Source organism: Humulus lupulus, chromosome 9, assembly GCF_963169125.1.
Source record: "Humulus lupulus chromosome 9, drHumLupu1.1, whole genome shotgun sequence".
Lineage (NCBI taxonomy): Eukaryota > Viridiplantae > Streptophyta > Magnoliopsida > Rosales > Cannabaceae > Humulus > Humulus lupulus.
In genome coordinates, this window is record NC_084801.1 from 20,661,888 (window position 1) to 20,733,976 (window position 72,089).

Sequence of the window (72,089 nt, forward strand, 5' to 3'; positions counted from 1 at the left end):
GAACTAGGTGACTCAAGACACGTTTTTAAGTGGTTCGAAGGTTAAAATCCTTCTACTCCACTAGTCCATATTATTGATATTCTCTGGGTATTTGGTTTACAAAGTATATCTTTCTCCAAGGACTATTTTTTCCAACCCCTATCAACTCCCAGGGTCTCCTTATTTATAGGAGAAGGCACTTGGAAGTTGGTAGGGAGGTCATCCCGTGACCTTACCATTTGTCATATCAAATCTGTGACATTCATGATTAATTCCTAAACCTGACACACAAGTGTGGTCTAATCAGTATGGAAGGAGATAATGGGCCGCACGGCCCAACCCGTCCGTGGGTGTCTGAATACGCACGTTCCTGCTGCGTGTCCGAGAAGTTAGGGGGATATCAGACACGTGATGGTAGGAATATGCACATTTATCTTGCATGTTGACTTCCCATAGGGTCGGAGCTTCCTGAGAAGCTCGCGACCGGAGCAGTTCATAACCCGAGCTGCTCCGTCCGTGGCCTTCGGATGTCATTCTCAGCTCCTGGGGCAACAAATGCGAGCTGGAAACAGGACCCCCTCGAGCTGACAAGGGCCCGTCCTGGAAATAGAGCCTCCGGCCTGCAGGAGCCTCAGACTGAATCAGGTTTAGTCCGAGGCTCGCCCTGCTAAACAGCTCGTGGGAAAACCAGGGCGTACAAAAGGGACATTGGATTATGGTTTGCACCTTCAAGCGTGTAAACAACTACACTTGACTGGTTTTTGTGATGCAGATTGGGCATCAGATCTGGATGGCACGTGTTCTACATTAGGGTATTGTGCATATCTTGGATCTAATCTCATTTCTAGGTATTCTAAGAAGCAACCTATAGTCTCTCGCTCAAGTATTGAAGCTGAATATAGGAGCCTTGCAAAGTTGACTGCTGAAATAACTTGGATTCAATCCCTGGTTGGATTTGTATTACATCAACCTCATTTGATGTAGTGTGATAATTTGAGCACTGTTTTGATGTCAGAAAATCCTATTCAGTAAGTGTTGACGCGGTTCTTCGCCAACAGGTAATTAAGAAAAGAAGAGAAAGGGATTAGTGCTTAGGTTGAACTGAAATAAATGAATGATCTTCGAAATGAAATGGTGACTCAAAATACATTTTTTAAGTGGTTCAAAGGTTAAAATCCTTCTACTCCACTAGTCAATATTATTGTTGTATATTGGGTATTTCTTACAATATAGAATCCAACCCCTATTAACTCCCACAGTCTCCATATTTATAGGAGAAGACACCTGGGAGTTGGTAAGAAGGTCATCCCGTGACCTTCTTACCTATCATGTCAACTCTGTGACATTCATGATTAATTCCTAAACCTGACACATTAGTGTGGTCAAATCAATAGGTAAGGGGATAATGGGCCGCACGGCCCAACCCAATCGTGGGTGTCTGAATACGCACGTTCCTGTTGCGTGTCCGAGAAGTCAGGTGTATATCAGACACGTGATGTCTGATATATGCACGTTTACATTGCGTGATTGACTTTATAAAAGGTCATAGCCTCCAACTCCAGCTCGTACAGCGAGCTGGATGCTTCCCTTGACCTGTGGTCCTCAGAGACCAGGCTCAGTCCTTAAGCAATCTTGGCGAACCCTTAGGTTACTTCGAGCTAAGGAGGTAGGACCTTACGATGGCAGCTTCGGTCTTGGGGTTGTTCACGTGGTATTCGTGATTAGTCCGTATCCCAGCTCGCTAATCAGCCCGTGGAAAACCAAGGTGTACAGTAAGCAAGTTATTGTTCAACATGTTCCTGCTCAAGATCAGTATGCTGATATTTCTACTAAGCTCTTAGCAAGCACTCGGTTTCTGTTGTTAAGGACCAAACTCAGAGTGGAAAGGAAAAATTCTACGCCTTGAGTTTGAGGGGAGATGTTGAGAATATCTTTTGTACTCGGTGCTTATTCTCGTTCTGCGCAGCTGTATAATTAGTTGTGTAACATAGTTTGTTAATCTGTTACATAATTAGTTAGTTATTAAGCACCTGGTTTTAGTTCTATTACATATGTGTATACATACACATAAGTCCTCTGTAATTCTTCTAAGCTATTCATTAATAGAATTACATATTTTGTTTCATCTTCCATTTCTTCTCACAATCCATGGTCCATCGCCTGCCTAAATTCTCATAAAAACTGCATAAACTCTGGTTAACTGACAATCAACATTTTGAGGATGCTCCTGCTCCATCCTATCGTACTGAGAATTATGATGGATAGAGTCTCCCATTGGAGAACCACTGGGACTCAATGCCTACAATGAAGCTTGTCAAAAATGCCTAGGTGCTGGTAGAGTGATGACAATTTCAATGCTGTTATCCAGAGAGTCGGCCTTCAGCTCTCCTATGTCGACGGAGTCGGAGTTCGAATCAGAGTCGGAGACATAAGATTCATTGATGTTTAAGTTATGAGGACCTAGGGATGCCATTAAAAATATTGATAACTCTAATAATCAATATATAAACAACTAAACAAACTCTGCTATTCATGTGTTTAGAGCCGAAGTGTTCATAACTATTTATACTATTGTTGGTAATTTTTGTACTATATATGAATTATATAAAAATATAAAAATTCCTTTTGTGTGTTAAAAGAGAAGGAGTCCCACATGGAATTAGAAGACTCTCTTAAGGGTGTAAATTTAGTGGGAGCTCTATCCTTGGGGATGTGCCCCAAGGGGTACCTAGTTTTGTACGCATGGGTGAGGAGACACCCACTTGATCATTGCGCGCGCATCACCGTCAGACCGAGCTGAGCTGGTTGGTGTGGTGTGAAACTTATTATAATTATTGAAAAATGTTTCAATAAATAAATTTAATTATTAATTAAGTTATTCAAAGAATTTTTTTTATAGAGAGATCTGTCAAACGAGAGAATGAGTCATTCCTAATCTCTCTCCCATTTGTTATGAACGTGAACCATGACTTCCCCCATATCACGAACGTTTTATTTTCCCGTTACAGAGTTTGGATTTTTAATTCGATAGAAAGACAGATCAAGGGAGTAGACGACATTTTATAATTTATCAAAAAAATCATTCTTTCTGAGTTTTTTCGGGCAGGGGTGTATGTAGAACAATGTTCTTTAGTGCAGGAGGATATTGAGACAGAGGCGATCTGGGCAGTTTTATCCTGTGGAGGACGTGGTTGATAGCCTACCTTGTGCGATTTGGCCAGAGCCGGGAAATGTCATAAAGAAAGAGACTAAAGTCTGCGACTCAACCTAGAAAATTCTTTCGGTAAATTCGTTCCTTTTTAATTTCTGCAGCAACAATTTTAAGACGCTTTACTTTCTGCCATGTCTATCGATGAGTTTTCTAGTTTTGCTTCTTTTGACATTAACAAGCCTTTTCGTTTTGAGGGTCTACATTTTAAACGATGGAAACAAAAGATGTTATTTTTCCTTACCATGAAAAAAGTCGCTAATGTATTGACCACTGTGAAACCTGTTGTATCTGAGTCTGCTGATGAGAAAGCAAAAGAAAAACAAACTAAAGATGTAGAGTCTTGGGACGAGAATGATTTCCTTTGTAAGAATTTTATTTTGAATGGATTGTTTGACGATTTGTATGATTACTATGGGTCTGATTGGTATAGTATTCAAATCTCATTTTATCATTTTAAAAACTTGAAAATAGTGGGACCTGTAGGAATAGTTGATTGGTAAGATGATTTTAAAAATAAAATTCAAATCAGTATTCTAATTTTGTGTTATAAAATCAAAAACAAGAAAACCATGTTTTCTCTAATTCCAAATCATTATATCTTAAAATCCTACAAATCTATCACTTTTTTATACTTTCAGATTCCCTACCAATCACATATTTAGTTTTTTATTACTCAAAAAACAGTTTTCAGATACCGAATCAATCACATTTTCAAAAACATGTTTTTAGACTATAAATTCAAAATTTTATTTCAGAAATACACTTTTGAAAATGCAGTTTTCCAATCGCGAACCAATCAAGCTCTATAATCCTAAAAAATATGCCAAAGAAATCTGGGAGGCATTACAGAAGAAGTACGAGACTGAGGAGGCTGGAACTAAGAAGTATGTTGTCAGTTGCTACCTAGAATTTCAAATGACTGATGATAGGCCTGTAGAGATGCAGTCCCATGAGCTACAAAAAATTGCTCATGAAATTATTTATGAAGGTATGCCTCTTGATGAACAATTTCAAGTTGCTATTATGATTGACAAATTACCTCCTAGTTAGAGGGATTTTAACAATGTTCTCAGGCATAAGACTAAGGAGTTTTCCTTGGAATGTTTGATTACCCGCCTTCGCATTGAGGAGGAGGCACGAAAGTAAGAGCAGAAAGAAGAGGTGCTCATTGTCTCAAACAACAAAAACACCAAGAAGTCCACTGCTGCAGTTCTGAAGTCCAATGGAAAAAAATTAAGAATCAGAACCGCAAGCCGAATCCAAATTCCAATTGCGACAACAATCCTCGAAACAACAATTAGAATGGGAACCCTCCAAGGAACCAAAACGGAGGGCAACAACCACCCTTAAAGAATGACTCTAGAAAATTTATATGCTACAACTGTAACAGACTAGATCATATGGTACACAAGTATCGGAACAGGCCAAGTACTACCCCGCCGTAGGCTAACCTGACTGAAGAGCCATTTATAGCTATGATTTCTAAGATCAACCTTGTTGGTGGATCAGATGGGTGGTGGGTAGACACTGGCACTTCTCGCCACGTCTTCTATGATCTTGCTATGTTTAAAACATACACTGTTGTTGAGGATAAGAAAGAGCTGTTGGGAGACTCTCACACCACTACTGTTGCTGGAATTGGGAATGTGGAACTAAAGTTTACCTCTGGAAAGACTTTGTTACTGAAAGATGTAATGCATACTCCAGAGATGAGAAAAAATCTGGTTTCTGGTTTTCTGCTTAGTAAGGTTGGGTTTACTCAAACTATTGGGTTGATTTGTACACCATCACTAAGAATGGCATTTTTGTTGGGAAGAGTTATGCTACTGATGACATGTTTAAATTGAATGTTGAATTTAAGAAAGTGTCTACTTCTGCTTATATGTTGTGTGATTTTAATGTTTAGCATGCTAGACTTTGTCATGTTAATAACGTATTATTAAGAACATGAGTAGCTTAGATTTAATTCCTAAAATTTCATTAAATGATTTTGAAAAATGTGATTTTTGTAGCCAAGCAAAAATAACTAAGACCCCACATAAATCTATTGTTAGAGACTGAGCCTTTAGATTTAATTCATTTTGATATATGTGAACTTGATCGGGTATTGAACAGAAATGGTAAACGCTAATTTATTACATTTATCAATGATTGTTTTGATTTTACCTATGTCTATCTTATGAAAAACAAAAGTGATGCTCTTGACATGTTCAAATTATTTGTGACTGAAATTGAGAATCAATTTAATAAGAAAATTAAGAGATTTCATAGTGATAGAGGAACTGAATATGATTCAAGGATGTTTATTGAGTTTTATAATTCACATGGCATTGTTCACGAAAAAACTGCACCATATTCACCAGAAATGAATGGTAAAGCTGAAAGAAAAAATAGGACCTTTATTGAATCTGTTGTTGCTATTTTGTTGCATTCTGGTACTGTATCTCATTGGTGGGGTGAAATTCTATTAATTTTCTGCTATGTCTTGAGTAGACTTCCTAAATATACGAGCAAAGTATCACCAAATGAGATTTTGAAAAATCGACAACCTAACCTGTCTTATTTTAAAACCTGGGGTTGTTGGCTTATGTTCGTATTCCTGATCCTAAGAGAATCAAGCTAGCAAGTAGAGCCTATGAATGTGTTTTTTTATCGGTTATGCAATTAATAGTAAAGCATATAGGCTTTATGATTTAAATGCGCAAGTTATTGTGGAATCAAATGATGCTGATTTTTATAAAAATAGATTCCCTTTTAAATTGAAAAATAGTGGGGGCGCGTCTTCTAGCTGTTGGAAAAAGCTTATACAGGATCTTTATTTATTTTCATGTATATCTAATATTAAACAAATTAATACGAGATAGCCTAAAACATGTTTCTAAAATTGAATTCAAAGAGAAACAAAAATAGAATACTTACAGTATACGCAGCGGAATTAAGAGTCCTTCCTTCAGTTTCTCTAACTGTTGTATCCTCTCTGTCGCAGAGTATTATCAAGAAACTGAACCGATCTTCTATTTTCTTCACGATCTTCCAATGTATCCTTAGAACCATCTAGACTAGTGTGGGCAATTCTCAACACATGAGATAGATATAGAGAGAAGAAGATAAAATAACAAAGTGGCTTAGAAAAGGACTTGTGTTTAGAGAGAATATAAAACTATCAGAAAATCTGACTTATGACTTATCTGTCGTCTCCTTAATCTTCTCTCTAAGCACTCCTTTTATAGACTCAATTAGGCCATTTAATTTAATTAAAAAATCAATAAAATAACAGCCATTTTGAAGCCCTAGGTCGAAATTATCATGGGCTATAGGCCCGTGAAATTTCTCATTTGATTATAAGCTCATTTGACTTAAAATCAAGGCCTGTATTATTTTCTATTGATTTAATTAATTAAATCATTATTTAAATCCTTTATCAAATTAATTATTTATAATTTGAACCTTCATTTAAATTTATTTATTAATTTAGATACCAATTTATCTTAATTAATAAATCTGCCATAATTTCTCTTTTCTTCTCAAAATTACACAACTCTGTGAAACTATCCAAAATTGACCTGGTCAACTTTGATAATTCTAATTGATGATTAAATCAATTAATTGAGACTATCTAGATGATTTTATCCAAGGTACAATGGGGACCATGGGCCTATGAAATCAAGCTCCAATAAGTTATCATAAATCTAACAAATAAATTTACTAACTTATTAATTCCTCGTGACTCCACTATAGACTTAGAATTGCACTCTTGAATTCATAGAACGCTCTATAACAAATATAGATACGCTATTAATTATCCATTGTTACAACCATAATTGTCACTCAATCCTCTATAGACGGTCTACAATGAGATAGGACTAAAATACCATTTTACCCCTCATTGTATTTTATCCTTAAAACACTTAGTTCCTTGTAAATGATATTTCAGTAAACTAATTTAATTACTGAAATGGGATCTCTATCATTTAACACCTTGAACCAAACTAAAAGGAAACCATCGTTTCACTTCTTCATTAGAAGCTATAGATGTTCATATCTATGATTAACACTCCCACTCAATTATACTACCGAGTTCCCAAGATGTAAGTATGGGCTAGTCCGTAGGGTAAGCTAGTAACGACCAAGTCAAAGAACTCAAGTAATACAATCAGTTAGAATACTAACCACTCAGAATTGAGATTGAATTGACCTATGGTCAACTATATGATATGACTAGAATAGATAATAACGGCATGTTTACTTATCTTATCAACTGTCAATATCGGTCCTGTCCGATGTAACAAATACATCCGATCTTATCTACTTTGCTAATGTTCTGGAAAGAACATAACACTGTAATGTGTAAGTAGATCATAACGTAGATTGGCAAGTCAGTGTAAATCGGGTGCACTGACTAATCTTAGGACTAACTTATTTTTGAACATATAATCATATTTATATTCCACTGTGATTACGTCACTATAAATAAGATTAGCTATATGCTCGGGATTTAATAGAAGTTTATATTAAACAAATAATCATGAAAATAAAACATGTGAGCAAAGTGATTGACCAAGTCAAAAAATGATTTCTATTCTTTTATTGATAATAAAATGAGATTACAAAGAATTTGAGTTTTAATTAGGGCATAAAACCCCAACACTAGCAACATTCCTATGATTAGGAGTAATGAGCATATTAAGGATAGAGTATCAGAACCTAGGAGAAGTAAGAGAGCTAGAGTTGCTAAAGATTATGATTATGATTTTTGTGCTTACACCTTAGAATAATGTCAATTCTACTAAGTAATTCTCAATGATTTCAAATCAGGAACCATGTATTTAATAAAATAACACATATTTGAGTGTAAAAGTAAACTTACATGTAACATGCATACATGGGATGATTCTTAAATCTCGCTTTGAAGTTGGTAATATTTATCCCTTTATTTTCTTGTCAATTTCACAAAAATTCAGCAAGCATAAAATAAATTACCAACTTGGTTAATACCACTTTATTATTTTACATCATACAATTGTCATTCATAAATTTTTTTACAAAATTTTAATTTACTAAAATAATTCTTTAGCGTAAATTGTACAAATAATAAACTTAATTATTATTTAATAACAATAAAATGTTACAAAATTAATAAGTACTTTTAAAATAATTAATTTGGTAAAATTTATTAACTTCATAAAAGTTTCCTTTTAATTTGACTAAATTAAGTAAATAATACCCATAAAATGTGACACATTTATTTTCTTTTTTCTTTCTTTAAAAATAATTATTAGATCATAGAATTCATATTATTTATAATTATCAAAATTTGGCAAATCGGCTCATAATATTCACATTTTCAATAAACCAATTTCTAGACATCCTTTTAAAAAGAGTTTTTTCAACTTTTAAACACTAAAAATATGCATAAACCTTATTAAAGAAAGATATATTATTCATGCATGATATTCACCTCTTACTTCTCTTAGTTTTAAAAAATGAAATTTTAAGACATAATTTGTTCTCCTTTTAAATTATTTATAAATTACCATAAAATATAAACTAAATTCAGCAAGCATAGTTTATTTTAAATATACTCATAGTCATTCTTAATTATTTTAACAAATTAACCTAACATGTTTCTATATCTTTATGCATTTCAATATGGCAATTAGCATGCAAATCAGATCATTAACAAAATCAAGTTACTCCAATCATACTATACCCACATAGTCGAAACTCACATAACCCAATACCTAAGAACATTACAATTAGGCATATCATACTGTGATAGTCAGAATCCCGTGATCCGTAAAGGGAAAGACCGGGTAAAGCTGTGCAATCCCACACCGCCTGGGGAAGGTCAAGTGTGATGATTCTAAGACTGTGTAGGTATGGGACTACACAGTTGAAGATGGTTTAAATGGATTGATGGGTACTACCTGTATCAACAAGATCCATCTTCTTTTCGATAGCCCATCACTTGAGAACTCCAAAGTTAAGCGTGCTTGACCTGGAGTAATCTCAAGATGGGTGACCTCTTGGGAAGTTTTCCCAGGAAGCATGTGAGTGAGGACAAAGCACGCTGGAAAGACTCGTGTTGGTTTGTAGGGCCAATTGTCATTCCAGGAAGCAGCCATAGTGACGTGGGGCGTTACACATACAAAGTGGTTTCTAAAATCAACAACAAAGAGCAACAAATTTCCATACACAATTCTTAAGCACACCTAGGCCGACTACATGTGCATGTTCTAACATCAAATTTTTTCATTTTAATTATCAAGGCATCAAGATTCATTGAAACAACAACAACCCAATATTAATGTTTCAAAATAATACAAATCAAAACTCTTAGACATTTTCATAAAACCCTAACATGCTCTTATTATAACAATATTTCCCATAACTCCTTCATGCTCAAAATAAAATGAAGAGACCCTAAGCCTAAAGCATGCCATAGCCGAATATACATAGAATCATATAGCAAGTTTTAACCTTCAAACTCATCATGCTTCTTTTTCAAAAAGATCATAATCATACACTCTGTACGCTCTGATTTTCCCACGGGCTGAGCTGCGACCTAATCATGATTATCTCGTGGACATCCCCAAGACCGAAGCTTCCGTCATAAGGTCATACCTCCTTAGCTCGAGGTAACCCAAGGGTTCGCCAAGATTGCCTAAGACCTGAGGCTGGACTCTGAAGGTCGAGGGTCGAGTTAAGTTTCCAGCTCGTACCACGAGCTGAATAGAGAGGCTATGACCCTTTGTAAAGTCAACACACGCAAGGTAAACGTGCATATATCAGACATCACGTGTCTGATATGCCCCTGACTTCTCGGACACGCAGCAGGAACGTGCGTATTCAGACACCCACGACTGGGTTGGGCCGTGCGGCCCATTATTTCCTTACCTATTGATTTGACCACACTTATGTGTCAGGTTTAGGAATTAATCATGAATATCACAGAGTTGATATGATATGTAAGAAGGTCACGGGATGACCTTCTTACCAACTCCCAGGTGACTTCTCCTATAAATATGGAGACCCTGGGAGTTGATAGGGGTTGGATTATCTCTTGTAAGAAATATCCTGTAATCATATTCCCATAATAGAGCAATAATATTGACTAGTGGAGTAGAAGGATTTTAACCTTTGAACCACTTAAAAACCGTGTCTTGAGTCACCTTTCCATTTCCTAAGATTATATATCTGTTTCGGTTCATTATTAGCACTAATCCCTTTCTCTTCCTTTCTTAAATTACCTGTTGGCGAAGAACCGCGTCAACAGTTTGGTGCTTTCATTGAGAGCAAGTCCGATTTAGTGCTATCCCAAGCATCCAACTATGGTGACAACTCGATCCAGGCACGGTAACGAGGTAGAGCAACATGATGGGCAGAAGGCTCATCATACTGCCACCCCTGGTGAACAAGTTCCTGAAGTTCAACAGCGGCCAGGAAAACAGCCGGCGGGCCAAGACGACACCGGAAGTTCGGCGCCTCAGCCGCCTAACCCGAACCCATGTTATTACACTGCGGTGGAAATGGAGAATGCTCAGCTGAGGAGCCAGCTAGCAATAGCTAGTCAGCAGATCAAGGATGTGCTGGCCCGACTACCCCCTCTCACAACCGACGTTAACGTCGGAGAGAGGCAAGGCGAGGCTTCTAAGTCTCGCCGGGGTAATCGGTCCAGGCGTAGCCGTTCAGACAGACTTCCGACACCCAACTCCACTCCTTCATCACACCATCGAGAGGCAGACTTCAGAGGAATGCCTAGAGCCGAACAATAGCAATGCAGCCGTTCGGTCAGAATGTCGACTCCTAGCTCCCAACCATCCTCGAGCGCGCCCAGGAGAGCTCGAGGAAATTCCCGAAGGAAATCCGGGGAGGGCTCACAGCATCAGCCCATCCCCAACAACTGTCCTGCGCCTCGTCCAGATCGCCAGGCGCGAGACCAGCGGGTTGGTAGGGCCAAAAGGCCCCCACCGAATCTAATCCGACCTGACGGAACCAGGATCGCCTCTCCAGTCAGGCATCCTCAGTCTCCGATCAGGTATCCGTCTCCTCCTCGACCCGTTTGAGATATTCCTGCCTACGGAAATAGTAGGAGAGACCCGCCATCAGCTGGACCTTCCCGACGTAGCAGGGCGCCAGGGGAAAGCCCAGGTCCTCACCACCAAAGGCGGACTCCAAGCCTATCTAGCAGGAGCCACTGGACCGGCAGTCGCCGGAGTGATCTCTCTGGGGGAGACCTGCGCCAGCGTTTGAGTTCGGCGCAAAGTCCTCGAGTCACCCAAGGAGGCGACCTTCGAGATCGCCTCAACTCTCATAGGGGGGAGCAGGTGGGAGGAGATAGCCACGCTCGCTCAGGGGGGGGGCCTGTCCGAAGTACGTAACGGAGGGAATGCCCCAAATAACCTATCTCAAGATCGGAGGGGAAATAACCCACCAAATATGTACAATGGATCCGGAGCTGTTGAACAGCCCCGGAATAACCAAGGACACCAGGACCAAACCCTCAAACGCCTAACTCAGATGGAGGAGCTGATGAGGAAGCTCCTGACGGAGAAAGAAAAAGATGAGTACGATTCAGGGGACGAGATGGAACTCTTCACCCCCAGTATAGCAGCAACGGCGTACCCGCCTGGCTTCCGTATGCCGCACCTGTCAAAGTTCAATGGAGACGGAGACCCGTCGAATCATCTAGGAATGTTCAACACCTTGATGATGGCTCACAACATTGGCCCCGAGCTGAGATGTTTAATCTTCCCTTCCACACTGATTGGACCTGCTAGGCAGTGGTTCAAACAAGGTAAAAAGCAGTCAATCAACTCCTGGAAGACTTTCTCGGCAGATTTCAAAAGGGCATTCCGAGCCTCCCAGGCCGCCCGTGTTCAGGCCGACTCCCTGGCTAACGTGAGGCAGAAGCCCGGTGAGACTCTGAAGGCCTACCTGAGCAGATTTGCGAACGTCGCTACTCGAGCCAGAGACGCGGATGATAGCTCCAAGCTCATGGCCATGAGAACTGGAATCCTCGTCGGAGGAGATCTCTGGAAGGATATACAAAGGAAGGGAGTCAGCTCGGTTAACGAATTCTTTAACAGAGCCCAGGAATGGATCAACTTGGAAGAAGCCGAAGCTTTTGCTGCAGGAACCAGCTAGGTCCCTGAGCAGCCCGCTGGAGTGGGGACGGAGGTCGTGGCAGCGACCCAGAACGTCACACAGAACAACCAGCCCGGTGGAGGCAAAAGAAAGGGAAATGGCGAAAACAGTCCGCACGGCCAAAAGAAGAATAAGTCCATAGACAAGTTTAAGCCCGTCTTCGCGACTTATACCGAGCTCACCCAGTCTAGGGAGAATATCTTCCTAGCCAACTCTACTCAAGTCCCCTAGAAGAGGTCGGAGCCATTAAAGCACCACAAGGGGAAGAAAGACACTTCCAAGTTTTGCCATTTTCATAACGATGTCGGCCACAATACCGACGATTGTAGACATCTAAAGGATGAGATTGAGACTCTCATTCGAGCCGGCCCCTTGGCTCAATACGCACAGAACAGGGTTCCAGCAAACCGACCTGCTCCGGAAGTCCCAGCCAGTCAGCCCGGGTCTCGGGTAGACCAGGATGTTCCTCCTCCTGTGGTAGGAGGAGAGATATCCACCATCTCTGGAGGTCCGCACATGGCTGGCACGAGCAGAGGCGCCCAGAAGAGATACGTGAATAAACTAAAGGCTCATAACGGAGTGGAGTTCGTCCCGGAACAACGTCAGTCAAAGCAGCAGCGATTGGAGAGGCAACCAATCAATTTTACGGAGGAAGATGCAAGCCATGTCCAGTTCCCTCACAATGATCCTCTGGTCATAGCAGTCCAGCTCGCCAATCGGAGAGTGAGGAGGGTACTGATAGACAATGGGAATTCGGTGAACCTCCTATTCCGATCCACCTTAGAGAAGATGGGTTTGACTGTCGCCGAGCTGAAGGCAACCTCCATGATGTTGTATGGTTTTTCGGGAGAAGGATCAGCAGCGATAGGGACGATTGAGCTGGTGATCACCCTAGGTGAAGGATCTCGGACAGTCTCCAAACTCCTCGAGTTCGTGGTCATTGACTGCTCCGCTGCCTACAACGCCATTTTGGGACGACCTACGCTCATAGCTTTCGAGGTCGTCACGTCCATTCGCCACCTCGCGATGAAATTCCCTACTTCGATGGGAATCTGCATTATCCATGGCGATCAGCTCGCTGCCAGGGAATGCTACAACATTTCCATGAAGGGGAAGTCTAAACCCGGGCAGCTGGCAATGGCCATTCAAGGTGAAGAGGAATCTCAGGAACCCTTGGTGGATCCCGAGATTGAAAAACCTCAAAGTGCCGAGGGGGAAAATGTCGTCTTAAGTGAGGATATTGACCCCCGAATAGGCGAGGACAGATCCGAGCTCCAGGCGATTGAGGAGCTCGAGGAAGTGAGCATTGATCCGCAGAATCCATCACGGATGGTCAAGCTCGGGAAAAACCTCTATAGCAAGAGGAAGGCGGAACTGACCAAGTTTCTGCAAGATAACCTGGACGTGTTTGCCTGATCCCATGAGGACATGGTGGGAATCAGCCCAAGTGTCATCATGCATACACTTCATCTGGATAAAAGCGTTCCTGCCAAGTCTCAGAAGCAAAGACGTTTGGGAACAACCCGGGCTGAAGCCCTAGAAGAAGAAGTAGCCCGACTCAAATAATGTGGCTTCATCCGTGAAGCCAAGTTTCCAATATGGGTTGCCAACCCCGTGCTGGTCCCGAAGCCTAACGGGAAATGGTGGACCTGCATCGACTTCTCCGACCTGAATAAAGCCTGCCCCAAGGATTGTTTTCCACTACCAAGGATTGACCAGTTGGTAGATGCCACGGCGGGGCACGAGCTCATGTCCTTTATGGACGCGTACTCAGGCTACAATCAGATCGCGATGAATCCGGCGAACCAGGAACACACCAGCTTCATGACCCCGACTAACGTTTATTGTTACAAGGTCATGTCGTTCGGGCTGAAGAACGTCGGAGCTACCTACCAAAGGTTAGTAAATAGAATGTTTGCAGACCAGATCAGAAAAAACATGGAAGTGTATGTTGATGACATGCTAGTCAAGTCAAAGATTGCCGATAACCATGTTTCTGGCCTGGAAGAATGTTTTAAGATACTACGGGAATATGGCATGAGGCCCAATCCACAGAAATGTACTTTTGGAGTCACGTCAGGGAAATTCCTGGGGTTCATAGTCAATACCCGAGGAATCGAGGCAAACCCCGACAAGATTAGATCGCTCCTCGAGCTTCCCTCGCCCAGGTCGCGAAAAGATGTCCAAGGCCTGACAGGAAGAGTGGCAGCCCTCAACCGGTTTATTTCCAAGTCCACCGATAAGTGTTTGCCTTTCTACAACCTGCTCCAAGGAAACAAGAAGTTTGAATGGTCAGTAGAGTGCGAAAGCGCATTCCTCGACCTGAAGGCACATTTGGCTGAGCTGCCCATGCTATCCAAAACCAAGGCAGGAGAGCCTCTTTTCCTCTACTTGGCTATCACTGAGGACACAGCTAGTGCCGTAATGGTACGAGAAGAGGACCAAGTTCAGAAGCCAGTCTACTACATCAGCAAGAGACTTCTCGGGGCTGAATCCCGATACCTGCTGATGGAGAGATTGGCGTTCTGCCTTATCATGGCTTCGCGAAAGCTCAGGCCGTACTTTCAGTCCCACTCGATTCACGTCATGACCGATCAACCTTTAAGGCAGGTTTTGCAAAAACCTAAAGAATCGGGACGTTTGTTAAAGTGGACCATCGAACTCAGTCAGTTCGAGATTCTGTACACTCCGCAAACTGCTATAAAAAGTCAGGCCTTGGCCGATTTCATGGCGGAATGAACGGGATTCCAAGAGGATCCCGCAGAAGACTCACCCCAGGTCACTTCGCCCCGGGCTTCATGGAAAGTCTTTGTAGATGGTTCATCCAACGAGAACAGCTCCGGAGCTGGAATCATTTTGATATCCCCCGAGGGACATAGATTCCACTCGGCACTGAGATTCAGATTCAAAGCCTCCAACAACGAGGCCGAATATGAAGCTTTGCTGGCGGGACTGAGGATAGCCCAGGAGTTGAAGGCAAGCTCCGTCCAGTGCTTCAGTGACTCTCAGATCGTGGTAAACCAGGTCCTGGGCGAATATCAAGCACGGGGACCCAAGATGGCCGCCTATCTGGCGAAGGTAAAAGTTGAGCTGTCCGCGTTTGAGCGGGGCTCGATCGAACAGATACCTCGGGAGCAGAATGCTAAAGCAGAGGCTCTTGCCAAGATCGCCACCTCTGGGGAAACGGAGACCTTGGGTTTAATACCAGTCGAATTCTTGGAGAAACCAAGCGTAGAAGATGTCAGGACGGAGGTCGAGATGATCGATGACAGGCCGACCTGGATGACCCCCATCCTTGAATATCTCGTCGAGGGCAAGCTACCTGAAGGACGGAACGATGTACGGCGAGTCATGTACCAAGCTCCTAGGTATACGATAGTCGATGGGGTGTTGTACCGACGTGGGCACTCCCTACCTCTCCTCCGGTGTGTTCTTCCAGGCGAAGCGAAGGCCATCCTGCAGGAAGTGTACGAAGGATTTTGCAGAGACCACGCTGGGGGGAAAAGCTTGGCCTTAAAAGTCCTAAGGCAAGGATATTACAGGACAACTCTGTCCAAAGACTCGATCTCATACGTGAGGAAGTGCGACAAGTGCCAGCGATTCGCTGCAGTTGCCCGAGTTCCTCCAGTCGAGCTGAAGATGATCTCGTCCCCATGGACGTTTGCCGTTTGGGGAATAGACTTGGTTGGCACCTTCCCCACTGGAAAAGGCGGGGTCCGTTATGCCGTGGTAGCCATCGACTACTTTACAAAGTGGGCTGAGGCAGAACCCTTGGCGACGATAACGTCCAAAAAAGTGCTTGACTTCGTGGTTAAGAGCATTATCTGCCGGTTCGGCCTGCCTAAGAAGATCATTTTCGACAACGGCACTCAGTTTGACAGCGACCTGTTCACCAAGTTTTGTGAAAGGCACGGAATTGTTAAAAGTTTCTCCTCCGTGGCCTATCCTCAGGCGAACGGCCAGGTCGAAGCTGTCAACAAGACCCTAAAGGCGAGCCTCAAGAAGAGATTAGATGAAGCAAAGGGGGTCTAGCCAGAACAGCTCCCCAAGGTCCTATGGGCATACCGGACCTCGCATCGAACTCCTACGGATCATACTCCCTTTTCCCTAACCTTTGGGAGTGAGGCAGTCCTCCCCGTGGAAATTAAGGTGCTTTCGCATAGAGTCCAGTCTTACGAACAAGATCGAAACCACGAGCTCCTATGCAATTCCCTCGATCTAGTTGATGAAAGGCGAGAGGATTCGCAACTCCAGCTCGCCCATTATCAGTAGAAAATCACTCGCTACTTCAACACCAAAGTCAAAAAACGCGCCTTTAGCATTGGCGACTTGGTCCTAAGGAGAGTTTTCCTGGCCGGGAAAGATCCCAAAGATGGAGTTTTGGGACCAAACTGGGAAGGACCATACCAGGTCATCGAAATCATCAAGGAGGGAACTTATAAGTTAGCTCGACTTGATGGAGGGGCGGTCCCGCGGACTTGGAACGCCATCCACCTAAAGAAATATTATCAATGATTCACTTGTAAGGCTTGGAAGACCACTTTTTATGTATGAATGAGAATCAGCTTTTTGTACATGTTTGCAAGTGTAATCTAAAGTAACCACGAAAGACCCTTTCCCAGTTACTTGGGGGGCATATGGTACCTGGATATAACCAGGTCTCCTTAATGACTTAGAAGTTGATTCATATCGATTGACCATTGTTTTTCTTAAAAAATGCGAGATATTGATAAGGATTAAACGCTAACTAAGTCCTATCCTGGATATAACCGAGTCATAAAACTTAGAAGTTGATTTAAATCTATTGATCGTTGTTCTTCTTAAAGAGCTCGAGATATGGATAAAAGTTAACACGAACTAAGTTTTCAAAATAAGTTCCTGGTCCTAACCGGGTCATAAAACTTAGAAGTTGATTTAAATCTATTGATCGTTGTTCTTCTTAAAGAGCTCGAGATATGGATAAAAGTTAACACGAACCAAGTTTTCAAATTAAGTTCCTAGTCCTAACCGGGTCATAAAACTTAGAAGTTGATTTAAATCTATTGATCGTTGTTCTTCTTAAAGAGCTCGAGATATGGATAAAATTTAACACGAACTAAGTTTTCAAATTAAGTTCCTGGTCCTAACCAGGTCATAAAACTTAGAAGTTGATTTAAATCTATTGTTGTTCTTCTTAAAGAGCTCGAGATATGGATAAAAGTTAACACAAACTAAGTTTTCAAAATAAGTTCCTGGTCCTAACCGGGTCATAAAACTCAGAAGTTGATTTAAATCTATTGATCGTTGTTCTTCTTAAAGAGCTCGAGATATGGATAAAAGTTAACACGAACTAAGTTTTCAAATTAAGTTCCTGGTCCTAACCGGGTCATAAAACTTAGAAGTTGATTTAAATATATTGATCGTTGTTCTTCTTAAAGAGCTCGAGATATGGATAAAAGTTAACGCGAACTAAGCTTTCCAAAAAAAAAAAAGTTGTAACCAAAATGCATAAAGGCAAGAAAGAGGATCAATTAAAAGCGTTAAGTCAAATTGTCTCGAGGTGAAAGCACCTCATGCAAAGGTTACATAAAAATTATTTAAAAATATTGAAGGGCACAAGAAAAGAAACGCCCTAAGCTCCGCCAGGTGGTCCCTTGGAGGTCGTCGTCTCGCCTTGCTCAGCTGCGCCAAAACCATCCCCGGTCTCCGAGGGCGCCTCTTTATCAAGGCGAGCTTGGAACTTCACCAGCAAGCGCTCCCAGAGGCTCACTGACATGAAGGAGAAGTCTGCATCTGGATTGTAGACCCAGCAGTGGTAGAACAGATCTTCCATGGACTTTTCCGAAGTTGTCCGCTCGGCCTCTAGGGCAGCCTGGGCAACCTGGACCTCAGTCTTCACGGCATCTAGGTATATGTCCGGGAGGTGGCGTAAGAGGTGGAATGTGAAGAGTTCATGGGGAAGCCTAAAAGCCCCTACTGTGGTCTTATACGACGTGGTATACCACGAGCAGGGGCTTGGGGGCAGATGTATGCCCTGATTTTCCCACGGGCTGATTAGCGGACTGAGCTGTGACCTAATCATGATTATCTCGTGGACATCCCCAAGACCGGAGCTTCCGTCATAAGGTCGTACCTCCTTAGCTCGAGGTAACCCAAGGGTTCGCCAAGATTGCCTAAGACCTGAGGCCGGACTCTAAAGGTCGAGGGTCAAGTTAAGTTTCCAGCTCGTACCACGAGCTAAATAGAGAGGCTATGACCCTTTGTAAAGTCAACACACGCAAGGTAAACGTGCATATATCAGACATCACGTGTCTGATATGCCCCTGACTTCTCAGACACACAGCAGGAACGTGCGTATTCAGACACCCACGACTAGGTTGGGCCGTGCGGCCCATTATTTCCTTACCTATTGATTTGACCACACTTATGTGTCAGGTTTAGGAATTAATCATGAATGTCACAGAGTTGATATGATAGGTAAGAAGGTCACGGGATGACCTTCTTACCAACTCCCAGGTGACTTCTCCTATAAATATGGAGACCCTGGGAGTTGATAGGGGTTGGATTATCTCTTGTAAGAAATATCCTGTAATCATATTCCCAGAATAGAGAAATAATATTGACTAATGGAGTAGAATGATTTTAACCTTTGAACCACTTAAAAACCGTGTCTTGAGTCATCTTTCCATTTCCTAAGATCATATAACTGTTTCGGTTCATTATTAGCACTAATCCCTTTCTCTTCCTTTCTTAAATTACCTGTTGGCGAAGAACCGCGTCAACACACTCAAATCCATAAGTATGTTTATCAAAATTCAAAAGAAATAAAATGAACCCTAAAACATACTCTAGGTCGAAACATACATCAAATCTAATTCTTGTTTCCATTTTTCAATTAAAACCCAACATGCCTCTATTCAAAATATCTTATCAATACATGTATTCATCATAGAAACATTCATAAAAATATATACTAGAACCTATACACATGCGTGGTTGAAACTTAGCATCAAAACAACAACCATGTTTCAAAACCAAAAAAATAAAATAAAATAACAACACTCAACATCCAAAAAGCAAAAGACTAGGATTTCCCATTACCTCCTTTGTAGTGATCAAAGAAACACAAGATTTGATCAACCCCTTGGCACCTCAAGAACTAAGTTCAATCAAAAACCCAAAGAAAACATTCTATTTCTTAAAACTTAAGTTGAAAAGAATAGATGAAAAAGAAAGAAAAAGAACACTACATTACATTACCCTAGGGTTCGAAATTCCCTTCTTCTTCTTTTTCTTTCTCTTCTTTGATTCTCTCTTCCTTTCCTTCTCTTCCTTCTCTATGCACACGGAATCCACCAAGCCAAAATTAGAACACTCCTGTTCTTTTTGCCTTTATAAAGGCCCTAGTGACCGAACCCTAGCTAGTGGGAAAAAGGGTTATGTCCCAAATTTTATAATTTCCTTGATTCCCTCTCCCATAATTCATGTAATTGCCAACTATGGCTTGATTGATTTGTGTACAAAATGGAAACTCCCCTATGCACTCACACTAACCTTGAACGAACCCCTTAGCCTCTCCCCTTCTCTTCTATACACGGCTAGCACACACCAAATCACCTTCATCTAACTTACCCAATATAGCTTAGAAGACGACTAATAGCCATATCACCAATATCTTTAAACTAAACTAAATTAAACAAAAATATATACATATTATCCCATTATTTTCCTTTTTCTAAATTTACCATACAAAATAAATAAATAATAATTAATAGAAAAAAAAAAAACACCATGCATGGAAACTAATGCATGCTCACCATGCATACCATGCACATGCACACACACAAGTGCTAGGGTGCATTTTTACTAACCATGCACCTTAGTGCACCCAACCAAAACTCAAGAAAGCTCTTAAAATAAAATAATTAAATAAAACCATTAACAAAAATTAAATTCACATAATTCCTACCAAATAATTCCAACAATTAAAAAAAATAATTTTCTAACACTTAAACAAATAATAATAAAATAAAGCACAAAATAAAATAAAATAAAAATTGGTGCGCTACAATTCAGTGGTTTTGCAGACTAATGATCACACAAAGGAGCAAGGAATTGGAGAATTGTATCTGGGATATTGATTGATAAGTTCTTCAAATTTTATTGTTTAAGTTTGATTGTAGATTTGGGCTAAGAAAGTGAAAATGGTTAATCAATTGTGTTAAATAGGAATTTTATGTTGTTTGGATGTCCATAGTCAATTTAATCAATTGTGTTAAATAGGAATGTTATAATTTGGGAGAATCTGGGTTCAACCAGTCGACTGGCCTGCGATTTATCGCAAGTTTACTTTTTAAGCAACAGGTTGACTGACTGTTATGAATCGGTCGACCGGCCTGTCACAGATTGGTACATATGTTTTTAAAAATGAGGAATTTTAGTCTAAATGTTTTGGGGATTCTGGAAACCTACTTTTAGGGTCATTTAGGTCCTAGGAAGTTAATGTGTCTATTTTTAGGTATTAAGTTGTTGATTGTGGATTGTATGATGTTGTATGACTAGGGGCTCGCTAAGGATACTTGAAGAGACATGTTAGTGTGTGGATTTCTATTGCTGTCAAGGTAAGAATAGTGGACACATGCACGCAGGGTTTACGCTCGACGTACTCAGTATGGTAGAACTTTTATGATTTAACTACTTATGGTTGATTTATGAATATGTTAGTTGCATGATTATGATTTAGGTAGTTTATATTCCATATTGCTGATGTGTGTTATATGTATGTGTGATATTTTGCATGGCATGCTTACGTTCTTAAATGCATGTATACGTTATGAATTTGCATGCTTATGATATGTTGAAAACTATATGCTTACGTTATTATGTGCTCACTGCACTTTTGTCCATTTTACTTGGGCAACGATCTTTTTGTGTAGAGTCCAAGAACTTTACTTAGCTAGTTAGATAGTAGTAATAATAGCAATAGTAGTAGTAGTTTTATGACTGTGGATTTTGGTTCAGACCAGGATTTAATTGGACACTTGTAGTAACACTTGTAGATTTTCTAAGTTTAGCCTATAGTTTAAGAATATTAATTTTAACCTAAGGTTTGATTAATATGACTGATATTGATGGTAATATTTATTATATTATAAGGTTTAGATAGACCCAATAAGAAAGTAACACTTGTCATGTGTATGTTTAATGATAATTAAGTATTTTTGAGGAATAAGTTTATTAAGAGTAATATTTGAATATCCTAGGGTCTGTCAGCAGCTTTGAAAATGTTAGAGGACTTAGTCAAGTCTATTTACTCAATTCAAATTAAGCTTAAAATGTGCAATTCCATGTTTAAATATTCAGTGTATGCCGATATATCGCAGCTATAGGGGGCGATATATCGCAGTACGGGGATACGAAAAACAAGTAACTTCGCACGAGCACCTTGACGAGCCTCGGGCATGCTGGCCCAAGTGATATATCGCCTACAAGGGGCGATATATCAACTACTTTGATATACTTTTCAATATTTTTGAAAACGTTCCCATTTTAATCTTTAACCTCTTGATAAGTCCAGCATCTTTCTGACCGAGTCTTCAGCCTCTGCTGAACGATAATTCAAATAATTTTCACTTAAAAAGCCATTATTTTATTCAAGTTAAATGAAGATCTTTTAATTCTTGAACTCTATAAATAGGACCTAGTACCCAGCCATTTATTCATTCATCAAGCTAAGTTGAGAGGTTGCAAGCTGCTAGGTTATTTTTGAGAGTGTAAACACTTGGGTTGGGGATTATAAGCTTAATCATTATAAGCTTACTAAATACTTGGGGAGTAAGGTTTATAGCTCATTTCGGTTCAAGGTTTAAATTGCTCATAGAAGCATTCAAGGTATTCCAAACTCTAGTTCATTTTGGTATCATTTTTCTTTAAGTTCTTATAGTTTTCTACTCAACATCCTAACTTTATTCTTTATTCTTGAATAGGAAATCTAAGATCTTGAACATAAGATTCTTGGTAAGTGTATTTTGATGGTATAGTTCTTTCATCACTTTCATCCCTTTTTCTTTAGTATACTCACCCTTTCATTTATGGTTTTTAGGAGTGTTCCAAAGTCTCAAACATGTTCTCATATCCCAGTACTTTTGGTAAGGAAATTAGGATAGGATTTTATATGTTATGTTATGTGTTATCTTATGATTTAAGTGTTATGTTAACTTATGATTTGTGTATGTTTGTAGACTTGGGCATATGACCTATACAACTAACAAGCCCCAATAAATTTATGGGCATATGACTTGCTTAGATAGCAAGCCCCACAAATCTAATGGGCATATGACTTGTTTAGTTTATAGGACCCCAAGTAATAATGGCCATTATAGTATGTGTGACATATGTTTATGATATGTTTTATATTGCATTATGAATTTTATGTATATGATTTATGTGTTATATTTTCCTTGCTGGGCATTAGGCACTCCTTTATGTTTTTATGTGCAGGAAAATAGTTTTGATGGCGGGAAAGGTTCTTGGAAGCTTGGGGATGTGTATTGAGGTGGAATGGAGTCAAAGGATCGAGTGTTCGATTCGAGGATGAAGTCTCTTTAATTATGGTTTTATATGTATTTTCCGCACTTTATTATGTAATTCATTTATTTACAATTATGTTATGTTTTTCTTTTAAAACGATGAGAGCCCATATCCTACTTTAAATTTTATGTAGTTTAACATTTGTTTTACAAGTTTTTAATGAAGAAATGATTATTTCACTTGTAAGTTTTATTAAAAAAGTAGTGTCTATGTATAGTTTTCGTTAATGGTCCAAAGTCTAGAGTAGTTGGGTCATTACATTTTGCTTGATGTTTATGACTTAATTCTTTACTATTATATCTTATTTTAATTATTGATACATGTTCATGGTTAAGATCAAGGGGTTGTGTCCTACACAACTCTTCTTGCTGGGCTTTGGCTCACGGGAACTCTGTGCTGCAGGTAAAGGCAAGGAAGTGGTTATAGGGCAATGAGTTTGAGAGCTTTAACGAAAATTGTACATGTCAAGGATTTAACGACCATTAGGGGTCGGGCCTACTTGGGAATTTTTTATTGTTCAATTTTTTTAAGACATGTTTTAGTGTGAATTTAAATGATGCTTTAAGTCTTATTTTAATATTCAAATGTTTGTTTTTATTTAACAATAACTATGAAACTCTGGATTTCTTTTCCTTTTAAATGTTTGGGCTGTTAAGCATGTTTGAAATCTTTATAATAAACGGTTTTTTATTTCAACTTTATTTATTACATGTGCAACGCCCTACTAATCCATGACTAAACTTATATCGAGCTTGACATTGTGAGCTCAGTGAGTTTTAAATGGTGCTCTTGATTTTTCATATGGCTTTAAGCAATATTTCCTTTTTTGTCTATTTTCGTACCATTTTTTTTTACCAATTTTACAATTATATATTACCATAAGATAATTATTCGTAATACAGGGTACTAAAGTTATACTCAGTCAAAACAGAAATTACCAAATATGCATATATCCATTAAAGCATAAATTAATTCAAATTAAGTGAGGGAAAATTTGTCATTTAAAAAAAATTATTGACCAACTTCAAGCAGAGGGTACTATTTTTTGATTGATTTTACAACTATAGGGTACGAGATGATTATTATTCATAAAAGAGAGTACCAAAGCTATACTCGGCCAAAAGACACGGTACCAAATGGGCATATTCCCTTTTATAAAACACATGTCCAAATCATTATTTAACAAAACCTAAGATCCTATTGCATAATCGAAAAAAATACAGGGGTCAAAAGGGTATTTTCCCAAACTAGTATTTGTAAAACACATCATTTCACATTTTGAAATCAGTGCTGAAATTATTCTTTTTTAAAATAAAAATAAAAGGCAAACATATACTTCTTTCCTTTTATAAATAAATAATTTATTCAAAACCATTTTAGAATAAACTATTATTTAAAAAAATGAAACAATATTTGTTTTATTTAAATAAAATATTCTTAATTTAAAATTGTTTACCCAAAAACGGCTACTGATAACGTGGCAAGAATTTATCACACATGGTTGACACGTGGCAGAGTCGAAATGAAGAGGTGTTGTTTGCCTACCAACCAACTCCCTGTTGCTTCATCAAACCTCACGATTAGAAGCGACTAGACTGGTCGCATGCTTCGGTTTATTTCCTTAAAAGATTGTAATTTTGTAACAATGACATTTATTATTTCCTCTCTATTGCATTGATACGCTGATATTAAGGAGTATTAAGGCCCAATGTAACCCCCCTTGAGCCTATAAATATTCATGAGAGGGCTCAAGGAAGGGACTTTTGAATCTTTTCTCAGAATACTCATAGAGAGAACATAAAGGGTGATTATCCATCGTTTTGTTGCAACTCTCCTAAGGTTTGTGAAACTCAAGAACCCTAGTTCTTTGATCACGACTTTTGGATTCAACATCAATAATAACACTAAGTGGACGTAGGTTTTTACCGCATTGTTGGGGCCGAACCACTATAAATCATCTGTGTCATTTCTTTACCATTTGATTACATTCTTGACTATCATCTCATTTATTGTCGTAATTGTGACTCCGCGTCGTTGGGCAAATCGAGAGTCAACAAAAATCATACATGCATATACATTATTTTTACCTATAAATAGCTGATATCATTTTATTTAATAATTTTATCTAGTGTTAATAGAAGAACACTATTTTTTACAAGACATTTATAAATTTTCCGCCTACGATTTTTCTCTCTGAAGACGTGATGTACAGGTGACATATTCACGGTGGTTTTCGATCAAACTTCTATCTAGATTTCTAATTCAATATTCTGATAAGATGAACAATGATGATTTAGCAGCCCTTTATGACTCCCTCGCACTAGAAGATGAAGGAGAAGATGAGTTTTGTGATGTGGAGGATCAAACTCTCTTAGACAAAGGGACAGAAACGGTGACTAAAGCCCTCATGGGTAAGGTGATTACAACGAGATTAGTCAATCTCGACAATTTCAATTACAATGTGAGGCATTTTTGGAAAATCCAAGGCTCATTTGAGGTTGAATCATTAGGAAGCAATATATTCTTATTCTGGTTCTCTCTAATCGTTGACCGTTAAAGAGTGTACGAAGGAGGACCTTGGATCTTCAAAAAAAACTTATTGGTTCTTAAGGAACCAGAGGAGATGTGTGATCTAGTCGACATGGTATTTGATTACACACCATTTTGGATCCAAATAATGAAGTATCAGTGTTTTGTATGTCTAAAAGTTGGGGTTACGAACTCAGTAAATTTGTCGGCATTGTTTCGAAGGTGGTTTGTAATGTCATGGGGGATTCTTTGGGAAAGTACATGAAGATGATGGTCGTGGTGGACATCTTAAAGTCGCTTACGTGGGTCATTAAGAAAAAAATTAAGTCGGGGCATGACCTGATCATCATGCTGATTAGATACAAAATATTACCAGAGCTGTGTTATTTCTACGGGGTGCTTGGCCACCCATTCCGATAATGCAAAGTCAAACCTCTTGGGATAGATGAAAGTGAGAAGATGAAGTTTGGGGGTTGGATTCGTGCACCGGTATCGAAAAAAATGGTGGGTCATCCAGCCAAGAGAAGTAGAGGAAGAGATGGCGACAATAACTATCACAACGGTGGTGTCGGTATGGCAGATGCGCCGGAAAAAAAAATTCAAGAAAAGGCAAATGTGAAACCAATTAAGGGAAAAGGAAAGTTACCCAAAAAAGATGAAGCAGTTAAATGGCACCCTATTTCTAGTGTTTTCAATAGCACTTGGAAAGTGATAATTTTTCAAATCCCCGTAATAGGGATATGAATGAATTAACTCCACAATTGGCTACTAATTCATCTGATTTGAGTAGACCTATGACATTAAATAATTTATTATTTGAGTATAGGGATTTCAGCATGCCCTGTGCATCACATCAAGGAAGTGGGAGCAAAAAGGAAGGGAATAAAAAAATAATAAGGAATGAAGAAGTGGAACAAGCTGGTTTACAGGAGAGTGGATCGCAAGGCGGAAATAAGAAGGGTCATTCTCAATCAAAAGGAAGCTACCACGTCACTCACCATGCACTGAATATCCCCATGCAGGCTACTACTTCAGTCAAGTCTCAGAAACTCGTGCAAGGGACCCCAACGCAAGATACGAACAGGAAGAAAAAAATTTAAGGTTAGCTTCCATGAGGCTTTGAAAGCCAATAGCCCAAAAAAGATGTTTAAGCATGGTGGTAAGGAGGCTCAAAATCCACTCAAGGTAGCTTCGAAATTCTTTGAAGAAACACTCAATTTCACGGTTAACAAATTTGCTTCTCGTTCTTTACTTGCACTGGTTGGGAGTGAAGTGGAGGTCTCAACTGAATCGGTGGTCCTTGATACTCAGGGGCACCAGACATCATGAATTTCCTAGCTTGGAATGTCCAAGGTCTTGGGAATGACCGGACGTTCCAAATCTTACATTCCAAAGTGTGAGAGCATAAACTCGACATCATATTCCTTTCTAAAGCACTCTTCTCCCATTTAGCCTTGGAGTTTCTCTAAATTAGGCTCAGCTTCGCTAGGAAACTAGTTGTGGATAGGGTGGGGACAAGTGGCGGCTTATGCTTGTTTTGGACGGACAAGATTGTGGTGGACTTGGTTGAATTTACATGAAACTATATAGACGTTTTTTTAACATCATCTCACACACTTAAGTGGTGTTATACCGGACTGTATGGGGAGCCCGATAGTAACCTCCGGAACCACTTCTGAACGTTTCTTAGGAGACTGGGACACAAATTTCTTGGGTTGTGGCTTGTGGGAGGGGATCTTAATGTGATCCTTTTTTACCATGAAAAGAGTAGTGGGCCACCCCAGAGTCATTGAAAATGTAACGCCCCAATTTCTTGAAGCGTTAATTTGACAATTACAATAAATAAGGTTTAAAATAAAAATACTCTTTTATTTATAAAAGCGTTCATAAACACCACTTAAATGTTAAAAAGAATGAAACTCCAGAGTTTCGTAGTTTTCATAAATAAAATAAAATAAACAACTTAAAATCCAATCCATAAAACTAAAATATCATTCTAAAAGAAATACTTAGTTAATTCCTAATGTAGGCCCGATCCCCTATGATCGTTAAATCCTTTACATTTACGCCCTCCGCCAAAGCTATCCAACTTATTGCGTTGTAACCACTTCTTTGCCTTTACCTGCAACACAGAGTACCCATGAGCCAAAGCTCAGCAAGAACAGTTGTGTAGGACACAACCCCACAACCTTAACTGGGAACTTAAATCAATAAAAATAACAATAACAATAATATAACATAAATCATAACTCATAAAAAAAACGTAGTCCAAATTGAGTTGGACAAGTATCGTATAACGTAAGCATGTATTTTCATCATATCATAAGCATGCATTTTTGTAACGTAGACATGCATTTTAAATGTAAGCATGCCAAACAGTTATCACATACACATACACACAAAACATAACCATAATTCACATAAACTCATTAAACATAACATTCACTAACATAATTATGCATTAACATAAACATAGCTCATAAATAGTATCTACCATAGTGTATGTCAAGCGTACACCCTGCATGCAGGTGTCCACTCTTCTTACCTCAATTTCAGCAGAGATCCACACACCCTAACGCGCCTCTTCAAGTATCATCAGTGAGCCTAAACATAACATATAACATTAAGGCTTTAAAACCCTCAACCAAGCAAAACAATATTAAACCCACTAAAATTCTTTTTAAAACTAATTCATCATCATAATACTCAAGAAAGTCTTTAAAACCCCTCTGCATATAGTCCCAACAATTACCAACTTATATCCAAAAGTACATAAAAAGTCCTCAAAAATCACGTCTCTGGGAAACTAGGCCGCTCGCGCTCAAAGAACGCCAGATCAATCTAGCTGAGTGGTGCGGTCATGCCAGGGCTATGCCACCTATGAAATTCCTAGCCCTTCAATAGCCCGGACTATTGATCTCCTTCAACCTTAAGTCTTCACAAACTCAGATCAAGAACGAGAGATTCTTCTTTGTTTGTTTCCCTTTCAGTTTATCGCCCAAAACCAGAGTCTGAAAGATACGATTTCTAAACCTATTTGACTTATTTTATTTAATGTGACTTAATTCGTATAAAAACCAAATGACCTTTCTGTCCCCAACCTCAAATTAATCCTTAATTATCACTTAAGACCCTTATTGTAATTTCCATCCAAAAATAATAGCTTCAACTTTTAATAATTACACTTTCTATCATAAAACCCATAATTCTACTTGGACCCCTAATACACAATTTCTATTACACCTTGGACCCTAACACTTGAAGAAACTAATGTGTGTGGATTGCTTGACGGAATACATAAATAAACATACATCATAAATCATGCATATCATAATTCACATAATTAAACACATAATGTCATACCATTTACCATAATACCCTTACTAGTAAAAGCATATATTACATTTTGGCAAGCTCTTGACTATACAAACCTCTTTGATATGGGAAATGAGGGAGGTTGTTATACATGGTGCAATCGACACATAAATGGAACCTTCACTTAAGTAAGGTTGGATAGGATGTTATGCAATAATGAGTGGCTCACTTTGTTCCCCACAACTTTTGTTTCACACCTCAAGTTATGGGGGTCAAATCACAGACCACTTCTTACAAGATTTTTGAGGGAACAGGACCTTAGGGAGTTCCCGAGGACTAGATCCAGATTTCATTTCAAATGGCTTGGGTGGATGAGGAGGAATGTAGGGACCTTGTGAAGATTTTGTGGGGCATTACTCGTAGCTCTAGTATGTTGGCAGTTTGTGATAGATTAAATGGAGTGTCCAAAGAACTTGCTGCTTGGAACCTTGCTTCCTTTAAAAAAACTATGGTGGCTATCAAGAAGAAGAAAGATGAGTTGGCCAAGTTGGAAAAAACTTTGAATGAGCATTCTTGGGGTAAATACAGAGAAGTAGAAAACGAGCTTGATTGATGTACAAAGATGAGAAGTATTGGGCGTCTAGAGCAAAGGACTCTTGGCCCAAACTAGGTGACAATAACTCCTATTTTTTCACCAAAGTTCTTCCCAACAAAAGAAGAAAAACATTATTGAAGGCATCTTTGATGAGAATAACTAGTGGGAGTTAGAACCGAATAAGATCGCAAGGGTATTTGAAACTTATTTTGGTGGGCTATTTACGTCGCATCAAACTTCACGTGCCAACTTGGAAAGGGTACTAAATATTGTCCTTATTCGGTTCCATGAACACACAGTTGTTGCGCGGGTTCACAAATGAATATGTTAGGCATGCCTTATTCGAGATGAGCCCTCATAAGAGCCCAGGCAAAGATGTGATGGGCGCTGGGCTCTATCAGAAACTCTGGGATGTGGTGGGTGTCGATGTGTGCAAAGTGTGTCTGGCGTTTATTAATGGATCAGGTACTAGTGAGTGTATTAATGATACCATTATCATGCTAATTCAAAAAGTCAAAAACCCCACTTATACTACTGACTACCGCCCTATTAGGCGTTGCAACGTTTTGTACAAGATTGTTGGAAAAATGCTTACTAACAAACTAAGGGAGTGTCTGGGTAGCATAATTTCAGAGGAACAAAGCGCATTCATCCCTGGGAGACTGATCACTGATAATGCTATGGTGGATTTTGAATGTCTCAACACCATTAAACGCCCCAAGAAAGGTAAAACTGGCTTCTCTGCCTTTAAAGAAAATATGGCAAAAGCTTATGATAGTGTGGATTAGAACTTCTTATGGGGTATTATGGAGAAGGTGGGGTCTCCCAGGGGTTGGACTAATTTGATTAAGAAGTGCATATCCTCTGTCAAATACTCAATTAATGTTAATCGAGAAGTCGATGGTAATATCACAACAACACGGGGTCTTAGACAAGGAGACCCTTTATTGTCGTTCCTTTTCCTTTTTGTGTGCAGAGGGACTATCTGCGCTGTTGAAACATGAGCTAAGCATTGGAGGACTAGCGTGGTTAAAATGTTGTAGGAATGTTCCCATGGTCTCTCATCTATTTTTTGTTGACGATAGCTTCTTCTTCCTTGAGGCTAGTATGGAAGGTTGCGTCAAATGTAAAGAGATTCTAACATGTTATGAGAACACCTCAAACCAGCTGGTCAACTTGAACAAGTCTGTGGTATGCTTCTCTCCTCAATTGGGTAGTCAGACATGTGATAATATTTCTTGTGCACTGGGGGTTCCACTAGTTCCATGCCATGAAAAATACTTGGGGCTACCGTGTTTTGTTGGAAAAAGTAAAAGTGGACTCTTCCAGTCTATCAAAGATAGAGTATGGAACAAACTCTTTAGTTGGAAGTCCAAAATCTTCTCTGCAAAGGGCAGAGAGGTCCTCCTGAAATCAGTTATCCAAGCTATACCAACCTATGCAATGAATTAGTTTAAACAATCAGCATCCTTGATTAACGAACTCCATAGACTCTGTGCAAGATTTTGGTGGGGTAGTGAGACAAAGGAAAATGCATTGGTGCAACTGGGAACACCTATGCTGGCACAAGTCTGATGGAGGACTTGGTTTCAGGAACCTTTTCCTTTTTAATCAAGCACTCCTTGCTAAAAATGTTGCTCGTCTATACAACTTTCCCGTCCTTTGCTGCCAAAGTAATGAAAGGACTCTATTATCCTAATTCGACCATTGTTCATGCAAAGACCACTCAAAGAGCCTCCTACATGTGGCGCAGTGTGTTGTGGGGAAAAGACTTTCTCCTTAAAGGTTCGAGATGGATAGTAAACAACGGCGAGTCAGTAAATATCTGTCAAGATTTCTGGATTCCTACTAAGGTGGGAGGAAGGGTTCGTTCTTTTACAGGGATGGTTGATCTAGTGCTTGTTAGCTCTGAAAACATTTGTATGGGTGGAATGTGGAGTTAATATAGAGTTCTTTTGGGCCTGAGGAGGCTCGGGCTATACTATCCATCCCTATACCGATCAATCATGGACCAGACCTTTTAGCTTGGCATCATAATGCCTCCGGGATCTATTCAGTGAGGAGTGGATACTGGTTTGCAGTGAGGGACAAATGGTATGGCCAAGCAAACTCTTCTGCAAGCCAATCAAAATGGTGGAGCTACTTATGGTCCCTAAATATCCCACCGAAAATCAAGAATTGAGCCCCTTTGATTTCATTCCCACCAATCTCAATCTGACTAAACATGGAGTTCCAATTGAATCCTTGCCCTCTTTGTAGAAGAGCACCTGAGACAACTTCACATGCTTTATGGGAATGCCAGTTTTTGAAGAGGATTAGGGATGAGTGACCCTTATGTGGTATGGAAAAATTTATAGAATGCCATAATTTTTATGGGAAGTTGCTTGAATGTATGGAGTTGTTGACAAAGCATGAGATGGAGAAGATGATCACATTATGTTGGAGAGTCTAGTACAGCCGCAATAAAATTATCCATGACAACTATTGGCTCAATGATACACATGTGTACATGTGGGCGATGGACCTCCTCAGTCGTTACCAAGATGCCCAAGCCAAATCCAATGTTGTAGGTATGGAGGAGGAGATTTCGATACCCAAAGGGACTCACACTAGCCATGTGCAGGAGAGTACAATTATGATATATGTTGATGCAGGAGTAGATAATTGATGTTAGAGAATATATTTTATACTCAATGGAAACATGGAAAAACAAAAAATACAACTCTATACAAAAAATACAATAGACAAGATAATAATAATTAAAGAAATATTACAACTCAATTGCTCAAAATACAAGTAAATAGAAAGATGTAGAAAAAGAAGATTACAAAATCAAAACAATAATAATACAAGTAAATAACATCAACAAGATCAAAAGAATGAAAATAAAACCAATAAAAAAAAACAAACTCTCACACAACCAAAGTGTAGAGTAGTGGGGATCACCAACTTGAACAAAGTTCAAAACCTTTGTCCAAAAGCTTATTTCCCCATATTCTCTAAGCACTAAGGGATCTCTATGGGAAATAACTCTCTGGAATTATCAAGCATCTATGGTGTATTTTCCAGCCAAGTGTTTTGTGGATGGAAAATGATGTGTCTTACAAGTGAGCATTAGGCTCCTATTTATAGAGTTTGAGATACCCTTTGAATTTCAAATTCCACCAACTCTCATGGCTGTTACCAATGTTTAATTGGATGTTTATGAAATTAAAATGGAGATTTGGGAGTTATTTGAGATGTTAGAACCGTTCAATTTGGAAAAAATTGAAAAACCAAGTTGCCTGTCAGCCTCACTGGCCACGACCAGGATTATCAGTGGTCGCGGTCAGGGAATGACAGTGGTCGTGGCCACAACTTGTTTTCAGCACAAAAAAGGTCATTTTCCAAAACATTCCAAAACGTCTCAAATCATTTCCCACATGATTTTATAAGTTACAAACACCTATTAGGAGTTAAAAACGTGTCTCCAACAGCCATATTACATTATGGCCTTATGAAATCCAATCTCAAGTGTGTAACATACAATCTACACATTATTGGGTAATATTTGGGAGTTACAAATTTGTAACTGAATTTGTAACACTAAATATGTCACATTTGGGCACACACATGTGTCCAATTTTGTAACTCTCAATAATATGTTACAAGGTGTGACAAATCATATTTCATCACATTATTTAATTTAACATTATATTATATGAAATAATATAACAATTAATGTATGAAGATTGGGATAGTGAAAACATATTATTGCATCCTCGGCTTTACCCCTCTCCTCTACCATGGAACCCCATATTGCTAAGGCAACTGCTATAGCTCAGAGACTCGCCCTTTGTCTTAGGCTTGGGTACCACAAAGTTCAGCTCAGGACAAGATGCTTAAGAGTTTGCCAAGCAATTCACAATAACTAAGAGGTTATCTCAGAGTTTGGAATGGTTATTCAAGACATCATTGGGTTGGGAAGTAAGCTAAATTTTGTTTCTTTCAATCATTGTAATCGTGCTAATAATGATTAAGCTCATTCCTTGGCTCAATTGGCTCTCACTATGGAGATGTCCAGAGTTTGGTGGCATGGCTTACCTGTTTGCTTATGGCCTAATTTGTGATTGTACTATTGTATGAGTTATTTTCTTTTTTGCCTTAATGAAATAAGTCTTTCTACTAAAAAAAATAGCATATATCATTTTCTTTAAAGAAATATAAATTATAACTTATTAATATATAGATAAACCAATTAATTATAACTCATCCTCTCACTTAATTAAATATAAAGCAATTTTTCTCACCAATATTTTTTCCTTATCTATTCTTTATTGAGAAATTAGAAAAAGTAAGCTTAGATTGTTACTGTTAGACATAATGTTTAAATTTTATGCTTTCTGTTATACCCAAAAATTGGAGATCAATGACGTGGCAATAGATGTGACAAATGGCAGTACATGGTCCGTAAAAGACACATTAAATAGTCAATAAATACATTGACTCCTCAGAGTTGTGATAAAGTGACCCGGTAGACTGACGAAGAATTTGGACTGCTTGAAAGATGTCATAACCAAGCCAAGTGCACCTTGGTCCGAGGAAAGCTAAGGAAAGTACATCCTAGGAGGCTAAGGAGAATGCATCCTAGGAGAGCTAAGGAGAGTGCATCCTAGGAGAGCTAAGGAGAGTGCATCCGAGGAGAACTCAAGAGAGTGGTCCTAGGAGACCCCAAGAGAGTGGTCCTAGGAGACCCCAAGGATGTGGTCCGAAGAGAGACCAAGGGACCTTGGACCGAGGAGAAGTCCAAGGAGATTGCCTCGGACCTATCCGAGGTGAGATAGCAAGAGGAGGTTGCCTCGGACCTATCCGAGGTGAGATGCCAAGGAGATTGCCTCGGACCACCTTGGTCCGAGGAGAGCCATGCATGCATAACCTTGAGCCAAGGAAAGCCTAGAGGAGTATATCTAACCAATACTTGCATGTCCTACCACCATGCACGTCCGACCAACAAGTGTATGTCATACCACCATGCACATGTCCGACCAGCACTTGCATGGGTGGTCAGTAGGAGGTGGATCAACTAGCTAGAGGAGACTAAGTCAAGATTCCCAGAAACAATTTCAACAAGATATGCGGGAATCTCTCATTCTTCCCACAAATGGGGGGTTTGTTACATTTTGAATTTTGAATGTTTCTTTGTAATTTAAATGTAATAAATATAATAAAATATCCCGGTTCTAGGGGATACCGTATGTATGACCCTAAGCCTATAAATAGAGGGCTTATGGGAACTGCTTCTTCTTTCTAGAGAGAGAAATTTGGGTCTGAGTATTATAGAGAGAGAAAGTGCCGGCATTTAAGAGAATTCTTGTATTTTTGCAATCTGTACTGAAGAAATTCAGTTGGCTCAGTCCATCTGATCTTGAGTACAGATCTATAAATCACAACTCTAAGTGGATTAGGCTATTACCGACAATCGGGGCTGAACCACTATAAAATCTCTTGTGTTATTTACTTTCATTGATAAAAACGTCTGTGTTATTTAAATTCTCTTGAAGGTTTGTCGTATTTGACATTCTCACGTCGTTGGCTAAAAACACAGTCAACACTTTCATTTTAAAATATTTGGTTTTTATGCTTTTGATTTTTTTTTAAAACCAAAATATGTATATTTTTAGGCGTATGCAGTTATTAAATGTTGATGTTTGAAAAGAGTTTGAGAAAATTAATTTTAGGGCAATTAGATTTGTGAATTTAGGCTCTTGTTTTCTCAAATTTATATAATTACTAGATACAAATAATGTACAATACACATTTACTTAGTTTTATTTATCTAATTTATTAATTATTTTTATAAAAATTGTATCATTATCATATAAATTTCAAATAAATAAAAAATATTATATATCAAAGAATGACATAAATATATTAAATGAAAAATTAAAAAAATATATTATTTATGATTTTTTTAAAAATATATACTTTTTTTAATAAAAATAAGATTATATATTATATATTATTATAATATTAAAATTTATATTAATATAATTAATAAAATAAATTAGGATTATTATATTAATATTTTATAATATTTAAAATTTTATTAATATAATTATTAAATATCTAGTTTTGTATTATATATTATTATAATAATAATAATATTTTAGAATATTTTAATTTACAGTTAAATTTATATTAATATAATTATGATATATGTAGTCTTTATGTTAAATATTATTATAATAATAATATTTTATATATTTAAATTTATATTAATATAATTAATAAATATTTATTCTTAATAAAAGTTTATTCAATTAAATATTTAAAATATTTAATTAAATTTAACAAAATAAATTATTAAAATCAATAAATTCCTTTATTTACACACTTTTGTTTTAGATATTTGGTTGAATCTCTTATATATACTTGTGAATAATTTACAAATATATATATATTATTCATAAAGTAAAACATATATAAAATTGGATTAAGTCCACATTATGCTTTTACTGTATTTCTTTTAAATTTACTAGTGTTCTTGATTTTCTTAGCTATAGTTAATATTGACTATAGATTAATTTGTCAAATATATATATCCTAATAATCAATAATACAAAAGCTCATTTATATCTATATTTTTATATAGTCCTAAGCTAAGGTCGACGTAGAGGTGAACCCACGGGAGTGTTCTGGTTTGAAGCTCGACACTCCAGCAATGGATGCGAGTGGCTGTGTTGATGTTGCTGCTGAAACGCCGCCGTATCTCCGCCATGGAAGACACCGGTAGCCACAGCCGAGGGGAGTTCAACCCCGCCGGTGAATCTACCGTACATGCCGTAAAGAGCCATTGGAATATTATTATCGCCGCCTATGTCGACGGAGTACTGAATTGAATCGAGGCCGAGCGACGAAGAAGCTCCGCCGCCGCCAGCGCCGGAGGAGAAATTACAAAGCGCTCCCGGAGTTCCAGTTCCGGAAGAATCTCCGACGTGGAAACCGCCGCTCGGAGAAGCAGTCGCCGAACATTCTCCTCCGGCGCCGCCGACGGTGACGACGCTACTGGTCGGCGTCGTCGTTCCGCTTGTTCTCGCCGCTCCACATATCGGACAGCCATTGATCCCGACCTTTCGATTTAAAAAAATTAGAAAGAGGTGAAAAAAGAATAATGAAATTAATAGTGTTTGGTTGGCGAGAAAATGTGTGAGGGAATAGAAAAAAAAGAGTGAAATTACTACATTAGCGGCGCGGTAAGTAGTGCCGTCGGGCTCAACGATCCAACCGGCCTCCCTGGCGAGCTGACGGAGGACCTCGTTGATATCAGCGCGTGGAGAGAGTCGGTAACCGCCGTGCTTTCGTAAACCATGGAAGATCTTACCGGTGATAGCTCTTCTGTGCCTCTCTCTCATCTTCGTCTTCTCTTTCTCACTCTCGCTCCTCCCTCCTCCACCACTGGCCGCCATTTTCGATGACGCTGCTACACCACCCTTCATTGGTATAGGTCTCTCTCTCTCTCTCTCTCTCAGTAAAACTGTAGTACTCTGATCAAATCTTTATATTTATGTATATATATCAAAGCTGAAATAATCGTACGGATGGGAAAGGTGGGAATGGAGGGTTAAGATGGGTGAGGTGTATGTGAGTTTCAGTGGAGATGAGAGTAGAGGATTAAATTGAATGGTCTTTGTATTGCATGACCTGATAGAAGGTAAGAGTGAGAATTGCATGCTTTTTTTAGGAGGGTGGTGTACGGACGATGAGGGCCTCTAGCCATTTTCAATTTTGTATATTTATTTATAAATGTTGGCATCTCCGATGCAAACTACCCCAACATTACCAATAAAAATCTGTTGTCCCCTTTTCTGTGTCTCAATTCTGCCTCCACTAATTAAATATTAACACATCATTTAGTTTGACGCATCAATAACAGAGGTTTAACACTAAAAGAATTTGTAATTTTCCGTTACATAGCATTTGCCCTTTTCTTCTTCTTCCATTTTTATTTATGTAGTCTAGTCTGGTATATTACAATGATAAATCACTTTCATCTTCTTTTTTTTTTTTTTTTTATACATTTTTTGAATGACAAAATAGAGTCCAATCTCGTATTACAGCCATATATGTCATTTCATCTTATTTTTACATTTTCTTTGAGAAATAACTAAGATTGTAGTCTATACATGTTCTAGCAATGAATAAATTTGTAGAGAAACTTTATTTATTTTTCTGTTCTATATTAACCATTTGCCTTTTCTATCTTCTTCTGTTTATTTTTTGTATTTTATGAAAAAAAATAGAGTTTACTGGTAGAATATTAACATCGCCGCCTATTTTCATGGTGATAAAAAATTTATTTATCCTTGTTTTTTCTTTATATATAAAAACTAAAAAATATAACCGCGCTCCGCGCAGTTTTTGTAATTATTAAAACATATATATTTTAAAATATTTTTTGGGAGATTGTGGGGTGGTGATTCATTTTCACCATACTCGTACAACATGTTCTTTATATGGACACGTGAATACATCTTGACCATAATTTTTTATTTCATGATGGTGTTCACTGTTATTGTATAGCGAACCTCCTGTAGGTTTTTTAAAAATTCTGACAAATTAAAGTACTGAAAACAAAGTTTAAAAAGCTTGTTGTACATTTACTTTTATTTATTATTATTATACGATTTGCGTAGTTCTTTTTATAAAATGTCTAAATTATGTATAAGAAAATTTATATTTTGTGTAAGATTTATTTTGACCAATTACTTGTTTGAAGTCTTTATTTTTAAAAATTAACTTTTAGATCTCGTGTTTTGTCAAAAGAATAAAAATATTGGAATTGATAGATTAATTATTTGAACACGGTATTTTTTCTCATTACTCGTTTTGACCCTATATTTTTAAAAATGAACCTTTGGACCATGTATTTATTTAAAATGTTCAAACTTCTTATGAAAATTAAATAATATATTTATATAATTTTTGTTTTCGGTAAGGGTTCACACTATTTTGAACCTTGTATTTTAGTCGATCACCCATTAGAACTTTTATTTTTACAAATTAACTTGTAGACCTCAAGTTTTGTCAAAATATTAAAATAGAAATAGATAAATCGATTATTTGAACACTATATTTTGGCCGATTACTCATTTTGATTGTTTATTTTTAAAAATTAACCTGTGGATCATATATTTATTCAAAAGGTTAAAAATTATTTATAAAAAGTAAATTATATATATTATATAATTTATGTTTTCTATAAGGGTTCACACCATTTTGAACCTTGTATTTTAGTTGTTTACTCATTTTGACCATTAATTTTTTTTTTTTAAATTAACTTGTGGACCTTGTGTTTTGTCAAAAATTCAAAAATAGGAATGTAAAGATAGATTATTTGAACCACGTATAATTTGGTTGATTACCCGTTTGAATATTTTATTATTAAAAGTTAACATTTGGATACCGTGTTTTGTCAAAAAGTTAAAATATAAATAGATAGATTTTATTATTATTATTATATGTAGATATTTTTATCTATTATAATTTTTATTAAAATAAAAATGAGAAAAAAGAGAACAAACAAAATAGATAAAAAAAAATTCCTTAATAAATTAATAGCCATAAATTAAAAAAGTAATATAAAAAATGAGAAGAAAATATTGTTTACTTATATTTATAATTTAATTAAATAGTTGTTGTAATGAAATATCTAATCAAATTTATATTCAAAATATACATCTTTGAAATAAATCAAATTCAAATTAAATTATACATGTTGTTAATATATATTTTTGTAAAACTATTACATTTAAATTAAAAAAAACATAAATAATTTAAATAAACATTTATTATTTTTGTTGTTGTGCATTATTTTATTTTTAGTAATATTATTTTTAATTCATAATGTATTCCTTATTTCTAAAAAGAATTTTTCGTGTTTTACATCAACCTCCGCATCTTTTGTTGCTGCGGGAATGTCCACTAAAATTACAATCTATAAAATATATTATTTATTATAGTGAAAACAAATCACAAATCCAAATAATACCATTAGTAATATCTTATTTTCACAAGCTTAGTAAAATATCAAATAAGAGAAAAATACAATTATAAACATTGATGATTGATGATAATAATTATAATATTTTGTAAAACTATTCACTTTTGAATAAAAAACATAATTATAATATAATCAGAAAAATAGATATATAGAGAACCGAAAATTATTATGTAATTTTTAATTAATTTTTTTTAGTATTTTTTAATGATTAAGTAGTTAAGATATTTAAGCAAATTAAATTAATATGTATATATATATATTAATATTTTTAATTGTTAAGATATTTTAGAAAATAGAAAATGAATAAAAAAATTAGATTAAATGAGAAAATAAAAAAAGTACTTTGAATAAATTTTAGAGTCTTACATAATCCCCTCGAAACTCTCATTTCTATATAGATATATATAGATATAGATATAAAGATATAGATTTAACATTTACTGAATTACATAGCGAAAAGAAAAATTGAAAATTTGGTATGTGGGTTCTTTAAAATTCATACATACAGTGTAAATCGATATACTCAGAATTTACTTTCTTTAGTGAAAATAATAATAATTAGAATTTTAAATAAAAATGACATCATCAAGCGATTCAACACCCGATAATAAATTTTAATTCTCATTAATATTCAGGTATTATATGTTTTTACCAATATCAAGGTAATTCTCTTTCTAAGGAAGGGAACTGCTGTAAAAGCAACATATTATTTTGTAACGGCATACTTTTATGGGTTAAAACTGAAAAAATGAATTAAATATTAAAGAAAATAAAAAATTAGATACTTTAAATTGTAAAATGTTAATTATAAAATGATATAATAATATAATAAAATATAATTGTGATAACAGTTTAGTTAAACCATTTATGACCATTATTTATATATATATATTTGTTGAAGGGTTGAAGTACGTATATATGTATATATATTTTGTAAAAATATAGATTGTAAAAAATATAGGATGCCACCTCATCACTCTTAAACTCTTATTTATATATAGATATAGATATAAATATTTTGTAAAACTATTCATTTTGGAATAAAAAAACATAATTATAATATAATAAGAAAAATAGATATATAGACAATCGAAAATTATTACGTAATTTTTAATTAATTTTTTTTAGTATTTTTCAATAAATAAGTAGTTAAGATATTTAAACTAAATAAATTTTTAATCAAATTAATATGTATATATATTGATATTTTCAATTGTTAAGATATTATAGAAAATAGAAAATGAATAAAAAATTTAGATTAAATGAGAAAATAGAAGGAGTGATTTGAAGAGATTTTAGAGTGTGATATAATATATATTGATATTTTCAATTGTTAAGATATTTTAGAAAATAGATAATGAATAAAAAAAATTAGATTAAATGAGAAAATAGGAAGAGTGATTTGCAGAGATTTTAGAGTGTCACATAATATATATTGATATTTTCAATTGTTAAGATATTTTAGAAAATAGTTAATGAATAAAAAAATTAGATTAAATGAGAAAATAGAAAAAGTGATTTGAAGAGATTTTAAAGTGCCACATAATCTCCTTGAAGCTCTCAGTTATATATATATAGATGATAAAAAAAATAATTACAAAATTAAGAAAAAAAATAAGCACAAATATGGTAACAAAAAATAAATAGACAACATAAAGAAGGAAAATAACAATGGCTAATAAAATATACTTCATTCACGTAACTTAGTCTAGCTTCCTTTGTACTATTCCCATATCAATGTTTCTTCATTAAAAAATAATAATATAAAAATATATGTTTAAACTAGTGTTTGGATGATATTATTTTTGTCTGTAATATGAATTCATTGCAAGACCGAACTCTGTTTTTTCATTAAAAAATAATTAAAAATGAAAGAAGAAGAAGATAAAGGACAAATGGTTTGTAACGGAAAAGTTAACAATAGTTTTTAATCTTAGACATTTGTTAGTTAACGTGTCAAACTAAGTGATGTGTCAATATTTAATTAGTGGGACAGGATTGGGCCATAGAAACAAGGACAGCAGATTTTTATTCCAACATTGCCTAAAATCTCTAAATCAACTAAAAATTATAATTTTTTATTTTCTCTCTCATCTACATCACTTTTGGCAACATATTTCTTAAAAATACTCCAATGCAAGCTACCCTCAAAATTTCCAACCATGGTCCCCACATATTATTATTTAATATATCATTTTATAATTATAAATATTATCATACTAAATTTTTTAAATTCATATATTAATATAAATAAATAGTAATAAATGATATTTAAATTAGACTAAATTTAAAAAAAACTTATAAAATGACATAATCTTAATTAATCAATCTAACATAATAAAAAAAAACTAATTAAAATGATTTCCAAATTTTGACCATATGTGTTCCACCAAGTCTACTTGAAGATTGCGATAAATATTTCTATCACGAATTTCAGCATTTCTTTGCAGCATTGTTGGGAAGTCGGAAATAGGTCCATGCAATACTTCAACTGTTGGGGTGTTTGTAGGGCCGTCATCATATTAAAATCAACCAAACTCTCATATGCATCTCTTTCATCCTCGAAAATAATATTGTCCAATATGATACATGCATACATAATATCTTTGAGAACATCTCTTTGCCAAAAATGTGCTGGTCCTCGTACAATAGCAAAATGAGATTGAAGTACTCCAAATGCTCGCTCAACATCTTTACGTACCGCTTCTTGGCATTGAGCAAATAATTTTCTTTTCTCTCCTTGAGGTAGTGGGATAGTTTTAACAAATGTACCCCACTCTGGATAGATACCATCTGCTAGATAGTACCCCTTGTTGTATTGTGTGCCATTTATTGTAAACTCAACTCTTGGAGCTTGCCCTTGTAAGATTTCAGTGAATAATGGGGATTGATTTAACACGTTCAGATCATTATTGGATCCCGGAACACCAAAAAATGCATGCCATATCCAGAGATCTTGTGATGCAACTACTTCGAGCATGATTGTTGGCCTGCCATGATCACCTCGTGTGAATTGTCATTTCCATGCAACTGGGCAATTATTCCATTCCCAGTGCATACAATCAATGCTTCCCAACATGCCTGGAAAACCACGCACCTCCCCTATTTGAAGTAAGCGACGAATGTCCCCAGCATTGGGCCGTCTTAAATATTTAGTCCCAAAAATATCATTCACTCCTCGAACGAAATTGACTAGACATTCAATAGCAGTAGTTTCACCAATTCGAACATACTCATCAACATAATCGGCAGGCGCTCCATATGCCAACATTCGCATAGCAGCGGTGCACTTTTGTAATGGCGAAAGCCCCATTCTACCGACTGCATCAAACCTCGTATGGAAATACTCTGAATGATTTTCTAGAGCTTGCACTATGCGTAGGAATACATGTCTACGCATTCTAAATCTTCTTCGAAATTGATATTCTGTATACACCGGTTCATCAGAAAAGTAGTCATCGAACAAACGTTGGTGTCCTTCTACATGACCTCTATCAATGTGGGCTCTCTTTCTTCCTTGTCTTGTTGAGCTACCCCCATCCATGAGCGCTTTGAAATATTGATCATCATGATCGTCAGTACACTCTGCAATTATGATATTCTCTAGACTCATATTGTCGTATGGATTCGGAGAATTTGGCGAATCCATTGTTGAACATAGAGTATATGATATTTGGGAATGAAAGATGAATGAAAGAGTAAAATGAAGGATTGAATGGAGAGTTGAGTAAAAGCAATATTGAAATTTGGTATTTATAGACATGGTAGCCGTTTAAATATAGCCGTTAAAATATAGTCGTTTATATATAGCCGTTAAAATATAGCAGTTGAAATATAGCTGTTAAAATATAGCCGTTAAAATATAGCCGTTGAAATGTAGCCGTTGAAATGTAGCCGTTAAAATGTAGTCGTTAAAATATAGCCGTTAAAATGTAGCCGTTGAAATATAGCCGTTGAAATATAGCCGTTAAAATGTAGCCGTTAAAATGTAGCCGTTAAAATATAGCCGTTGAAATGTAGCCGTTAAAATATAGTCGTTAACATATAGCCGTTAAAATGTAGCCGTTGAAATATAGTCGTTAACATAAAGGATAATTTATTTAAATAAAATAAAATACATAATAATGCGGTTGATAAAAGGAATATTGAAATTTGGTATTTATAGACATGGTAGTCGTTTAAATATAGCGGTTAAAATATAGCCGTTTAAATATAGCCGTTAAAATATAGCCGTTGAAATATAGCCGTTGAAATATAGCCGTTAAAATGTAGCCGTTAAAATGTAGTCGTTAAAATATAGCCGTTGAAATGTAGCCGTTAAAATGTAGTCGTTAAAATATAGCCGTTAAAATATAGCCGTTGAAATATAGTCGTTGAAATATAGCCGTTGAAATATAGCCGTTGAAATATAGCCATTAAAATGTAGCCGTTGAAATGTAGCCGTTAAAATATAGCCGTTAACATATAGCCGTTAAAATGTAGCCGTTGAAATATAGTCGTTAACATAAAGGATAATTTATTTAAATAAAATAAATACATAATAATGCGGTTGATAAAAATACATAGCAATTACAACTTCAGGATATTATTCTTAATATAAGTACACAAGTTTTCATAATCTTTCTTTTGTTCATGAGTCATATGCGACGTGTCCATGATGAGATAATCCATGTATTTTGTCATCCTATTATCTTCTGCCTCTTTCTCCTTTATCGTCGCCTCTTTCTCCTTTATCGCCACCAATTTCTCCAATGCAGATGCCTTCCGTTCACTAATCTCTATAAATCTAGCATGTGTGTCTTTTTTTTCCTTCCCTTTTCTATTTGTTGCCTTTTGGCCAGTAGGGCGCACTTCACGTACTTCATCATCACTGATGTCTGCATTGGAAGAAGAAGTAAATGCCCCTGTATCTGACACCTTTGTTCTCTTACCACCTTTTGGTTGGTACATTGTATTCCATTTCAGCTCATCCTTTAGCAATCTCCAACAGTCCACAAGCAGAAAATTTGAGTTGTTATTTTCAGATTTGTACAATTGATGTGCATTCTCAAGAATTTGCTCATCAGACCAACCACTGTGATGTGCTAATTGAACTCGTTTATAACATCCATTGAATCGCGCCACCTTTTGATTCATCTTGTTCCAATGGTCTTTGCATTGCCTTCCAGTTCTTGCTTGCTCACCTTTTTGGTTGGTGTTGAAGTAATATGCGATTCGAGCCCAGAAATGTGTAGAAGTCTGGTCATTCCCCACAATGGCATCCTTAGATGTATTAAGTCATCCACTTATCAGAAGTATAGTGGCTTCCTTGCTCCATTTGACTTTACATTTATGCCTTGATTCATCTTCATTGTGTAGAACTATATTTTCCAACCCTTCAACACTATATTCAGGTTGGGTTTCAGAGACAGATGTCGATGATGTTTCACGATTCAAATCAATACTAGACTTTTCCATACTTGGCCTATAATTTCTTGAAACCATTTCGGGTTTGTGTAGGGAAGGCATATGAAATGCATATGGTAGTGAATTTGTTGGTGTGAAGAATGGAGCTTGTTGGGGTGTCTCAATAGAGCCAAAACTTTGGTAAGGGTAAGAGGACATGGGATAATTTTTAGAATTTGGAAAACTTTGGTTAAATTGATAATATTGAAAATTTGGATTTTGAGGACTAGTAGAAGGAGTATTTTGAAAATTTTGATTGAAATGAGAATATTGAAAATTTGGATTTTGGGGATTGGTATGTGGAGAAAATGATGAATTTTGAAAATTGGTATATGGAGAATTTGGAAAATTTTGAGAATTTTGGGAATCCATTGGTAAAAAAATAAATTTTGTCATATTGATAATTTGGAAGAAAAATGTATGAAATGGTGTGAAAATTGAATGAAATAGATGAGTATTTATAGAAGAATTTTTTTTAATATATTACCGTTTTTTACCAACGGATATATTTCTTATATATAATATATATATATGTATAATTAAAAATAAATAAATAAATAAAGAAGGCACCGTTGCCTCACAGAGGTAACGACTCCTTCATAATTAATAAGCAACTTTCGGCTACAATGGTAAGCCATCCTTATATTTGGTTGCCTGTTAGAAAAAATCAACAAGCCATATATTTGGCAACGAGCATTGTAGTTGCTCTGTACTAGGTATTTATTTATTTATTATTATTATTATTTCCTTTGGGAGATTTGTAATTTTGTATGTGATTTTATTGAGATCTTATTCAACCTTTGTTAAGTTGATCTAGGTTATACGTACTAACATATACAAACGATTGTGGTGCATGGAGAAAATATGGCATGCATGATGTATGTACGAGCTTTTGTTAGGGGAACTCCAAGAAATAACCCCAATACCATCCTTACTAACTCTAATCCCTATTTAATGTTCTCACATTAATAACCTTATACCTATTGAAAAAGACCAAATCACCCTTATTAACATTACATTGAACACTCCAATTCTCACACTTCTATATTTTCACTTCCGAATTCACCTTCACCTTCACCATCACCATCAAGATCACCATCCAACATTTTTCTCTTTATTTGAAATCATCAGTGAAAAAAAAGATCATCAAGCTTCAACAATTCACGTTCATCACCCAACTTTTAGAAACAAAGAGAAATCATCTCACAAAGGAGAAGGAAAGTGTGTGTATAAGAAATAAAAACTATGTACAAATTCTAGGTCTTTACACTTACAGGTGCAGCAACTCACCACTTAATCTACCCCATATAATGCCACATAAATTAGGTGTGTATAAGTAATATGTACAAGCATGTTGATCAAAGTTCTCATTCATTCAAACAAAGGAGGCAAAATAATTACAATAACATATTCTATTTTATATTTTAAAAAAAAAACTTGGGTAGCTTAACGACCCCCTTTTTTTAAACCCAAAATTAGAACCTACATAATATATATAAATATATATATAAATACTAGGCACATCACCAAATAATGTATACCTCAACACAGAGTCCAGTATGTTTAGATTATAATTTTGCAAATATTTTATAAACTAAAATATTAGAATATAGCTAAAGTAATATAGTTATTAAAACATAGGTTCAAAAGAGTAATCAGTCCCCTTCCTCTAGATGCGATCATTTGATAATTCCTCGAGATATTTCCGAGCTTCACCATGATTCTCGAGTGATTTTCTACTTGAATATCACGTTTTTCCTACATGCATCAAATGAGCAAATGATTATCATCATTGTGTTCTGCGTTCAAAAGTCCAACAACATATAATATGACTATATTTAAAATTTCAAGTTTCGAAATCTTACCCAAGTAGTGCACAATGGTGGCAGTGAGTGGCGTACCAGAAACATCGACGAAGGTAGGCGTGACGTATATCAAAATGATTCCCTTAATGACTAAATCGCAATTTACAACCCATTATTTTGAACAACCGCCGATGTCACAGGAAAACACAACCAAAGGGTTGGAGACACCCAAAATCTCGCTAGAGAACAATGGTGAGTTAACCGGAATGACTTAATGGGTGACGTTCCTCTCTCCACATTGGTTCCAATGGTACTAACCATTCGTCAAGTGATGGTCGAAATTGGCCTAAAAAAGCCTTCAAAGTTTCAACGACAAAACTTCAGAGCTTTTGTTTAGGCGCGTCTTAGCTCTGATACCCACCAAATTTTGGGGTTATCTTCATTGTCAATCGATGGTACCACAGCTCTAGCGTGTATCCAAAATGGTGTTTCGACAATGGTTCATATGTGTCCTTGTCATGGGTGGTTAGTGAGAGAAAAGGGAAGAAAAGAAAAAGAAAAATAAAGAAAGACGAAGAAGACCATGGGGAAAGAAGAATAAATAGATCCAAAAATCTTGAATATAAAAAGAGTAGGCCCCACCACTAAAAAACAACATTTTAATATTATAAAAATTATGGGTTTTCCATTCTTCCCTCTTTAGAAAAATTTCTTCCCAAAATTTAGCTATACAACCTTATCCTGAAAATTCAAATAGGCAAGGACTTATCATCATAGGCATACACATTTGTCTCCAACTCCAACTCTCAAGTATTCTCATCTTTTCTATGGATCCAACATAAGACCTTGATTACTAGAATCTCCATTGTCTTTTACACATTTAACTCGCTTTCCAAATTTTGAGAAGTTGTTCTTCGTAGACTACATGCTTCTGACGATGGACAACTGTAGGAAAATACATATACAAGATCTTGCTTATTATCATGTCATTTCTAATTTAATCAAATATAAATAGAAATTCTAGAATATGCATCTATTGAAATTAAACTATAAACATTGAGATAAAGTACATTACTTACTTATGTGCAACACAATTAATGGTCTCAGCAAATAGACTCCAAGTAAAATAAAAATCTATGCATTGCTCAACAAACATCTAATCACATAAATTTCAGAAATAGCAGAGCATATAGAAATATACACATATATCAAAAATACTGAAACACATATCACTATTTCTAAGGTATTTTAATTAGCCATAAAACATGTGTCCCGATAGGCGAGAGTCACAAAATCACTTCGTTAAATAGAGTGTTGGACCCAAAACGGGATGTTTTAATATTTAAACTCGCAAGTGCACGAATCGTTTCGGAATATAATGTTCATATAAGTACGAGGTCGAACCCATGGGAGTTGACTAACATCAAAAGAAACTATTTCAAACAAAGCAATAATATTCTAACCTAGTTCCAAATATTTGATGAGATTTTGTTTTAGAAAAATAAAAGACAAGTAATAAAAGTATTAATGATAAAAATGGTTTTCAAATGAGATATGTAAAATAAGATTATTAAGATTTTAGAATCCACAAAATGCAAGTTCAATAGTATTTATAAGTATATTGATTCCCAAGTTTTAATATAGTTGAAATAAGTCACACTATATATTTTTTTAAAATATATTTTCTATTCAAGTACAAGTTACTCTTTAAAAAAGGTAGGATTTTTCTTCACTTATATAAGATATAATTTCTAAGCATTAGTTGTGTTACAACCTAATGAAACTACAAAAAATCAAAGAGATTATATTTAGGCAAAATATGATACTTATGCTCTAAGAATTAGATGTGAACAATTTAATGAAAAACATTTAATCAAAGAATATCATATTTTTGCATAATGAAGAACTAAGTGTAATATGCTTTAACACTCAATAATAGATGAAAAATGCATATCTTTGATAGAAAAATCCATAAACAATGTTACACAAATGGGAAATCAACATACAATAAAAAATACTATCTAGTTACATTTTGCTTCATCATCATCTTAATAACCTTTGAAAAAGATTAGAAGCTCATAACTAGATAAAAATTACAAAATAACATACTTGACATGCTCTTCAAAAGATGAAAATGGTAGAGAGAAACTAGTGAAAAAAAGAGAGAAAAATATGTGTAGAAGGTGTTGAAAATATGAAGAAGAAGAGCTCCCCAAATGGTCTTACAAGACTCTATTTATAGGCAAAATGTGAAGATTAAATTAATCAAATTAAAATAAATAAATTGATTAATTTAATTGTGTTGGGAAGTGGTAGGATAAATAGAGTAAGTGTAAGAGTATTGGAAAAATAAAATGTTTGGTTGGGTAAAATATTAGTGAAAAGCTAGGGTAAAAAAATAAATTAGGAATGTTTATTTAGGTAAGAAAAATAGGGAAAAGTGAATTGATATTTGAGTGAAAAATATTGGGAATGAAAAATGTGATTTTTGGGTCTTTTTGGTGGTTGTTTGGTGCTTGGTCTAGGCTAGCCGAAATGGGTTTTGGTGGAAGAAGACATCACTTGGGCCTTGCGAACTGGGCTGGCCCACGTTGGGGGTGCTTGGAGTTGGGTCTATGCTGGGCATTGATGGCTTGCTGAAGTGAAGAGAAGTGGAGTGACAGCTGGCGTTGGGAAGCATGAAGGCTTGTGATATATGCTGAAGACTCTTCAATGAAGAGTATGCGGCTGGAGCTTTGGAGGCAAACGGATTGGGCCAGGCAGGCGTGGGCCTAGCTTGGGTCTGGGCATATGTTGACATCACTTTTCATGCTATTTTCTTTCAAATTTGTCATTCTTTCTTTTCTTTTCAAAGCCAAAAAATACAACTTACTCCCTTCAAAATAAGTAAATAATAAATTAGAATCAAATATTTTCAATTATAAAATAACTCAAATTAAGTCCAAGAAAATACTGATTGAAATTTAATTTACTTTGGGAATTAAGTTCAATAAAATCACATTTTTTAACTTATAATCTATCAACACAAATTTCAAATAATTAAACTACAACATAATATAATAAAATATCTATAAAACATATAAAAATCTAGAAAACAACAATAAGACTAACAAATTAAAAATTACATAAAAACTTAATAAGTTAATTAAAAACTCAAGAACTAAGCAACAATTAGCATATAAAAAGTAGTAAAATAACTCTATTTTGTAGAGTTATCATAGAGAAACATCTCAATTAATGAAAAGTATATAACTTTTTATTAACAACCTTCCTATTCGATCAAAGTAACAAAATCCAATTATTTCTTACTTTATGAGCTTGATCTATGACTTCGATTATCACAGACTTAGTTTTTAATAGTCACCGTATGGATGAATCTATAAGAGTTTGATCTATGATCATCTATTCTACGAAATTTAACCATGTTATGAGTCCAGTGAACATCATCCGTAGGGAGACGAAATCAAAGCGCCATGAGGCCCCCATTAAACTCTAACCTTGTTAATTAAATTAATAGTGGAGATCGAATATTAAACATAAATAAGCTCATTATTTTAATTTTATTAATAATTATTTTATTCTTTGAAAATTACTAACTTAGGTTTGCCAAATTTAAATTATTAAAATAATCAATAAATGATAGTTTATGAAATAAAGTAATTCCCTGATCCATTTCATTGACCAATGGTCTGTCTTATACAACTTTACAAGAGAAATTTAGCCTATAATGAAGCATTATCGAATATACACTTTCCTCATATAAGAGGAGTAATATACACTATATCAATTACAATTAATAATAAAAGATTATTCTATATATTCTATATTTACACGTATATTCTATCACACCCCCGCAGTTGAAATGGGAGGGGTGACAAACGTTGAGGTTGTCCCGAAAATCTTCAAACAAAAACAATGGTAGACCCTTCGTAAAGATATCAACTATCTGATAGCATGACAGGAGATCTAAGACATGAACTTGTCCACGAGAAACCTTTTCTCGAACAAAGTGAATATCCATCTCGATATGTTTAGTGTGCTGATGTTGAACAAGATTGCCAGAAAAATATATTGCACTAACATTATCACAATATACCAATGTAGCTTTCTGAATAGGACAATGAAGTTCCAAAAGAAGGTTGCGTAACCAACAAGACTCAAAAACCACATGGCCACCCCTTGGTACTCTGCCTCTACACTAGAACGAGATAACGTTGCTTGCCGTTTAACGGACTAAGAAATCAAATTATCACCAAGAAAAACACAATAACCAGAGGTAGAACATCTGGTGTCAGGATAACCACCCCATTCAGCATCTGTATTAGAAAGGAGAGTGGCAATTAAAGATGGATAGAGATGCAAGCCATGATCAAGCGTACCCTGAATGCAGCGCACAATGCGCTTGAGAGCATGCATGTGTTCTTCCCGTGGGTCATGCATGAATAAATAAATGTGTTGCACAGCATAGGAGATGTCGGGTCGCGTGAATGTAAGATATTGTACAGCACCCACAAGACTTTGATAATGGGAAGGGTTCTCATATGGGGTGCTAGAATTAGCACTCAGCTTTGTCTTTGTATCAACTGGTATGGGAGATGGCTTGCAAGTAGACATGCCAGCTATTTCGATGATCTCGACTGCATAAGTCCTTTGAGATGAAAAAAAACCCCCAGCATGCGTCTGACGGAAATACCCAAAAAATCACTCAAAGGGCCTAAGTCTTTCATAGCAAATTCTGAGCTAAGAAGAGAGATAATAGAATGGCGAAGAGCATCAAAAGAAGCAGCCATGATAATATCATCAACATAGAGAAGGATATAAGCCATACCAATATCGTGATGGTAGATAAAAAGAGACTGATCAGATCGACTATGAGAAAAACCAATAGTAGAAGCATAGTCTGCAAAACGCTTATACTAGGCCCGTGGTGCCTGCTTGAGCCCATACAGGGATTTCTTGAGCAAACAAACATAATCATGATGAATGGGGTCTCGAAATCCCATGGGCTGATACATGTACACAGTCTCTTTGAGTTCCCCATGCAGGAAAGCATTTTTCACATCAAGTAGGTGTATGGACCATGCTTTAGAAAGAGCTAAATTAAGTACAGTGCAAATGGTTGTCGGTTTAACCACCGGACTAAATGTGTCTCACAGTCCACGCCAACCCGCTGAGTTTTTCCATCACCTACAAGACGGGCTTTATGCCTCTCAAAAGAACCATCAGATCGCTCTTTATGAGTAAAAATCCACATAGACCAAATAACATTAAAATTAGGCAGACGGGGTACCAAATCCCACATCTTATTTTTAACAAGAGCATTATATTAGTCTTCCATAGCCATTTTCCAATTCGGGTCATGAAGGGTAGACACGGGGTTACAAGGGAGTGGGGATTTTGGAACACTAGTGTGGAGATCATAGTGATGTTTTGGTTTAAAAATTCCATGTTGACTACGTGTGACAGGTCTGTAGACTGGAACTGGAGTAGGTTGGGTCGGAGTGGTGGCATTGGGTTGATAGTGCACTGGGCTATCAGTATCAGGGTTGATGGAGGGTGGGGTGTGGGCCGAGGAGAGGCTTGGCGAGGTGGGTTGAGGGTCTCGTGTTTGGTTAGGAAAGGGTGGAATGTCTTGGTGAGGAGAAGGTGTGTTGTTTTGTGAAGTCAGATGATGGATCATATATGGAGACAAGTCATCTTTTAAGAAATCATAAGTAGGAGGATTTAGACTATGCAACTTAGCAAAAGGAAAATCTGTCTCATCAAAAAAGACATGGCGACTAATAATGATTTTATGAGAAGATAAATCATAACATTTGTAACCACGATAGTTAGAAGGGTAACCCAAAAAAAAACAAAAGGGGTGGAACAAGGTTGAAGTTTGTGAATAGTGGTGGAGGGAAAGAGAGGGAAGCATAAACATTTGAACACTCGGAGATAAGAATAAGATGGGTCCTTCTAATAAAGAATTTTGAGAGGGGAGTGATAAGCTAATAGCTTACTTGGAAGTATGTTGAGAAGGTATGTTGCCATTTGTAATGCACGGTGCCAAAAGGAAGGTGGTAGAGAAGCATGGGCAAGAAGAGTTCGAATCATATTGTTAATGGTACGAATTTTTCTTTCAGCTTTTCTATTTTGAGAAGAAGTATGTGGACAAGAAAATCAAAGAGATAATTCATTATCAAGAAAAAGTATGCACTAAAATGTACCGTTACCCATGTGAATCTGTTCATCGCCAAAGTATTCAGACGTTTGTATGAGATTTCCATTGTCTGGAGTAAGGTGATGAGTGGCTCCTGAATCTGGGTACCAGCTATTGTCATAGACAGTTTCAGGAGTTGCTAACATCGCTTGCATATCACCACTGAAGCTAGTAGTTGGAGGGAAGCTTTAAAAAGATTTTGGACCATGGAAAGACTTGTCAAAACGGTAGAAACAAGTCTTGACAGAGTGTCCTTGTTTATGGCAAAGTTGGCACTGAGATTTTTGACCCCAAGGAGTAAAGGAAGAACGTCCCGCAGAAGAGGGAGCCCTCGAACTTCTGTGATTGGCATACATCCCACGTTGAGCTGGAGGGAATGAGTTTCGAATGGAAGAGTTTGGAAAAGTGGCCGAACCCCCAACTTGTTGAGACGAAAAACCCGAGTGTGAGAAGTTTCCTCTTGAGTACCCATGTCGAGAACCACCATTGTTGTAGTTGCCTCTTGAGGTGTTAGGTCGAGGTTGGGAAGCAAGATTCGCTTCAGCAGTGGAGATGTCGAGTTCTTTGAGACCTTTATTAATTCGGACCTCTTGTGCCATCAGTAGCGCTTCTATTTCAGCTACAGTAAAGGATCATTTCTGGTATTAACAGAGGTAATGAATACTTCATAATCTTTGGTTAATCCATTGAAAATAGCTTCAATGTGATCTTGTTCCGAAGTTTTATGGCCGATAGAGGCAAGAGTATCAACAATGTTCTTTATCTTCAACAGATATTCACTCAAAGATCCAATCATACGAGTATTACGAAGAAGAGTTCGAAATTGACCTATCTTAGCTCTATTTTGAGCAGTGTAGAAGTCGGAGAGAGCACTCCAAATCTGAGATGTTGTGTCTCGACCAATCATCCGATTGGTCATCTTCTCCGACATTGTAGACAGAAGCCAAGAAATGAGGAGACTGTCATGTTTTTCCCAATCTTGAAAATCAGGGTTGAGGCGATTGGCCAATTGATCAGTTTCAGTGAGCAATTTTGGTGGAGTATTTGAATCATCAAGAAATTTTTGTAAACCATTGCCCCTAATGGCATGGAAGACTTAATGTTTCCACGGCAAGAAGTTGTGTTCATCAAGACGAATTGAGAGTGAATGAGCAAAATGGACTAAGTTTGTGCGTGGAAGACTCGTAGTAGCGGAAGCAATTGGAGTAGCATCAGAAGATTGAGCCATTGTTGGAGGAAAAAAAAATCGGATCGAAGAGCTTGTCAAAGAGAAAGGTCTGATACCATGTTAGGTTTAGAAAACTTAAGAGAAGAAGGAAGAGAATTCTGTATATTTCTCAACAACTGAATTAGAAGGTTCGGTGCCTTATATACAAAAGATTACAAGAGATTAGTTAGAACTAATCAATTACATAAATGAAACTAATAATAGAGATAGTGACAACTAACTAACAGGGTCGGCCCTGAAAAAAAGTGGGCCTAAGACGGTTTTAATAAATTTGAAAAAAATGGGTCATTTTGTATATGTAATTTTTTTATGTAATTTTAAATAAAATTAAACTAATATTTAGTAATATAAAATTAAACTAATTTTAAATAAAATGGGCCCTGGGTAGGGGTGGGCCCTAGGCACGGGCCTAGCCCCCCTATGCCCAGGGCCGGCCCTGCTAACTAACTAAATAAGTGGTCCTTAACATTATGAAACAAAAAATCTTCTGAATAAAAATATTTTGTAGATTGTAGTTTAGTTCATGTTAGGTGATCATGACCATAATTGTGTCCCAGTCTAATGAAAGCAATCTCGTTCATATCGTTATATATTACAACAAGCATACATTCTTCATTCGGATTTGGTTGCAAATCATTGGTGAGTAGAGCTTTGTAAATATGGAAGTAGCAGACATTTTCTTGGATCAATAATGTTGATCCCAAAATAGGGTGTTTTAATATTTAAACTCGCAAGTGCACGAATCGTTTCAGAATATAATGTTCATGTAAGTACGAGGTCGAACCCATGGGAGTTGACTAACATCAAAAGAAACTATTTCAAACAAAGCAAGAATATTCTAACATAGTTCCAAATATTTGATGAGATTTTTTATTTAGAAAAATAAAAGACAAGTAATAAAAAGATTTAAGATTAAATAGAAAAATAGTTTTCAAATAAGATAAGTAAAATAAGATTATTAAGATTTTAGAATCCACAAAATGCAAGTTCAATAGTATTTATAAGTATATTGATTCCCAATATTAGATATAGTTGAAATAAATCACACTATACTTTTTCTTAAAATACATTTTCTATTCAAGCACAAGTTTCTTTTAAAAAATGTAGGATTTTTCTTCACTTATATAAGATATAATTTCTAAGCATTAGTTGTGTTACAACCGAATGAAACTACAAAAAATCAAAGAGATTATGTTAGGCAAAATATGATACTTATGCTCTAAGAATTAGATGTGAACAATTTAATGAAAAACATTTAATCAAAGAATATCATATTTTTGCATAATGAAGAACTAAGTGTAATATGCTTTAACAATCAACACTAAATGAAAAATGCATATTTTTGATAGAAAAATCCATAAACAATGTTGTACAAATGGGAAATCAGCATATAAAAAAAAAAATACTATCTAGTTACATTTTGCTTCATCATCATCTTAATAACCTTTAAAAAAAATTAGAAGCTCATAACTAGATTGAAATAAAAATTACAAAATAACATACTTAATATGCTCTTCAAAAGATTAAAATGGTAGAGATAAAATAGTGAAAAGAAGAGAGAAAAATATGTGTAGAAGATGTTGAAAAGATGAAGAAGAAGAGCCCCCCAAATGGTCTTACAAGACTCTATTTATAGGCAAAATATGGAGATTAAATTAATCAAATTAAAATAAATAAATTGATTAATTTAATTGTGTTGGGAAGTGGTAGGATAAATAGAGTAAGTGTAAGAGTATTGGAAAGATGAAATGTTTGGTTGGGTAAAAGATTAGTGAAAAGTTAGGGTAAAAAAATAAATTATGAATGTTTATTTAGGTAAGAAAAATATGGAAGAGTGAATTGATATTTGAGTGAAAAATATTGGGAATAAAAACATGATTTTTTTTTGTCTTATTTTTGTGGCTGTGGCAGGGTTGACTTGGCTGAGTTGGTGTTGGGCCGAAATGGGCCTGGCGGGCTGGGGGCAGGCCCACGGTGGGCTGCTTTGTGGTGCTGAAGGCTGGTTGAATGAAGATTTGAGCAGCTTCATTTGGGCGTGAGGTGGCAAGTTGGTTTGTTGATGTGCATATGTGATGCACGGCTGGGCAGGAAGCTGAAGAGACTTGGGCTTGCTTCGTGGGCCTGGGACATCTTCATGGGCTGAAGGTTGGGCCTTGGTTATGGCATTTCAAGAATGTCATTTTTTCTTTCTTTCTTTACTTTAAAAATGTCACATTTTCTTTATTTTTCTTTCTTTTCAAGAGCAAAAGTGTCATAAATTTCCCTACAAAATAAATATAAAATAAATCATAATAAAATATTTTCAACTATAAAATAAATCAATTTAATTCTTTGAAAATATTAATTATAACTTAATTTATATTTCACATTTAAGTTCAATAATACAACATTTTTTACCACTAAACACAACAATAATTCAAATAATTAAACTACAATATATTACAACAAAATAACTATAAAAACACACAAAAATATATAAAATCAAAATAAGACTAATAAATTCAAAATTACTTAAAAAATTAATAAATCAATTAAAAACTCAAGAATTAAGCAACAATTAGCACATAAAAAGTGGTAAAATAACTCTATTTTGTAGAGTTATCACACCCCCAAACTTAATATTTTGCTAGTCCTCGAGCAAAAGAAAAATTAAAAACACACAATTTTTTTTTTAATTGGTGATGTCAAATGTCCTCAAAGATTGCACATTGAAAATAATTTATAAAAAATATGAATCAAAATTAACCTTATGTAATTAATTCTATAGTCAATCTTGCTTTGAAAATAAATTTTAAATTAGAAGTCTAAAACTATTTATCGAGTTATTATGTGAATTTTGGAAAAATTGTTGTAATAAACTATTTATTTCACATATTATGATGAATAATTTTTTTTTTCAAAATTTCATTTTTTTTAAAGAAAAATTGACCCAAGAATTAAACACAAAGCTTAAGAAAGATTCATATATTTTTTAAACTAAAATCAAACTCAATCAAGGGTATTATCAAAGGAAAAACGGATATCATCAAAAAGGTTTTTTTTTCATTTTTTTTTTATAGAAAATAAAGTATAGAAACTCAAAACTATATAAATATAAATTACTAAAAAGATAATATTAAACATATATAAATATATATTTTTTTGTTTTTTTTTAATTTTTTGTTATAATTAATATATAAAATAGATACTCTACAATCCAATTTTTTTGTTTTTTTTAAAAGAAATTCTACCATTTTCAAACACATGAAAGAAGTAACCATATAAACTCACTACCCCCAAACTTAATTTATGCATTGTCCTCAATGTATCAAAATACAAATATAAATTTAAGCGTAAAAGAGTTTAGAGTTTAGAATGGTCGTACCTCATCATGGAGCATTGTCAAGAGTGCAACAAAAAAGAAACAAAAATCAAAACAAGAAGTTAACCTAAAACATACAACAAAAGTGAAATATAAAATGAAACATAAAAATATGGGTTGCCTCCCACAAAGCGCTTTAGTTTATAGTCTTTAGCTCGACTCAATTTTTTTTTTCTTTTAACCTACACCCAATCGATGGTGTAAAATTTCATTAATAGGGTGAGTTATGACTTTGATGCAAATGCCATAAATAATAATTGATAACATCACACCTATAAGAAAATTAGAAATATGCAATTTTAATGGAATATCAGTAAAATAAGAAAATTGCATATTTATATTAGACTCCTTTTCATTTTGAGTAAATATATAAATTTGTTTAATTATGGGCTCTTGAAATGTAATTATATCTTTTTCGTTTTCCTTATGAGCCTCGAAAATTATTTCATCCAACTCTTTTGTTTTATTAGGGGGTTGGATGCATATTACAAGTTCTTCAACAACTTCATTCTCCTTTTTATTTTCAATTTGACTATTTGGATTAGGAATGGGTTGGTTGGGATAAACTTATTTTTCCGACTCTATAACAGTTGCAAGTTGTCCTACTATTGTCTCAATTTTTGAGATGGACTGAGATTTGGCTAGTAAGATTTGGTAGGTTGATTGCATAAACTTTTGTAGGGTATCCTCTAAAGATGTGCTCGTTTCTTGTTCAATGGGATATGATAGGTCGGATTGGGCATGACTTTGATTATGCATGTTGAATTCATGCCCTATTGGAGACTGGGTATGGCTCCATGAAAAATTTGGATTATAGGTGGGGGCAAAATGGATATCAAAATTTTCATGCATATTATATATATCATTAGTTTCTCCATAATTTAAATTTGAGTGCTCATAATAGTTGTACTCAGAATTCCAACTATAATTAAAATGATCCATATGGTAAACTAAATGACAAACTAATTATTATTTTTTTTAAATGACAATTAAGGTAAAAAGAAAAATAAAATAAAATTAAGAGAACAATGTTAAGATATTAAACAATTACATGATAATATGATTAAAAAAAACAAAGAAAAATAACATAAAATTAAGTAAGTTTATCAAAAATTAGGCAATAGTAGGGAGGCATAGCATGCCATCAACCATAACAACAACAAGGTAAAAATTAGGAGGCACTAATGCCATCAACTAAATGATCAAAATAATAATAATAATAAATAAATAAATAAAATAAAAAATAAAAGCAAGGAGGCACTAATGCCATCAACCAACACTAATAATAATAATGATAATAATAATAAAACTTAGGAGGCACTAATGCCATCAACTAAGATAATAAACAAAAATAAAAGTTAGGAGGCACTAATGCCATCACTAGAGGAGATAGATTTTTCAAGTATGTAGGAGGGAAAAAATGCACTCAACTATCAAGTATGTAGGAGGCACAAATGCACTCAACTAAAAAAAAATAAAATAAAAAAGTAAAAGAAAAAGAAAAAGGGTTAGGAGGCACTAATGCACTCAACTAATAAGTATGTAGGAGACACTAAATGCCATCAACTACCAAGAAATATATATAATATAATATATAACAATATAAATAAATATATGCATAACTTTTTTTTTTCTTTTTCGATTTTTACTCTTTTTTCGATTTTTTTATAGATATATATATTTTACTTACTTTACTTTACTTTTTTTTTTTTTAAGATGATAGTGCAAAATAAAAATAAAATAACTAGTAGAAGAATGTTACTTACCTTGTAGAAAGATCGTTTCTTTCTTGCAACCCCCCGGCAACGGCGCCAAAAACTTGTTGATCCCAAAAGAGGGTGTTTTAATATTTAAACTCGCAAGTGCACGAATTGTTTCGGAATATAATGTTCATGTAAGTACGAGGTCGAACCCATGGGAGTTAACTAACATCAAAAGAAACTATTTCAAAAAAAGCAAGAATATTCTAACCTAGTTCCAAATATTTGATGAGATTTTTTATTTAGAAAAATAAAAGACAAGTAATAAAAAGATTTAAGATTAAATAGAAAAATGGTTTTCAAATAAGATAAGTAAAATAAGATTATTAAGATTTTAGAATCCACAAAATGCAAGTTCAATAGTATTTATAAGTATATTGATTCCCAAGTTTAGATATAGTTAAAATAAATCACACTATATTTTTTCTTAAAATACATTTTCTATTCAAGCACAAGTTTCTTTTAAAAAATGTAGGATTTTTCTTCACTTATATAAGATATAATTTCTAAGCATTAGTTGTATTACAACCTAATGAAACTACAAAAAATCAAAGAGATTATGTTAGGCAAAATATGATACTTATGCTCTAAGAATTAGATGTGAACAATTTAATGAAAAATATTTAATCAAAGAATATCATATTTTTGCATAATGAAGAACTAAGTGTAATATGCTTTAACAATCAACACTAAATGAAAAATGCATATTTTTTATAGAAAAATCCATAAACAATGTTGTACAAATGGGAAATCAACATACAACAAAAAAATACTGTCTAGTTACATTTTGCTTCATCATCATCTTAATAACCTTTGAAAAAGATTAGAAGCTCATAACTAGATTGAAATAAAAATTACAAAATAACATACTTAACATGCTCTTCAAAATATTAAAATGGTAGAGATAAAATAGTGAAAAGAAGAGAGAAAAATATGCGTAGAAGATGTTAAAAAGATGAAGAAGAAGAGCCCCCAAATGGTCTTACAATACTCTATTTATAGGCAAAATATGGAGATTAAATTAATCAAATTAAAATAAATAAATTGATTAATTTGATTGTGTTGGGAAGTGGTAGGATAAATAGAGTAAGTGTAAGAGTCTTGGAAAGATGAAATGTTTGGTTGGGTAAAAGATTAGTGAAAAGCTAGGGTAAAAAAATAAATTAGGAATGTTTATTTAGGTAAAAAAAAATAGGGAAGAGTGAATTAATATTTGAGTGAAAAATATTGGGAATAAAAACATGATTTTTTTTTTTGTCTTATTTTTGTGACTGTGGCAGGGTTGACTTGGCTGAGTTGGTGTTGGGCCGAAATGGGCCTGGCGGGCTGGGGGCAGACCCACGGTGGGCTGCTTTGTGGTGCTGAAGGCTGGTTGAATGAAGATTTGAGCAGCTTCGTTTGGGCGTGAGGTGGCAAGCTGGTTTGTTGATGTGCATATGTGATGCACAGCTGGGCAGGAAGCTGAAGAGACTTGGGCTTGCTTCGTGGGCCTGGGACATCTTCATGGGCTGAAGGTTGGGCCTTGGTTATGGCATTTCAAGAATGTCATTTTTTCTTTCTTTCTTTACTTTAAAAATGCCACATTTTCTTTATTTTTCTTTCTTTTCAAGAGCAAAAGTGTCATAAATTTCCCTACAAAATAAATATAAAATAAATCATAATAAAATATTTTCAACTATAAAATAAATCAATTTAATTCTTTGAAAATATTAATTATAACTTAATTTATATTTCACATTTAAGTTCAATAATACAACATTTTTTACCACTAAACACAACAATAATTCAAATAATTAAACTACAATATATTACAACAAAATAACTATAAAAACACACAAAAATATATAAAATCAAAATAAGACTAATAAATTCAAAATTACTTAAAAACTTAATAAATCAATTAAAAACCTCAAGAATTAAGTAACAATTAGCACATAAAAAGTAATAAAATAACTTTATTTTGTAGAATTATCAAATAGCTACACCAAAGACATCGTCGTCGTCGTCATCTTCTTCATATTCATTAGGAAATAAGGTTGGAAGTTGAATAATGCATGTATGATCAGCAATATTATTAGTGATATCTTGAATCATGGAATAAGGTTTGTACAATGCAACCGTCCAATCCTTATTTACATATATCACCCAACCTTTAGAAGACCCACAAAATCGTTTATCATATGGTACTACAACCTTTGACTCTAAGAATTTATTATTCATAACATTATAAATATTCCATGTACAAGTAGTTGTATCATCATCTTCACGAGGATTTAGAAGTATTGGAACTTGATGATATCGATTATGTAATGTTTTGGGTCATTGGAGTTGATTCTCCTTCATTACACTACACCATTGAGCACAAACAACTCCAAATCGCCAAAAATTCAATAAATAACTCTATTTTCTCCAAAATTAACTCTAAGATTTCTTTCGGTGTTTCTGTCAAATCTGTAAACAACCTAGATCGATGATTTTTACAAACATATCCAACATGTACATGGTATACATTCTTCTTTTGATCGCAGTAGTTCTTCCCGATTATGCAGCACTAATTAATAGTAGAAAATTAATTGCAGACTAAATATGTTATGATGTATAATTAGTTATATATAGAGGCAGCAGATCTAATTTTCTTAATATAAAATATTAGTAATATATATTTATAATATTTTGTTTTCTCAAACAACTTAAATACATATACAATATTCTCAATCTTCTCTGATTAGAAAAAGAGAATAATAGCCGCACTTTGCTTTATTCTTGTAGTTGAGGAAAGTGAGAGTGAGAGAGGGTGTGGCAACAGAGAGAATGAAAAAGAAAATAGATACAATCAAGTCAACAATCATCTACTTATAACTAAAATTGAGAATTCTAACCCTTTATTTAAATTTTAAGTTTATAAATTTAAAATTAAATATTTCAAATTAATAATAAACAAAATAATTCAAATTACTTTCATATATATATATTCTATATAAAAAGTGTATAGATAATAGAAATTCATGTTTTTAACGATTTTTTTTTTGTTAACTTTAATAGAATATTTTTATATTTAATAGAATATTTTTATATTTAACGTAGATTGTAAATATAACTTAAACTTAAATAAAATTAAATAAATAAACAAATTAAAATATGATATTTTTGAGATATTTTACAATAATTATTTAAAAATAATAAAATTTATTTAAACTTAAACTTAATATTATATTAAACATATAATATATAATATTTTGTTCTCACTATCAAATTCAAAAACTAGAACAAATATAAACTTAAACAAAAATTAATTAATTAAAATAGAATATTTTAAAGATATTTTATGACAATTTAAATAATTAAATCATATTTATTTAAAAATAATAAAGGCATACATATTGTTTACCGAGTTTTTCGGAAACGAATAACTAACAGAATAATAAAAAGATAAGAACTGTAGAAATGTTGAAATGTAACTAAACAAACAGTGTTTTTACGTGGTTCAGGCGTTAACAAGCCCTAGTCCACGAGTCGATGTTATTATACTTGGGAAAGGTTACAGTAAGATGGCTGGTGCACAGGAACTTCACACACTCACAGTGTTTCTCTCGGGTTCTCTTGAAGAAGATGAAGCTAGAGAGATTTTAGTAGAGTTTTTGCTATATGATTTTTCCGTCCCTCTTCTTGTAAAATGAAGGGGTCTTTATAGCTAGGGTTTTGGATTAGGGTTTTTCTCTACGTACATGAGTCTTAATTACACCAGCCATAAATAGGGATACAATTACTGTAGTAGCATGGCTACAAGACTCTATGTGGGTATATTTACGTGAAAGTATGGAGAACACACAAAGTCAGCCGTCTTTTCCAAGTTGTCAGCGGAACAGTAGGCGAAAAGGTACCCTTAGGCGTGCTGGGATGTGTGCGGCTTTGACCTGACGGGCGTGTCAGGCGGGATCCTGTGTCAGGCGGATATCATTCCAAATATGCCTCCTCCAGGACTCGACCGTTTGGCTTTGTTCCGTGCGAGGCACGGAACTGCTTCCGCGGAGACCACTCGAAGAGCTTCTCCTGGAAGGAGCTTCCCCGAAGGATACCCCTTCGGGAGTCCGGGAGAGTTGACGAGTTTCCGTATTGTGTTTGCTTGGAAGAGTAATCCGGACACTAAACGGGAGAGGCGAAGCCTTTCTGTTCATCCGCGAGCTCTGGTCACCTACCGTGAAAGACATCGATAATTCTGCTTCCCCGAGGTCATCAATCTAAACGCTATCCGGAAATCTGGATAACATTTACCCCCCAAGGTCACAGAGCTTTGAGAGATCCGGGAGCTTGTACAATTGGTTTCTTAGACTAGGCGAGGGGGCACCTTCTGTGTTCCCGGAAGGGTTCCTTTTTCCCGCCTGAGTGTTAGTATGAAAAAGAAAGGGAATTTCTTCTGTTTGAGATCAAGTTCTCAAGTGCGGCAAGGACCACGTGTCATTCTGGGAATGGTTCTGCGACCAAGACGTGTGCGTGAGGCGACTGGTTGAGGATGCGTGCGTCAGTCATCTGACTAATGATTTGACGGTTTTTAATGGTACTCAGGGCCCGAGGTGGTGTAATGATGGGAAATAAATACTTTATTCCCATCCGAGGAGTCATAAATAGGATCGTCGCTTCCTCTCCAGCCGTTGGATCTGATGCACACGGAATGGGAAGATCGGGACCGTCCACTTGAGGAATTCGAAACGGCTTCTTCCCTGCTATAAAAACGAGGGAAAGGACCTTTCTTCCTCTTTACGCTTTCAGATTCTCCATCTTTAGGATTTTCAGATTTCCAAACCTTCGAACTCTCAGGCTTCCCGGCTTACGTTCCCCCGAACTTGCCATTTCTTTTGGTAAGTATCTGGAAACTTTTCTTTTTGATTTGGCAGTGGGTTTATTCCCCGAAGTTCCTGGTTTGAATCGCCGTTCGTCTTTGCAGCTTTTACTTCTCGCGATCGTGCTGTGCAGTGATCCAGTTACTCCTTCAACCTCCACCTACCCGAATATCAGTAAGTATTTCTACTTTGCTCTTTCCTCCCAGACCTTAGGTTGTTGGTAGTTGTTAGAGTAGAGGTTTCTGCCATTATTGCTTATGTGCATGCGTGAATAGGGCTTTGGTAGGCATGTGATCGATTGTGAGTCGATAAGTAGCCTTTTCTGCATGCTTTGGCGATTTGCGTTTGGAAAGTCGTCCCTTGTTTTGCTGTTTTAGAGCATAAGCATGAACGCCTTTAGGGTGTCTTTCTCTGGAAAAACACTTCTTTTGGTGGGCTTAGGCTCGGGGTCTAAGTCTGGTTCCTTGCTGCCCTTCGGGTGGCATGGTGCCAATCCCTCGGTAAGCTCGGTGGGAGCCTCTCCAAGCAGTTTTCGGGGAGGGTCTCCCCGACGCCTTTGATACCACTAGGGTATGACAAGGGTGCTGACTGCTTAGAGTGTTTTCTTCTTTCTTTTCTTTTGTCCAGTGACGAACATCTCAAAGGAACAACTCCTTGCTGTGGGGGAGGCTGATTCTGCCCAAGAGAAGGGCTCTCATGTCGCTGGTGGAAAGGGGAAAGGAAAGGCGAAAGTGGTCGCGGCTAGCCCACCAACCTCCAATAGTTCCATCTGGGAGATGGACCAAAAGCCGAACCTTTTCAGGAATTATGGCATGCTGGAGCTGTATTCCTCTGAGGCAGGCCTGAAGAACATCCCAGGTCTGATGTGGCACCGTCTGTCGGTGCTGGGCGAGTCAGCTAGCCAGAGTCACGAGGGCTTTGGTGCCTGGAGCTGGGCACACATAGTGTGTGGGGCGCACCTGCCCCTAAGGAGTTACTTCGCCAATTTCTGTGTGAAGGCGGGGATTGCCCCCTTCCAGTTAATTCCTCCCAGCTACAAGCTCTTAGCAGGGTGGTTCATCTTTTGCAAGTCCCGGAGACTGGAAGCTCTTACCCCGGAGGAGGTGCTGTACTTTTACGGGTTGAAGTCTCAGCCTATGAGGGGTCATTCAGACAAGGTGGGGTTTTACAGGCTAGAAAGGCACCCGGACGTGATGTGTCCCACTTGTCATACCGCGAGGGTTCCAGACCTCCGGGAATACTGGTTCCTGACGACTGGCTTCCCGCTAAAGAGGGTGCCAGCCCTATCTTTGGACTTCAAAATCCCTGGTAAGTGCTCCTTCCTCTCCTTTTCAACTTTGTTTCTTTGCGTTTGATTTGCCTTTTGGGAGGATCTCTAACGCTTGTACTTGATTTTTGCAGAAGTCGTTCCGCGGACACCTCGCTGCGCGGAGATGATAAGGAGGTCCAAGTTCTACGAAGGGCTTTCTGAGGAAGAGTTGAAAGTGGAGGGACTTGTGACCTCCGAATCGTTGAGGGAGTATGGGTTACTCGCCTCCTTCCAAAATATCGAGCCAGTGAGTGGCAGGGGGCAGACTCAGGTGTCGGCTGACATCCGGGAGCAGATTGCCCTGGAGCTGTCTAAGGTGATCACCCAAGCAGCCCGGGACGAAAATACTTTATCTCCTAGTTGGGCGGAGAGGTTCCCCGACCCCCAGCCGGAGGAAGAGGAGATCGAGGCTCGCCACGCCGCGGCTTACCCTAACATAGGGGCTCCGGGGGCTAGTACCTCCGGGAGAGGTAAGACTAGTTTTCGGTTGATTCACACCCCCAGCCTGTCTGAGGTTTCCCGGACCTCTCAGATGGGGTTTGATCCCCGTTTCCTTAGGCTAGATCCGCGTAGGATACCTTTCGACAGGTATTGCGATAGGGTAGATGAGCTCCTCTGGTGTCTGAGTGACGGTAGTCTGCCAGAAGGTGTCATCATGGTTGACCCTTCTTCTCTCAGCATGTCATTCCCGGACTTCAAGGAGTACGGGAGTTTCCTGGAGCAGGAAGCGATGTTTTGTTTTGCTCGGGGAAGGCCATCCACGTTTCTCGTGCATGGTCGTCCCTTTCAAACTTTTCTTTTTCTCGTTTCTTGTTCCCTGCTGGCGCGCTTGCTTGTGCTTTTTGATTGCCGCTTCTTACTTATTTTCTTTCTCATTGCTCGTTGGTTCGTTAACCTTGCTTTGTACGTTTCTTGCAGAGTATCCGGAAGCCGAGATGTTGGGGAGAGTGACTTTGCTCATTAAGAAGGCTGCCACTAGCCAAGACCCGTCCACGGGGAAAGGACGGAAGACCAAGGCTGGTAGAGGAGGTAAAACTGCCTCCCCCAAGAAGACGAGTGGCGAGGCGCAAGTGTCTCCGAGGGTAGAGAAGTCTCCTGCTGACGGGCCTTCCGAGACCATGATGGTCTCGAGTAGCAGCAGCGACGGGGAAGGGCTTGTGTTCCCCGTGAAGACAACTGGGGTGAGCAAGCGTCCGGGAGAAGATGCTGAGGGTGCTAAGAAGAAACGCCTTAGACACTCTTCTCCTGGTCGAAGGCAACAACAACAGCAACGACAGCAAGCACAACTACAACAACAGCAGCAACAAGAACAACAGAGACAATCACCAACGTCACAGCTGCAGCAACCACAACATCCAAACCAGCAGCAGCAACAAGGGCAATTACTTCTGATGCCGCAGCAGCAAAAGCAACAGACCGGGGCCTTAATACCCCGTCTGCCTCCTCCCCCAGCTCAAAGGGGGTCCACCCTTCCGGGGTCTCCTTCTTCTCAGACAACCAACCTTCCTCTGCCTGGCCTGAAGTTCCACTTCCCACGGAAGCCAACCAGTTTCCCCGCTGCCCTCCTGGAGGGTGTAAGACGGGCCGATAGTTTTTTGAAGAGGCGGTTAGAGGCGGAGAAGGCTGTTACTCAGGGAAGGGCAGATAACTTGTCTGCCGTGAAGAGAGCTGAGCTGGCCGAGGGGGTGAGATCTCTTCACCCGGCCGGAGCGGTTCTGGATGGTCCAGCCTTGGAGAAGAGGCTGGTGCCTAGGCTCGGACGTGCATTGGCGCCGTTCGGAGCTGAGATGATGGAGGACATGGCCCTGAGCTTATGCGAGCTCAATTCTGAGAAATGGGCCATCAGTAGCAGCAAGGATCCGCTGTTGCTGACACACGCTGTGAAGCAGCAACTGTCCGGGGTAAGCCATCAGTTGTTATTTTTTGGGATCACCTGTCTTTTGGTCCGGCTTTAGCTCATTCTGTTGTCTTTCCTTGCAGGCCTCTATGATCGCGGAACGCTCGTTCCGGGAGGTTGGTGCAGCTCTGGTTCAGCTGGAGGAGAGCCAACTGGCTCGCCAGGCCTTGGAGGCGGAGAAACAGAAACTGACCCAACAGGCCTTGGGGGCTTCGGAGAAGATTGATCAGGCCCGGCGCACGACTGAAGAAGAGGCGGAGAAGAAATATCTTGCCAAATATCAAGAGTACCGGGCCAAGGCAGAGAATGAGTTTAGCAGCGGTCGGATGGGATTAAGGCCGAAAACTCCAAGCTCCGGGAAGAGCTGTCCCAAGCCAAGGTGGAGAAGGATACCCTGGAAGCCCGCTTGCAATCAAAAAACGATCTCCTCCTTAAGCGGCAAGAGGAATATTCCACTCTTCAGAGTAAGCTGCACGAGGAGGAGCAACTCCATAAGAGGAGCAGGGATCTCGTGTCTATGCTGCAGTTGGGGCTCGCCGAGAAGGATAAAGAGATCGGGGCCTTGCAATTCACTGCCAGGGGGCATGTGACCGAGAAGCAATCCGTGCTGAACCAAAATAGGGAGCAGCGCAAGGAGATTGATTCTCTTAAGGGGGAGCGGGATGCCTCCAAGGCCGAAATGGAAAAATTGAGGGCCCAACTAACTGTCGCGGAAGCACAGCTGGCAACCTCCGAGGCGGAGCGCTTGAAGGAGAAGGAGGATGCTGAGGTGATACTGAACAGGACGATTAATATATCGCATGTGGTCCTCATGCATCAACTCTGGAAAGTGAACCCGGAGGTATTAGGCTATCTGGGAGATGATGCCGAAGCCATGAGGGAGAAGCTACTCGTGTGGGATCAGGGCCCAGAGGCGTATGTCCAAACTTACAACATTGACGAACGTGCTGAAGCTCCTGAGGCGGGAGATCCCGGAGAGGCGGGGACCTCTGAACCTTCTCATGACCAAGTTCCTCCTTCCAATGAGCCGACTCCGTCAGCCTCAGTTGAAACCGATGCCCCCGAAGCTGCGGTCGTGGAAGCTGTAGTTACCCCCAATGCTTGAAGGGGTTTTATCTTTAATTATTTTTCATTTTGAGTTTTTCATTGCGGACATTTTTGCCATAATCATAGCATTCTCCTTTCTTTTCTGCCGAGTTCTTTATTTATCTTTGCGCTTAGGGTAGACATTTATACGGTAGAAACTGTTGTAGGGGCGTATGGGGTTTTGGTTCCAACGGCCAAAACCTATGCACTTCCCACTTGAAGCTTTAACGGATGATGTCTTTTCCCATGTAGTTTCTAGGTTACGAAGGTTTCCTGGTTCCAACGACCAGGCTCCTTTCACCGTACTTTAGCTTTCCTGAGGCAAATAGCCAATCCCGGGACTTGTAGTTATACTGTTCGCTGGGATTGCTAAGGTGAGTCGTTCCATTGTTTGGAACGGGAGTTCTTTTGGTGAGCGTCGCTAGACTTAAGGTTAGATCTTTGCGAAGCAAAACTAACTGTTGTTGCGAACCTCATGGTGGCTGACTTCAGGGACCTGGCACGGAGCCCTGCGAGGCAAGGCTTATTGTTGTCGGGGAAATCGCCACGCCCACCAGGTGTGATCCTGGAGCAGGGGCTTTGCGAAGCAAAGCCGGCTGTGAGTGGGGGGATCGAGCATGTCTGCTTCTGGAGCTGAAACTTGCAATGGCCATGGAGCTTGCCATGCATTATTTTGTGAGATCCGGAGTTGGAGCCTGCGAAGCAAGGCTTACAACGGTCGCGGATCTTGCCATCTTTCGCCTCGCTGGACCCGGAGCTGGAGCTTGCGATGCAGAGCTTTACAGCGATCACGGGTCTAGCCATCTTTCGCCTTGCGGGACCCGAGGCTGGAGCTTGCGAAGCAAAGCTCTACAGCGCTCGCGGATCTTGCCATCTTTCGCCTTGCGGGACCCGGAGCTGGAGCTTGCGAAGCAAAGCTCTACAGCGCTCGCGGATCTTGCCATCTTTCGCCTTGCGGGATCCGGAGCTGGAGCTTGCGAAGCAAAGCTCTACAGCGCTCGCGGATCTTGCCATCTTTCGCCTTGCGGGACCCGGAGCTGGAGCTTGCGAAGCAAAGCTCTACAGCGCTCGCGGGTCTAGCCATCTTTCGCCTTGCGGGACCCGGGGCTGGAGCTTGCGAAGCAAAGCTCTACAGCGCTCGCGGATCTTGCCATCTTTCGCCTTGCGGGACCCGGAGCTGGAGCTTGCGAAGCAAAGCTCTACAGCGCTCGCGGGTCTAGCCATATTTCGCCTTGCGGGACCCGGGGCTGGAGCTTGCGAAGCAAAGCTCTACAGCGCTCGCGGATCTTGCCATCTTTCGCCTTGCGGGACCCGGAGCTGGAGCTTGCGAAGCAAAGCTCTACAGCGCTCGCGGATCTTGCCATCTTTCGCCTTGCGGGATCCGAAGCTGGAGCTTGCGAAGCAAAGCTCTACAGCGCTCGCGGATCTTGCCATCTTTCGCCTTGCGGGATCCGGAGCTGGAGCTTGCGAAGCAAAGCTCTACAGCGCTCGCGGATCTTGCCATCTTTTGCCTTCCGAGACCCGGAGCTGGAGTTTGCGAAGCAAAGATCTACAGCGATCGCGGAGAATTCTGCAAAGGACTTGTCAGGGAGTTGGGGGTGTTTTGGTGTAGCTCTATGAACGTGCCTCAACCCCCAGTCCCGTCCATCGCTGGGCTACACAGGAGATAATTCTCATGATACATAATGGCAGGCATTTCCATGGCAATTTTCACATAAGCACATAATGCACATATGACACGTAATGCAAGCATGTTCATGGCAACAAATAAACCTAAGCTTAACAATTTAAACATTTCAAACAATTTAAAATTTTCAAACACAATGCTAGCACATAAGTGGTGTTCTGTGTACGTTTTGTTCAAGGGGCGTATGGCTATGCCTTAGCCATGTATACCCCCCAAGTGAGCGTGGGGTCCGGATGTCTCCGGACCGCGTGGTCACTTGTTAAAACGCAGCTTTGAACACAGGGATAAAAAGTGCAGTAAAAGCGGAGTGAATCTCTCCGTGTTTCATTAAATTAGCCTGCTAGGCGTGAGTTTTACAACAGGGAGGATTATTTCCACATTTTTCACTTTTGCTATTTTCACCAAGGACTTCCGACTGGATGGTCCGGGGCCTACTGGTAGTAACGGCGGAGGTGCTCCGCGTTCCAGGCGCGCGGGACTTTAGATCCGTCGAGTCTCTTTAAGTGATACGTCCCATGGCCCACTTTTTCTTGGACTTCGTAGGGGCCTTCCCAGTTGGGTCCGAGGACTCCTACTCCCGGATCCTGCGTAGCAGGAAATACTCTCCGTAGGACAAGATCCCCAACTTCGAATGTACGGCTCTGGACTCTCATGTTAAAGTGTCGGGCTATCTTGCCTTGGTACATTTTTAGTTGGACCTGCGACTGCTCCCGGAGCTCTTCGATCATGTCCAAGGACTCCTGGAGGAGGGCATGGTTCCGGGTAGGATCGTAGGTGTCTTGCCTGTGAGAGGGGATCATAGCTTCTACTGGGATGACGGCCTCGCAACCGAAGGTCATGGAATAAGGCGTGTGCCCCGTCGAAGTTCTCTCTGTTGTGCGATAGGCCCAAAGTACTCGCGGAAGTTCTTCCGGCCAGTGAGCCTTGCAGGCTTGGAGTTTTTTCTTCAACGTGGTCTTTAATATTTTGTTTACAGCTTCCACTTGCCCATTAGCCTGGGGTCTGGCGACTGCGGAAAAGCTTTTGATAATTCCATGCGAAGCACAGAAGTTCGTGAAGTGTTCACTGTCAAACTGCTTTCCGTTGTCGGACACAATTTTCCGTGGAAGCCCAAAACGACACACTATATTCCTGATGACAAAATCCAGTGCTTTTTTAGATGTGACCGTGTTCATAGGTTCAGCTTCAGCCAATTTGGTGAAGTAGTCTACCGCGACTATGGCGTACTTCACTCCACCCTTTCCAGTGGGGAGGGAACCTACTAGGTCAATGCCCCAAACGGCGAACGGCCAGGGGCTGGTCATTAGGGTAATTTCTGTAGGCGGCGCTCGCGGAACCTTGGCGTACCTCTGGCACTGCTCACACTTCCTGACATAATCCACACAATCCTTCTTCATGGTGGGCCAGAAGTATCCTTGTCGAAGGATCTTTTTGGAGAGGCTCAGCCCGGAGGTATGATCGCCACAGAAGCCTCCGTGAATCTCATGGATGATGGTGCTGACTTCGGTTCCGGGAACACACCTAAGGAAGGGTATGGACAACCCCCTGCGGTAAAGCTTTCCTTCCATAACCACGTATCGGGGAGCTTGATATTGGAGCTTCCTTGCGTCAGCTTTATCAGTGGGGAGCTCTCCGGTGGTGAGAAATCTGAGGATGGGTCCTATCCAGGAGTGGGAATGGTCGATGATGGCGTTTATCCTTCGTGTCTCAGTACTGGGGGCTTCTAAGTGCCCGATGGGGACTAAGCCATACTGTTCAATCTCCGGGTCCGTTGCAAGCTTGGCCAGCGTGTCCGCAAGTGAGTTCTGGTCCCAGGGGACCTGGCGGATTTGGTAGCCTTTGAAATGCTGCAATAGGTCGCGGGAGAGAGACACGTAGGCAGCCATCCTTTCGCCTTTCGTCTGGTATTCCCCGGATATTTGGTTTACCACACGTAGGGAGTTGCTGTATACTTCGATTTTTTGGGCTCCGACTTCTCTGGCCAGTCGTAATCCAGCTAACATGGCTTCGTGTTCTGCCTCGTTGTTGGATGCTGGGAACGCGAAACGGATGGCGCTCTGGAGCTGATGCCCTTGGGGAGATATTAG

At 37.5% G+C, this 72,089-nt stretch overlaps 2 protein-coding genes and 1 pseudogene across 2 annotated transcripts; all 3 read right to left on the reverse strand.

The window, feature by feature from the left end:
- Window positions 1-35,983: 35,983 nt before the first annotated feature.
- On the reverse strand, window positions 35,984-36,790 carry LOC133799489 (protein BZR1 homolog 4-like). The gene is made up of 2 exons (XM_062237504.1): window positions 36,566-36,790; window positions 35,984-36,454 (listed from the first exon to the last, which is right to left on the reverse strand). The coding sequence occupies exons 1-2, from the start codon at window positions 36,788-36,790 to the stop codon at window positions 35,984-35,986; spliced, it is 696 nt and encodes a 231-aa protein (XP_062093488.1).
- A 4,942-nt stretch (window positions 36,791-41,732) lies between these two features.
- Window positions 41,733-42,885, reverse strand: LOC133799490 (uncharacterized; annotated as a pseudogene).
- Window positions 42,886-43,197: 312 nt separating this feature from the next.
- On the reverse strand, window positions 43,198-44,868 carry LOC133799491 (glutathione S-transferase T3-like). The gene is made up of 3 exons (XM_062237505.1): window positions 44,746-44,868; window positions 43,991-44,646; window positions 43,198-43,222 (listed from the first exon to the last, which is right to left on the reverse strand). The coding sequence occupies exons 1-3, from the start codon at window positions 44,866-44,868 to the stop codon at window positions 43,198-43,200; spliced, it is 804 nt and encodes a 267-aa protein (XP_062093489.1).
- Window positions 44,869-72,089: the final 27,221 nt, after the last annotated feature.

Excerpts from the sequence above, each read along its gene's own strand:
- LOC133799489 (XM_062237504.1), bottom strand. The coding sequence starts at position 36,790 with ATGGCGGCCAGTGGTGGAGGAGGGAGGAGCGAGAGTGAGAAAGAGAAG. Across the intron at positions 36,455-36,565 it reads CTACTTACCGCGCCGCTAAT|GTCGGGATCAATGGCTGTCC; the intron begins GTAGTAATTTCA and ends TTAAATCGAAAG.
- LOC133799491 (XM_062237505.1), bottom strand. The coding sequence starts at position 44,868 with ATGGTTTCAAGAAATTATAGGCCAAGTATGGAAAAGTCTAGTATTGAT. Across the intron at positions 44,647-44,745 it reads TTGAAGGGTTGGAAAATATA|GATGCCATTGTGGGGAATGA; the intron begins GTTCTACACAAT and ends AATACATCTAAG. Across the intron at positions 43,223-43,990 it reads AAGAAAGATTATGAAAACTT|CTATATTTCAACTGCTATAT; the intron begins GTGTACTTATAT and ends ATATTTTAACAG.